General features: G+C 33.4%; 1 protein-coding gene across 1 annotated transcript; it reads left to right on the top strand.

Moving 5' to 3' along the window:
- The first annotated feature begins 15,983 nt into the window (after positions 1 to 15,983).
- Positions 15,984 to 48,477, top strand: LOC129216226 (uncharacterized). The gene is made up of 8 exons (XM_054850424.1): positions 15,984 to 16,261; positions 34,006 to 34,165; positions 37,646 to 37,800; positions 39,114 to 39,299; positions 39,935 to 40,054; positions 42,543 to 42,629; positions 43,367 to 43,511; positions 48,365 to 48,477. Exons 1-8 carry the CDS (start codon positions 16,163 to 16,165, stop codon positions 48,460 to 48,462), a joined length of 1,050 nt encoding a protein of 349 aa, XP_054706399.1. The 5' UTR covers positions 15,984 to 16,162; the 3' UTR covers positions 48,463 to 48,477.
- The last annotated feature ends 23,612 nt before the right edge of the window (positions 48,478 to 72,089 follow it).

The following is a 72,089-nucleotide window of genomic DNA, read 5'->3' as shown; positions in this document are numbered from 1 at the left end:
AATGTTTTAACCGTGCTAATACTTATCTAATTACTCTTAACTGTATATGTTGAAGAAATTACACACTGATGAAATGCAAAAGTTGAGCATTCATGGAAATAGATGTGAATTTTTATTTATCGTCTATCGTTTGTTAAAAAGATGAATATTTTTATGAATTACTGCTGATCTAGCAAAAAATCATCTTAAACAAGAATAGAATGTAATTTCACTATGCATAATCTTAGAAACGATTTTTGCATTTCTGAAGAATTTTTTTTAATAGTATTTTTTGTAATTTCTTTAGTTTATGGTTTATGTGTTTGAGTTTTTAAAGCTTTTCAGCTATGTTTCGGAAACTACTTAAATGTGCTGCGTATATTATTAACTTTTTTCTCTTTGTTTTAACATTTGCTATTTTACTCTGTTAATATGAAAATAATAACTTTTTTCAAGTCCAGATGGTTGCCATTTGTACTTTAAATTGTTGTTGCAAAAATACAATATATTTTTCTAAAAATACTAATCTATTGTTTTTAGTGCGCATTTCTTTAAAACTTTGAATTTGTAATATTTTATGCTGATTTTCTAAACTGCATCTCATATAATACCATGTCTCACAACAAAACATTTAATATTATCGATTAAAAATTTAAATTGCTTAAATTAAAAACTGATTTACTTCAAGAAGAGAACTGGAAAACTTTTTACCTCTAACAAAAAACTAATTTTCTAATTCAAATTATATCACTCAAAATCAGTCATTTTCTCTAGATAATTCTATTTGAAATTAACCTATCAGTATTTTTGGGCTTCCTTTCGAGAAATAAAAGGAGTTCTGTAGACAAATTGAATCCTTTTTTATTTCTTTGATGCATTGTAATGAAATAAATTGTTTTCTGCAACATCTAGTATGTCAACTTGATGATTACGTACCTTTGTAGCTGCTTCCGTAGGTAGGCAAGCACCGCCGTGTTTTAGTGTTGCGGCGTTTTATTCTGGGGTCTCGGGGAGGGCCGGTGAGAGTGGAAAAGGTACGTTCTTTCTTGAAGCGCTTGATTAGTGATTTGAGCCCAACTTTGAAATTACGTAGTTGTGCACTTAGTATTTAACAAAAGTATATATTGTAAGCAGAGTCAGATAAAAATATAAAGTATCTGCGCATGCAGCTCAAAAGGATCTGCAAGCTAATCATTGTCTATCACGTAAAAAAATAAAAAAAATAAGGGGGGGGGGAATGTCCAGATTCCAAAAAAAAAAAAACATTTTTAATCATACGAAATAAATACTTGCAGGTATATGCTTTGAGGTTACAAGTTACTAATTTTCATGCCAATTATGTGAACTTATGGATGCAAAAACCTAAGCTAAATTTCAAAATCTTAAAACTGAGCTTCTTTTAGCAGATATCTTTGCATTCGTTGGCTCACAAATTTTTGGAAATTATATCTCCACTGCAAATCCTACATTGATGGGACCCTTTTTTTCTTAAGCTGTCAAGCCAAGAAATCAATAGGATACCCAAATTTCTGAGAATGAAGGAAAAACGCAATTCGCTTTTTTTTTTGGAAATGCTCTGTTGAGGGAGGGGACACAAACAAATGCAATAAATCTAGTAGCAAAAGTGTTACTTATAAAGGTGAGATATGCCACTAGGAGAAAGTCCCCATCTGCTTTTGGTCCCTTAATAGCCCACATCACACAAGGATTCCAAAACTATACAGTATTTTCGGACGTACGTTTCGCGGCACTTACGAGAAAGAAGTTTATAAATTGCCGATAGGGCAGATACAGCAAGTGCGGCGCATATGGTGTGTGTGTGTGTGTGTTTTAGTTTACAACATCTTATTTAGTTACAACAGAAAATAAACTATTTTGAAAAGAAGAAAAATTAAATATTTGGAACTTTCTTAGAAATGATCGGAAATGTGTTCAAAAGTAGATGAAAAATGAGAATTCTGCTGCAAGAGGCGCAATCGCGCAATACATTGCGCCTCCCAGCTCACTCCGCCTCCCAACTTCTTCCACCGCCTGTCAACCCCATGCGCCTGTCGACCCCCACCGCCTGCGACCTTGGGTTGATCCGCCTCCCGATTGCGCGCCATAGAAGGTTACGGAGTTTTTTTTCCCACGTTTTTGAATATTTTCGCGCGTTTTCGCACTTTGTCGTTTTTAGCCGTGAAAGGTTATGAGGATTTTTCCCGCGTTTTCGCACTTAGTCGTTTTTTTCTTATAATCTTTTACGAGGATATTATCGCGCTTTTTTTCCCGCGTTTTCGGACGCTTTCTGAATGTTTTGAAAAAACTATATTAGATATATTGATTTGAAAATGGACATGGATGAAATATACTATCTTCCTTTAAATTCTCATGTGGTGAAAACGTCAAAATGCTCCTGAAATACATTAATTTAAGTTAGTTAATGGAATAAATTGAATCAAACTTGATTGAAATTGATGTTGTGCAACTTTGAAAAATAAAGTAAAAACTATGAGTTCGGGGAAATATATTGTTACAAATTCTGTAAATAGTAATTATTGTAGTAACGTAACCTGTAAATAGTTTCCCGTAATGAATATACAACCCCTTTTCATTCGGCTGAAGTATACAACCTCCTATTTCCTTTTCTTTTCATTGATAAAATTTGATAACGGTCTACGCATTTCGGGAAGTAGTAAGAATGTTGTGGAAACTTCTTCGATGTTTATAAAGGCGTTCCGCGTGATAAAAAGTTGAGTTTCGATTGAGATTTCAAACTGAGAGCGTATTTGCTCTGTTTATTGCGAAGCAGTTCGCTGTATTGTTTTCGTATTTGGAAGTAAATACGTGTGTAAACGTAGAGATTACGGTGTTGTGTGATAATTGCTTAATTGCTGATGAATAATTTAGCTGTTGTTGACGATCTTTCCTGTACATAGTGTAAATAAATTTCCTGTGTTTTGATCAAGAACTGTCTTCATTTCAAGAAAGTGGAAGTCGCACCGGATCCGTTACAATTGGCGCCCAACGTGGGGCTTCTTCTGGACTTTCTTGGAGTAAGTGTGACTTTGAACATTTAAAAAAAAAAACTGTTTGAATTTATAGACTTTGTTTTTATGGTGATTACTCGCTCAATGGATGACCACTTAAAACAGCTTCTGGAAGTAATTAATGCTGTGAAAAGTGACTTGGCTGGAAGTTTGGCGGCTAATCAAGAACAATTAAAAAGTGATTTGACTGCAAGTTTTACTGCAAATCAAGAACAATTAAAAAAGATATTGCAGCTAATCAAGAACAGTTGAAAAGTGATTTAATGGTACTGAAAAATGATTTAGCTTCTATCCAAGAGGAAATTAAAAACGACCTTACTTCGGTAAAGACTGTGATGGAAAATAAATTTAATGAGATAGAGCATCGAGTTGAAGCTTTTGATGAAAAATTTGAAACAGTAGAAAACCGTATCGCAACAGTTGAAAATCATGTGGATGAGAAAATTAAAAACATGGAAAGGAGATTGGCAATCGCGGAAAGCAGCTCTGTACAGTTTGGCGCTCCCACATCGGTTGCTCGACCGTCCATTAAACTTGCCACATTTGATGGGAAAACTTCGTGGCAGGTTTACAAAACTCAATTCATGATAGTGGCGGAAGCGAACGGATGGGACTCTGCTACCAAGGCCTATCATCTTGCAGCATCCCTGAGAGGTGACGCAGCGGACATTCTCCAGACCCTTTCGGACAGCCAGCACCTGGATTTCGCCGCCCTCACATCTGTGTTGGAGCTTCGCTTCGGTGAGATGTGCCAGAAAGATTTCAGCAGACTCCAGTTGAAGTTCCGTTTCCAGAAAACCGGGGAAACCCTGCAAGAGCTTGCGGTGGATATCCAGAGACTGTCTTATCTTGCTTTTTGCGAATGTTCGAGACAACCTGGCACTCAACTACTACATCGACTGGGTTCGAGATCCGGAAATCCAGAAAGCTCTACGGATGGCGGATGTCAAAGACCTGAATTCTGCTGTTGTGTATGCGATGAAGTTGGAGGCTGCCCAGCAAGCAACCCGTGCGGATCGCCATCCCATCCGGACTCTAGAAGCTGATGAGTCTGATTCCAGGTCGTCCCATCTCGCTGAACTTGAGAGACAACTCGGTGACTTGGCAAGACATCTGAACAGCATAACAGCCCAAAAGAAACAAGAGCAGAAATGCTGGAAATGTGGTAGTGAAGGGCACCTGCGAAGGAGTTGTCCGGCTCGCCAAGCTACGCGAGGGAAAGAAATCACCTCCACCAGAGCTCTTCAGATTTCCTCTACTAGTAGTGGCAGTGATGGACTTTTCATTTACGCACATGTAAATTGGAATCCTTGCAAACTGATTGTCGACACTGGAGCCAATGTGACAATCGTTAGGACAGATGTGGCTCGTGAATTTGGATTGAAACTGTTGTGGACATCGCCACGCGTAAGTCTCCAGACTGTGACAGGTGACAAAATTGAGATTGAGGGTAAAGTGAACTTGGAAGTAGTGTTTGGGAATGCCACCTACCATCATACGGCATTCGTTGCTGATATCACGGACCCCTTCATTCTCGGATTGGACTTTTTAAAGAAATACGACTTCACCCTTGACTTCAAGACTAATGAACTGCACTCGATGAGAGAAGACATAGCCATCTTCAAGTTGAAAATGATGTAAAATCCGCTCATCAAATAATTGCCTAACCAGATTTATCGATTCCCTCAAGGTCAGAATCATTAATACCTGGCTCCATTGAAGAAACCAATAGTTTTCGATTTGGACTCATTGAATACCCTAACTGAAGCAATAGCCTAGAAGGAGTGCTGGTAGCATCTACGCTTGTGGACCTTTCTAAGGATGTAATTCCTGTGAGAGTCGCCTACGTGAGTGAAAGGCCAAGGAATATCCGGAAAGGCAACTTGTACTCTAGTAAACTGCATCATTAGAAGAATCAATTCCCCCGAGACTGTGTCTTCTGAGTCCTTGAAATCGAAGTTAATTGGGAGTGCGCCATTATCGAAAGATCAAAGAACTGCTGCGGAACAATTGGTGGACGATTTCAAGCATCGGTTTTCATCTACATCGGAGGAAGTCGGCCGTACGAATTTAACGCAGCATAGGATCTATACTGGAGAACACCCCCCTATTAAACAGCATCCAAGACGACTACCGTTCGCCAAGAAGGAAGAGGTTGAGACCCTCCTAAAAGAGATGCAGGAGAATGATGTCATCGAACCCTCGTCCAGTCCTTGGGCCTCTCCCATCGTCTTGGTCCGAAAGAAAGATGGCTCCACCAGATTTTGTGTCGATTACCGGCGGCTGAATGAAATCACCAAGAAAGACAGTTACCCTCTTCCACGGATAGGCGACACCTTGGACACTCTTTCCGGACACAAGTGGTTTTCGACCCTGGACTTGAAGAGCGGCTACTGGCAGGTTGAGATACACCCTGATGACCGAGAGAAGACAGCGTTTACAACAGGACAAGGCTTATGGCAGTTTAAAGTGATGTCCTTCGGCCTCTGCAATGCACCAGCTACGTTCGAGCGTCTTATGGAGACAGTGTTAAGAGGACTTTCCTACGAATCCTGTCTGGTCTACTTAGACGATATCATCACCGTGGGAAGCAGTTTCGAAGAACATCTGGCAAATCTTAGGAAGGTGCTGCAAAAGCTTAAGGAAGCCAATCTGAAGTTAAGCCCGTCCAAATGTAATTTCTTCCGCCGGGAAGTGAACTACCTTGGTCACATCATCTCTTCTGAAGGTGTACAAACCGATCCAGAAAAGGTATCTGCGGTCAAGGGTTGGAGTCGTCCCGAAAACATCCATCAGCTGCGAAGTTTCCTGGGGCTCTGCACGTACTACAGGAAGTTTGTAAAGGGTTTTTCCAACATTGCACGACCTTTGCATAAGCTGACGGAGAGCAAGCAAAAGTTTGAATGGTCCAAGGAATGCGAAGATGCATTTCTACGACTGAAGGAGGCTTTAACATCAACGCCTATCCTCGCCTATCCTCAGCCTGAAAAATCCTTCATCCTGGACACTGATGCGAGCAACGAGGGCATAGGACCTGTTTTATCCCAAGAAATTGACGGAAATGAACATGTCATCTAGCCCCGGACTGGCCAGGTCGGCTAGTCGGCGATCGCCGAGGGCCCCCAAACGAGGAGGGCCCCTAAACGGGGAGGAAAAATTTTTGCGCGATCTCTTTTTTTTTTTTTTTTGCAACTATTTTGATCATATTCTGCACTTTTTTTTCCAAAATCGGTCTTGCTAGTTTCATATTTGTAGCACACAAGGTTCTGCCCTGTGGTTCCAGGTGGGACCGCAGGGCAAATATAACTTTTTAGGCCCCTCCTCTTAGGACCCGATTAATATATCAGGGGACACTAGGCCAAACGCTTTTTCGGGGGGCTCCTATGTATTTAAACCTTACAATTTCTGCATGAGCATAAAAAGTGTCAACCGTTTTGGGGCCCCTAAAGAGTGGCGGCCTTAGGACTTCGCCACGCCTAGTACGCCTATTCAAAAATCAGTTTTGTCTCAACTGGGTTTCCATCTCTTTGAATTTGATTCGTAAACTTTTGTTTTTTTTTCTCCGAGGGTGGGGGAGTGCGTTACATAGTATGTTCTAATCAGGGCCTATTTACCTCGCAAGCCAACTCCGCCTGTGACTAGGGCCCCATCTTTCCGAAGGGTCACAACTAAAAGATGTGCATAACAAAACAACTATATGAAAAATACACGCATTTTTAAAAAAATGATAAAAAAAATATTAACTTAAAAAATTTCGTTAAGGGAAAACTTTTATTCATACTGCTAGTAGCGACGTTACCCGGTCACAATAATGAGCGACGCCGAAGATGAATCATAAATGCATGATGCACGCACAAGTTTAATGATTTACATGGTTCTTCGAGAGACAAAGAGGCCCCAAAAAATTGCATTCCAACGGGCCCCAAACTTGTAAACCTTACGATTTTAGCCTTTGACAAACAGTTTTAGCCGTTTGGGGCGGGGCCTGATTACTGAATAGGCCAACTAGGCCCTTGACTTTTTAGGGGTCCCCAAATTGCAATTTTTTAAAAAACTAATAGGTAAAACAGTTTTTGGCAATGGCTAAAATTTCAAGGGTTGACTAAACAGGGGCTCCGAAAACGTATATGACCTAGGGCCCCCTGATACCTTAATCAGGCCCTGGTTTGGGGGCCCCTAGGACGCAGCCAATTCAGTAATCGGGAATCAGGTTCTAATAATTTGGTATGCTTTAGGAGAACAAAAGCATAATTTTTTCTCACAAACGAATAATTTTTAATTGAACATTTTCCATATCATAAGCTGTTGAATAATTTTTGCGTGTTACTCTCACCGATATGATTTTTACTTTGGTAAAACTAGATGTTTTTTTTTTTTTTTTTCAGGACAGATATTTTGTCAAAAGTTTAGTGGCATGTTCTCTTCGATTTCGAAAAAAAAAAAAAACTTTTTTTTTCATTTTTTAAATAAATGTTTGAGTAATGGATGTGCTGGGGGCCCCGTCAAGTGAAAAGTCAATGTCAGCACACTGCGACGTACTACTTGTTTCATCACTCGCGGCAACTTTATTCACCGCTCATTCTGTTGCTCTGTCAGGCAAAGGTGGGAGTTAAAGCAAGGAGCGAAACGAGCGGCCATCGTTATTTTAAACTTTTATCTTTCTCATTGAAGCATCGGCATGCGAGAACTACCTTCGGACGTGAGTCCCCAGGTGTTTTCCCTGGAGAGACTGTAAAAAACCTTTCATCCATTATCAGACGGAAATCGACTTTCATGTGGGGAGGGAGGTATGTTTTCCTCTTATTGTCAAATCGTTACTCTAAAATATGTGGACACCAGACGTTGGAAGCTTGGAAGCAGATCATATGAAAGAAGTTTCTGGAATTAGACATAGATTAGAACCAGAACTCGCCTTCTTGCTAAAAATTATCTTTTCTCTTTAGATTAACTCAACAATTTTATGCACTGCTATCTGTCATTTTGAGACTAGCTACTCACTGGCAGGACACCAAATCTGTAGCTAAAATTTTAAAGCATTTGAATTGTTTCATATCATACAGTAGCGAGATGGAGATGTAAATATTAAATCTGGAGAAAGAATCTCCATAATGGTGATTTTTTTTTTGAATACACGAAAGTTAATCCAGGCGTAACACCATACTTAAAAAGCATAATAGTTATTTCTGATATTCACTTCTTATTATATTGTAGCGGATTTCCAACAACACTTATTCCCCCCACCCCCAGTAAACTTAATAAAGTTTAGGCAGACTTTTGGAACTATTTCGCTTCGCTTAATTCTAAATTACACTCAATTAGTGGTCGGAAAATAAAATTGCTTTGTAGTTACTACAATTAGTGAACTACTTCATCAAAAATGTAACTTTCTGCAGCTGCAACTACTTCAAAAAAAAAAAAAAAAAAAATGTTGCAACTCAACTTCTTTACTACTTTTAGAAAATTATTAATACTTCAATTTACACTTGTGTTAAAAAAAAAAGGTTTCAAAGTGTAAGTATCTAAACAAAATGATTTAAAAAACCATGAAAAATGCTTATGAGATTAAAATAAAAGAAATATCGTATGAAATTTCGTTTTGATGAAGAGTACGTCAAACAAACCCTCACATATAGGAATGTAGCTTAAGTTTACTGACGTTAAAAGTCCAACAATAAAGCATAATGTCGTTTCTAAGCACATAATTCTCATTTCTTATTTTCTATAGGGTCAAGTATGTATAATTTTAAATTGTAATGTAAATCAATTTTCTATTCCTGAAAATATTTTAGCGATAGCAATATATATTTATGTATAAAAAATAACGTTGAGCAAATATAATTCTAATTTTTACTACCCATTGATCCTGCGAAGCAACTTCTCTATTTAATTGTTGAATATAACTGTATTCAAACAATTATGTTTTATACTGATTTTAAAAATAGATGCATCTGCAGTAAGTGCTTTTGGTTGACTTGCAGACCTGTTCGTTACTTATTGTACTTTGTAGTTTATTATCATTTTTTACAAGTTTCATACAATTTAGATATTGTAAATACAGAATGAAAATTCGTTTTAATGAAGAGTAGGTGAAGCAAATTCTTAAAAATATATTTTTTATACATAAAATTGTACCTTATGTTCAGTAACTTTACAAGTCCCAAAATAGAGCAAAATGGCATTTCTGAACACCTAGCTTTCAAAATTTTCCGGGGGGGGGGGGGGGCGGACCCCCCTTATGGGGCCCCTTTTCAGCACCTAGCCGACGACCCGAACAGGAGCCAGCCCGTTCCTGTTGTCATCGCTTACTGGAGCAAATGCTTATCAAAGTCGGAGCGAAATTACTGCGTCACCAGAAAAGAGTTACTGGCCATAGTGAAAGCTGTAGAACACTTCCATCATTACCTCTACGGCCGAAAATTTCTGCTTCGGACAGATCATGCCTCGTTAAAGCATTGGTTTCCTAGAAGCGAACACGCTTAGCGTCGGCGTCGCTTCCTCGCCGAGGCGAAAACTTGATTCTTCTGCTCATGCGCGCCCGAGCCAATTCGGCGTTCTGAGTGGTCACGTCGGAATCCACATGACTTTGATTTCAGCGTTACGTCGATGAGCGACGTCGAAGATCGGCGATTCGCTTCTAGGAAACCAAGGCTTAACTTGGCTTTTGAACTTCAAGAATCCAGAAGGCCAGATAGCCAGGTGGATACAGCGGCTCCAGGAATATGACATGGAGATCAAGCACCGAAAAGGGTTGTCTCACGGTAATGCAGACGCTTTATCAAGGAGACCCTGTCCTGACAACTGCAATTATTGTTCCCGAATCGAGAAACAGTATGGAACGACTAGCCCTACTGCCTATCAGGTGACAGTGACTCCAACATCATCAGAACCTGATCCATGGAGTGATGACCAAGTTCGAAAAGATCAACTTGAAGACCCCGAAATAAAACCAATTTTGGAGTTCATGGAAAGTGACAGTCGACGCCCTAGCTGGCAGGACGTTTCCATCTTCAGTCCAGCAACAAAAAGATACTGGGCTTTATGGAACTCACTCCATTTACAGAACGGCGTACTGTACCGAAAATGGGAATCTGATGACGGCAAAACATCTAGGTGGCAGTTACTACTTCCCCGATCAAGGATTTCAGATGTTCTGAAAGAAATACATAGTAGTGCGACTGGAGGACATTTTGGTGTGTTGAAAACCCTCAATAAAGTTCGGGAGTGCTTCTTCTGGAGCAAGGCGAAGGATGACGTGGAGAAGTGGTGCCATTCTTGTGACGCCTGTGCTGCTCGTAAAGGACCGAAGAAAAGAAGCAGAGGGAAGCTACATCTGTACAACGTTGGAGCTCCTTTCGAACGAATTGGGATCGACATCCTGGGTCCTCTACCAAGAACTGCTGATGGGAACAAATACATTCTTGTTTCCATCGACTATTTCAGCAAATGGCCCGAAGCGTATCCCATTCCAGATCAAGAAGCTACCACCGTAGCAGAGACTCTAGTCCAACAGTGGATCTCGAGATATGGAACACCTTTGCAGATTCATTCCGATCAAGGGAGGAATTTCATCTCTGCTGTGTTTAAGGGCCTATGTCAAATTTTCGGAATTGAGAAAACTAGGACAACACCACTACACCCAAAATCGGACGGCATGGTGGAGAGATTTAACCGCACAATCCTGAATAATCTCTCGCTTATGGTATCCAGAAATCAACAGGATTAGGACAAGAAGCTACCTTTGTTCCTGCTGGCCTACCGCAGTGCTGTCCACGAGACTACTGGATTTGCCCCATCTCAGATGCTCTTCGGACGAGAGCTTCGGCTACCTTGTGATCTCGTCTTCGGTCGTCCTCTGGATGCGCCTGCATCGCCTGAGGAGTACAGCATCCAGGATCTCCAGGCCCGGTTGGAAGACGTTCATAACTTCGCACGAGAGCGAATCAACATCGCGGCGGAGAAGATGAAGACCCGATACGACACAAGGTCTACTGGACATGAATTCAACGAAGGCGACAGGGTTTGGTTATGGAATCCCATCCGACGGAAAGGTCTGTCACCCAAATTGCAGTCGCATTGGGATGGACCCTACAAAGTCCTTAACCGACTAAATGACGTCGTAGTGAGGATCCAAAAATCACCTAATGCAAAACCTAGGGTTGTACATTATGATCGGTTAGCCCCATACTATGGCCATAGTTCATGAGTATTACGTAAACAACCATGGTTGATAACATAAAAGTTGTAGATAATTTTTTTTTTAATGTTTAGTAATATTTCTTGTTATTATTGTGTTTCCTCTGCATTATTGGTTGTTATTTAATGTGTGTATTCGTGAACTTGTGATTGAAGTTTGCACCCTTTCTGGGGATTGTACCGCCCGGGACGTGCAGTCCTTGGAAAGGGGGCAATGTTACTAATTCTGTAAATAGTAATTATTGTAGTAACGTAACCTGTAAATAGTTTCCCGTAATGAATATACAACCCCTTTTCATTCGGCTGAAGTATACGACTCCCTATTTCCTTTTCTTTTCATTGATAAAATTTGATAACGGTCTACGCATTTCGGGAAGCAGTAAGAATGTTGTGGAAACTTCTTCGATGTTTATAAAGGCGTTCCGCGTGATAAAAAGTTGAGTTTCGATTGAGATTTCGAACTGAGAGCGTATTTGCTCTGTTTATTGCGAGGCATTTCGCTGTGTTGTTTTCGTATTTGGAAGTAAATACGTGTGTAAACGTTGAGATTACGGTGTTGTGTGATAATTGCTTAATTGTTGATGAATAATTTAGCAGTTGTTGACGATCTTTCCTGTACGTAGTGTAAATAAATTTCCTGTGTTTTTATCAAGAACTGTGTCTTCATTTCAAGAAAGTGGAAGTCGCACCGGATCCGTTACAATATTAAATATTATGGATCGAAATTCAGTTAATTATGGTAATGTAAAAATGGCGAATCGTCTAACGAAGAGTAACTATGTTGAATATATCGAAGATAATTATTTTATAAGTTCAATAAATGAGTGATTACTGTGAAGAATAATAGTAATGAGAATTCAGTCAGTTGTGTTTGCAGATTGTAAAGTTAAATGATAAAGTCTCTTGTATAAAGAAAATTAACTCTGTCGAATATATTAGTTTACAAGATTAATGAATGTAATAAAATGTTCAATAAATTGATTAAGTTAAATATAAATGAAAAAATAATTATCGGAATTAATTAAACGACCTGTGTTAAATTAGGTCTAGTATTGTTCAAATATTGTTCAATCTAGTATAAGTTCAAATACGCTGACTGGAAAAAAGAAATTATATAAGATTATTTTTAAATTCAATGGAAGTATGTTAATGATAAGTGTTAGTTGCTACTAAGAGTAAATTAATTGCAAGTTTTTAAATTAAGTTTGATTGTATGAAAATTGAACAATTGGTATGAATGATAATGTTTCGAAAAATTTAAGGTTTCGAATCCTGTCACTAATTGTGAAAAATTTCTAAGTTCAAAAATATGGGAAAAAACGACAAAGTTAAAACAAGCGAGAAAATAATCAAACTGAAAAATATACGAAAAAAAAAAAAGAAATTGAAATCGTGAAAAAATAATCTAAGTCTGAAATGTTTGAAATTAGTTAAAGACTAAAAAATGAGAAAATAGTTAAAAACTAAAAATGTGAGAAAATAATTGAAAAACGCTAAAATAGTGAAAAAATGATCAAAGTGCTAAATGACAGGAAACAATCTTAAAGTTCAAAATGTATGAAAGAATGATAAACTTCGAAATAATTGAAAATAAACTAAGTCAGAAAAACTATGAAGTTTGAAAGGTGTGCAAGTAATCTAAATTGTAAAAATGATAAAGTTCGAAATGCATGAATAAATCAAAGTTCAAAAAATATTTCAAGTGTAAACATATGTATAAAAACAATTGAACTCCTAAATGTATGGAAAAAAAAATAGTTTAAGTCGGAAAAATGATAAAGTCGAGTACACTTGTAAATAAATAAAAGATGCGGAAATAGTTAAAGATCCAAATGCATTAAAAAAATCTCGAAAAATAATCAAAAGTCATTAAAATAGTCTAAGACCATAATGCGAAAAATTATTCGAACTCTAAAATGTATGAAAATAAGTCAAAATCGTGAAAAATATTCCAAATCCGCAAGGCGGGGAATCTAAATCACGAAAAATCAAAAAATATTGAAAGTTTAAAAATGTCCGAAAAAAATAATATGTACAAAACGCGTTAAAATCTTCAAAACGCGTGAAAATATCCTCGTAAAAGTTTGAGAAAAACGACCAAGTTCAATATGTTTGTAAATAAATAAAATTCGCGCAAAATATCTAAAAACGCGCAGAAATATCCCAGTAAAAGATTATGAGAAAAAGGCGACTAAGTACGGAAACGCGGAAAAAACCCTCATAACCTTTCACGGCTAAAAACGACTAAATTCGAAAACAAGCGAAAATATTCAAAAACGCGGGAAAAAAACCCGTAACCTTCTACGGCACGTAATCGGGAGGCGGATCAACCCAAGGTCGCAGGTGGTGGGGGTCGACAGGCGGTGGAGTGAGTTGGGAGGCGGAGTGAGTTGGGAGGCGCAATGTATTGCGCGATTGCGCCTCTTGCAGCAGAACTCTCATTTTTCATCTACTTTCAAAATGTATTTTAAATAAAAAAAAAACAAAATTTTCCTTTTAAATTTCTGGCAGCCTTAAACACGCCTCCCCCCCCCCCCCAAGCAATCAACTGTGCAAAATGATGTGCACGTCGATTATGATGAATTCATAATCGACGTGTTCCGCCTTTTTCGCACAGTTTAGCTTCTACTGTAATTTAAGTCTTTTTTAATTAACGAGAAGATAATATGAAATTATGCCAGAATGTGTTTTATGTCTTTAGATTTTAGTCAAAAGGATTGAGCTAAAATCGGAAAAATGTTCAACTTTTCGAATAAAGATCGGGAAAATTTGCGGTATTCTTATTTCGTGTTAGAATCCGAATCTCCTGCTTTAAGCATCGTTTTTTGAACTAAGGTGCTGAAATTTAAGCGAGTTTATCCTTTAATTATTCAAAGTAAGTTCATAACTTTTTAAAACTTCCATAAAGGCGATCGTTCAAATTCTTTTTTCATGCGCAATGTAAAAATTTTCGGCAGCGATCTGAAATTCGGCTAAGTCCGTGGTTGTCGGATTTAGAGTAATTAACTATCAGTAAGTAGTTAAGAAATTTATTTTTTAAAATATTTAATCTGTTTAAATTGCGTTCCAGATATCTCCAAAAAAGAAAAAAAACCCTAACAGAAACAACTTTTCGTTTACATTGTTTATTAAACTGAAAGCGCGGCACTATCCACGCCGAGTCGCCGGGTGCGTTGCAAACTTCCAAAAATATAACAAGTGCGAACTTGCTGGCCCCATATGATAAGCTTTACAGCCACAGAGGTGCTTTTTTGATTTGATATGAGCACAAAAAAAAAAAAAAAAAAAAGGAGGAAAAAATGAAATATAAAGCCACATAGAATTCCTCAGAAAAGAATTCCTCAGTTGTCACCACTTGGTGCATAGGAGAAAAAGGAGGATTAACATTTTTGTAATTTTTTAACAGAAGGAAAGAAAGGATAGGTGTAAAAATATAACATTACTCGCGATTATGGCGAGATGCGCATGTCCGCAATGATTATATCCGCAAAGCAGCAAATATTTTCTTACAGTAGCGAATGTATCTGCGTCCGTCTATATTATCTAGCTATGATTACTACGTTTTTCATTAGCAATATTAATTTTAAATAAATTTGGATTAAACAGATTAGAATTTGTTAAGAATTTGTTTACGATTATCGGACGACGTGCAACTCCGCGGCGAATGTATCCGCACCTCAGCGGATGTATCCGCGCACGGCGTGCGTCTAGTTCTGATTGTAGGTACTCATTTTGTTCAGATTTTTAATATCTACAAGTGACCTACCGGTTTATATGTATGGCCATTGGAAGAGTTATTTTTGAGATATAGTTATATCAATGAAAAAACAGGTGTTCTTGTCACTAGTTGAGCGTAACGACTAAAACTCACTTAGTAGAAGCGGGATTAGTATGGTCATTCCAGACCCATACGGCATAGATTAATGCAATTTCCAGCATTTCACCATTCGTATTCGATCTTTTTTCACTTCCTAATCACTGGCCTATAGGGCACAGCAAAATGCTTGCTAGTTTCAGGGGAGAGGGAGGGGGAGCAAGAAATGTCAATTTTATCGAAAGACGACAAAAACCACGTCCGCTTATGTGATAAACCATTAATTTTAAAAGCCAGGGGGGAAAGCGAGCAATTGTTTGAGCCTCCCTCTCCCCCGAATTGCACAGCTGCTTCCCCAAAAATCGTCAGTTTTCTATCTAGTTCTTTGATTTTGTTATGAATATTGAAGAAGAAGATACATATTATGTTCGCGTGAAACGGGGGGGGGGGGGGGACTAATGGATTGGTGCTTTGATGGCCGAGTGGCGGGATGCGCTTGCTCTGATAGCTGCAGGAGAGCAGTTTAGGAGACCGTCGGTGTCTTGTTGGGGTGTTGTTTCCTTCTCTTTGCGGTATTATATTTCTAATATTGTTGCCTCAAGACTCAAGAGGCAATGTGCTCTGTTCGCAGTCCTCTATTCTAGAGTCCCTATCTATTCTACAGTCCCCAGTTCAGCTTCTTGAATGAAACAGAAAGCTGCTGGAGTTGGAATAATTCTCAGAGTGATACGTAAACGAACACTGTTTTTACTTAAAAAAGCAAAAAAAAAAAAAAACTAACAAGCTATAATTCAAAAGAATATTTCAAAAAAGAGTCATAAACGTTTTAGCTCCGTATTTTCCGACTGACATCTGAGGACGAAAGATAAAAAAAAATTGTCGTCTGCTCCACCTGCTCTTAACGGTAAGATTAGTCCCAGAAGTCACATGAAACTTTTTGCGTTTTTGATTTGTGAACTTCTGGGGGATTGCTCATGGCGTAACTGTAGAATGACAGTTCGTATGGCAGTAGTTTCTTTTTATTCTTATAGCATTTATGCACAATGACAAGTTATCAATAGGCTCATCTTATGAACTTAAAAGACTTTAAATCAATTTCATTAATTTTAAAAGAAAATTAAATGTCCCGATTGTTTATACTATATTAATGGCTTCAACTAGTAATGAACCAGATAGTCCGATTTCTTTAAGTCGGTTTAATATCAAAACGACGCCTCCCCGAGTGCAGAATACATATTTTGGAAAAGTAAGCACTTTTTAATTTGATCTTTAAGAAATGTAATTGTTAACTATTTTCAATTCAACGTATTTCTTTGTAATAAAATGTCTTTTCAAATGTTTCGACAGCAAACATTTTGTTGGTCAAATTTTGGGTGTTTAGATATTAAAAGAGAAATATTTTCTTCCGACTGGCGTTTGTGTGCGTGTGTCTGTATGCAGCAGTTTTTTTAAAAATCTTATATTAGTTTTCTCATTTGTTTATAAACAGGAAGACTTCGTTGCGCTAATTCGAGGTGTGTTACTCAGGGGCTCTGTGCTACTACCCTCCCCCCAGTTTTTCAGAAATAGTATCATTTTCGTGATGAAAAACAAGCAGAAAGGAAACCTTCGCTATCTGGCAATCTTAACAAAATGAAATAGTACTAAGTGAACAAATAGAATAATCGTGTCAAAAAATTTTTCTTTTGGCGAAAGTTTGAAAGCAAATGTGATTTTTGAAAATTATTTAGTAACATCCAAGGTTCTGCATTATGATTCACCCAACTGAGAGCCACTGAAACGAACGTTACGAACATTTTTTTAAAGAAAAGAATATTCAATGTATAGTGCAGACCTATGACAAGTTACAGTCAAATATAAAATGAATAGATAAATAAACGAAACTTCATATTGGTCGCTGACATGTTTATGCTTCTATCTTTCTTCTTCTTTTGCTTCTGTTTAAATAAGAATATCAATGTAGAAATCGCAGTTTAAGTATAGAAAAATATTTGTGCTGCAAAAATAAGTTTTAAGTAGAGAGTTGAAAGAGAGTATGCGATATTTTTTAAAAATGTCATGATTAGTCACGCCACTAGTTCTAATTGCTTAAATATAAAAAAAAATTAACAACGATGTTCAGGAGGCATGATATTTAAAGCAAAAGAAACTAAGGTATGCTGAAAAGTACCATATAAGTTCAAAATGTTGAAGGTTTTTTTGACGGGGACCGCAAACGCTTGTATTTCGTCTAAATAAAAATATAAAAGGCTGGAAATTGAAAATATCCTTATGGAAAAACGAAAGCATTCAAATAATGTTGGAAAAGAAAACTGGTGGAAAGTTTCTCAGAATATTTTCATCAATAATTTAATCAAATAAAAAAGAGGGAAAGAGATCCTGAACTCCATCCCTTCATTTTACACTATCAAACGTAGCCTAGAAGTTCAATTTTGAAACTTTGTTTCGGAGGGCAACTTTGGTGGGGCTCTGAAACTTTTTCAAAGTTTCTGAATCCCACATCTTCTCCTATCGCCTTCAAAGACGGCCGAGAATTACATAAGGACTTCGATTCCAAAAAGCATCTAGGCCACCCTAACTCTCAAAACACAGCCCTGCTCCATCATTTAAGATCATCTAAAATTCTGTTTTTATTACTTCCAGTAAATTCGGAAGACCACTGAATCTTTCCCCTTTCTAATATCACCAAATATTCTAAAATTTTGCATTTAGGGCTTAGATTCTGATTTCTGGGATGGGTCCTGAATACCCTGATAACATCATTGAACATCTACAGTTAACCGTCGTTTATCGCGGTTAACTCGTTCCAGACTTCACAGCGATAACTGAATTTCCGCGAAGTAGGATTCTGTACTTATAAACCGAATATTTTCCCAATTAGAGGGCATGAAACTTACTGATGACAATTTAAATAGGTTTTTAACATAGTTAGAGCCCCCTAGACTTAAAAAGCGTCCTTATCCAACATTACATTTGTATTACTTAATATATTGCACAAAATATGAGAAAATGAGTTATATTAAACGGAATCAATATCACATTAATTATTGGGAAATAAAGTACACACACAGACACACATGCAGTTCTCACACACTACTACTAACCTTTGAAAATAGCTCAACTTCAACTTGTTCAATGATGAACTAATTTCCAGTTTTAATGACCGTATGTGCCCCCTTTCTTCCTCTATCCTCATCAAAGGTATTACGCATACAGCTTAAAAAGCTAGTAGTACGTTGTTGAACACCATTAGAGATGTATTTACCCCCTAGTAATAATACAGTGATTTATACTTTGCAGTTGGCATTTAAGGTTAAATTGAGATAAACTTTCTTCGGCAATTTTAAACCTCCACTCCCTCAACTAGTACAACTACAGTCCCCAAGAAGAGCTTACCTTACTTAAAAGACATAATTTGTAATTCTCTTATAAGAAAAAGTTTACACAAGAACATAAAAAAGTCTCATTGCTATAATTGGGGGGGGGGGGAAACAGAAAAAACCGCGATGTGGTGAAACCGCGAAAGTCCAAGCGCGAAGTAGCGAGGGACGACTGTATATACATAAAAATCTCGTGTCAAGATGTATGTTCGGGGTAAACTCGGGAAATACTGAACCGATTTTTATGAAATTTCATACCTATCTGTAATTTGGTCCAACTTAAAAGATAGGATAGTTTATTATAATTTTTTATTGCAAATAAAATGTTTGTTATGCATTAATAGTGTGTATTGATTGTTTAGTTGCATGAATAGATGGCGTTGTAAGTTAATCAATACAACTTTGGCATCATATACATCTACACTTCAAAAAAAAAAAAAAAATCCAAAACGTTACTGATTATTTCTAAGGAATAGTTTACAGGTTTTATCCACTTCCTGAGAAAATCAAGTATACTCGTCAAAAGTTTCCTGAATCGTTACAAGTTTCACAAATGCAGACTTTTCACTGTTGTGAAAAATATTTTTTGCCACCAGTATAAATATGTATGTATTACCACAGTGCGGTAACAAACACACATTAGCTAACAGGAAGTGGTCATAAAACGGTTTAATATGAATAAAAATTAGTGCTTAGAAGCAATTAAAATTTTGATTCATTTTCTAATAAGATATCATACAAAACATCTCGATACTGAAGTTTTCATACCTTTTGCAAAAGTTTTAATGCATGAGTTTTGGAATTCGGAAGAGCAGGGAATCGTGTTACTATCAGTGCCCAGTGTCGTGCTGTTTTGCCAGTACAGCTAAATAGAAAAAAAATTTCTTTCTTTCTTTTTTTTTTTTGCCCATTGTGCTTCGAAAATACTTCTCTAACCTAACAAAAATCTTTCTCTACCAGCTGAGCTGACTGGAATAGTTAAAAAATAATTGAAGTAACAAAGTTACGTATGAAAACACTTTTTATGTCTTGCAGTTCAAAATTACACTGGCAACTTCAAAAGTTGTGAGGGGCTTAATTTTTCATCATTGAATAATTTAGTCTCGTCAGCGCTCTCAGCTTCAATGAGATGTCGTCTGCCACCAGCTCTGTTATTCACTATTCCAGGCTGAAGAGTCCATAACAAGGACAGAACTGCAGTCTCTGGATGTGATAACCGGTCTGTCAGTATATTGCTTGTAATTTTTCTTGCCTAGTGCTAAAAATTTTACTCATAATTGAAACATTTTATTTTTCGTTTTCAAAAAATCCAATCCAAGTAATTTAGAGCAACCATGCAGAAAAATAATTATCATCAAATCTTGTGTTAATTTTATTCGAAAAACAATCTATTACTTCGTACAAAATAATAAAAAATCAGTGTTTGACTTCACATTATCATGTGGATTTTTTTTTTAAAGCGCCTTTTTAAAATTGCCTCGGAGGAAAGAAATTTTTGAAAAAGTTTCACGATTGATTGAAATATACATCTATGTAAAATCTATTTTCAATTTCAATTGCAGATTGAACTGTGGTAGTATGAACGCACAGATCAATTGTAGATTGAACTGCGGCTTGAATAGTCCGAAAATTAAGGGTAGCAGATTGAAGATGTTTTGATAGAGTAAAGCATTTTTAAAACACTTTCCTCAATACAAAAAAATTGAATAAAAATTCAAACGAAGTCATACATGCTGAAGGGCATGAGCTTTATCACCATTGAAAGAAATCGTTTTGCAATAATTCTCACAGTCGTCAAATCACTGCATTGAAGTTATAGAGAAAGGTTTTTATTGTTTTAACTCTTGAAGAACATCTTGTGTCACTCCGAGATTGCATAACTATAGAGTCCCATAAAAGGTATTTGTTGATATGTTTTTTTTTTATATTGAATAAGCACATGCATTTTTAAGAAGTTTCTATGAAAACAGATAATGCATTGAGCAGCTGAAACGTGTTTCTAGCAAAAGAAAGCGATGAACGCTCATTCAATAAATATACACTTAAAAAATGAGCATAAAAGTGAATGTAAAATATCAAGGAATTTTCTTGAGAAAACCATGCAGCCACACCACTTTGCACGAGCCTCTCATATTGGACATACCATCGTTACACTGGGCACAAAACTATGAAATATTTAGTCGTGAAAAGGCCGAAAAATACTTCGTGAATTTCTAAGTTGTCATCCAAATAACGAAAAACACTTTTTCTAGCCTGGGAATGTGTCGAGTTTCATCAAATAGTTACTGAGAACCAGCGAGATTTTTTTAATGAACATTGATTTCCGACTTACATAAATTGAATTCACCCATTTTGTATCGTTCTGCTCAAAACATTTGGGGGTGCGACCGCCCCCTCTTGACCCTCCTATTTGCCACTCCTGCGTATGTAATGGGGGGGGGGAGAGAATCTGCTTTGTTTCGAACACAAACCGTCCAAATAGGCTCTCAATGGGGGCCAATAAGTCTTTGGGTTCTGTAGCTTAGCCAGAATTGCAGCCGAGTTAGATTCATGGCACTTGCTTTTGACTCTGCCTTAGATGTGGCTATGAGTTAATGCTTTTTGAAGCTTTCTTAGCAAAGCAGGAAAGTGCCAAGCAATTATTACAAACCCACATATGTTTTCTCTGAAAGTGCCAGAGACACGACTATCATTGAGAGGGAAGATAATTGAATTATTCAGAAGTATTCCAGGATAATTTCTAGAAGATTACTGAATTTAAGCGGAAAAGTTTCCGTTTTTCTTTTTCGCTAGATAATTTTATATTATTAATCCTTGCGAGAGGGGTACGGTCACAACAGAAAACTGCATTGTCAGGCATTGCTGCCACTTTTTTAGAGATGGACAAACAGCACATTCAACTTTAAAGTTGTCATTAGACATTAAATGTTTCATTCGGCACTTTTAATATGATTTAAAATTGTGTCGTTACTAGGGGCATTCTGTAACATATTGTATACTAATGAGCATCGACTTGTAGCGCATGCGCGGTTGCCAATGCTTTGGCTGGGAAAATCAGTCCATGGAGTGTGAATAAAACAGTTAGACGTTCATATTACTTTGTCCTCCTTATTTTGGTATTATCATTCCACACACGTTGAAGAACCCAAACCTGGATGATTTATAACTATATAACATGGTGGCAGCTCACGGAACAACAAAGTGGAAATTGATAACAACCTGTTAAGTGCGCTCAAACCTTGATTTGGACCTTGCAAAACTGTAAGTAGAATTTTTTTATTTCGAGATGGAAGCCAAATCGCCTACAGCATTATGCTTGGAAGGTAACGTTCCAGAAAATTGGAAAAAGTTCAAACAGAGATTTAATTTTTATCTAGAGGCAACAGAGAAAACAAATAAGGCGGATAAATTAAAAGTAGCATTGTTGCTAACATGTATGGGCGAAGACTGTTTAGATATTTTTAATAGCTTTGGATTAAGCTCCGCGGACTCTGAGAAATACGACGCTGTACTAAACAGTTTTGATAATTATTTCGCACCGAAGAAAAATACAGTTATAGCCAGATACAAATTTTTCAATTGCGTTCAGGGGGAAAACGAAAGTGTTGATTCTTTCGTGACGAATTTAAAAGTTTTGGCTAAAGATTGCGATTTCGAAACGCAGGAAGAAAATTTAATTCGAGACCTTTTAATTATTGGCATAAATGATGTGGCAGTCAAAGAAAAACTTTTGATAGAATCGGATCTAAATTTAGAGCAGGCCGTGAAATATTGCCGTGCTAAAGAATCGAGCACTAAGCAAATTCAACTAATGAGTCATGTGTCTTCGGTCCTTGCAGTAAAAGAGAAAAAGAATTCAAGCGCTTCTTTAGCTATTAACAAGCGTGCATCATCGAAAAAGAAAAACATCGTGGATCATTCCGAGAGTGAAAGAAAGGCGGAAGTAAAAAAGAAATGTTCAAAATGTGATTCTTATCATCGCTACGGGAAATGTTTCGCTTTCGGAAAGCGGTGCTACAAATGCGGTAAAGAAAACCATTTCGCTAGTGTTTGCAAGAATAAACAGATAAATTTAGTGGATAATACAGATGACTCTGATGAATATGAAACCGATAGTAATGAAATTAGTGTAGCATCGGTTGTTGACGGAATCAATTCCGAGTGGAAAGAAAAAATACATATTAACACCACTAAGGTATCTTGTAAAATTGACACGGGTGCGGAGGTCAATATTCTTCCACTATCATACTTTAAAGTAATTAAAAGAACTGAAAATATTAAGAAGACTAGTAAAATTTTGAGGTCGTATACAGGACATTCTTTAAATGTCATAGGAACTAGAGATGCAACGAATATTCGGCCGCGGCCGAATATTCGGCCTATTCGGCCTGTCAGCTGAATATTCGGCTTCGGCCGAATACCTAGTTTACTATTCGGCCTTGGCCGAATACTTGAAAAAAAGCTTGTTTGTCACTTTTTCGTTGAAAATTTTACATCTTTAAATTTGTATTCATCATGTTTGTTGAATATTTTCAATGAAGTCAGCCTCTAGCACATTGTCAGGTTCATTATCCAGTGCATTGTCATATTTAATGGTGGACATTAATGAATGGTTACTAAGATATATCTACAAAATTACCTCTGAAAAAACCACACAAAATAGTTTTCCCCCTGACATATTAGGAAGGGTTGATACTTCTTATTAAAGTAATTATAATGTACTGATAAACCATACTTTAAGAATAACTTAAATAAAAAGACTCAAAAAACTTTTATTTTTCTTATTCTTTAAAATACAAAATTTCGTCCAGACATAAACTATTAAGATTCCTTTTACAACATTTTGAAAACCACCTTTGTAATGTCTGCAGTAGTATGATATGTCCAAGTTCAAACCAGATTTTTAATTAGCCGCAAGGGAAAAAAGGGACCTGAAGTCTAAAACTACTAGTACTTTGTATAATAGCTAAACTTAATATATAAAAATTAAAAAAGTCTTTTAATCCACTTTTATATACTAATCCAACTAAAACATTAAAAATATATATACAGTGTGACAATGCTATTTTTCAAGTAATAGATTATGAATGAGAAAAAAAAAGTAATTGTAAATAATAAATTTTCATTTTGAATAACATAGAGCAATTGGTTCATTAGCAGTAAATATTGCATATGCATAATCCTGATCCTGACACTGCAATAAGTTTTTTTTTTTTTTTTTTCAAAGATAATGAAGTTCTGTTTCATATTAAAATAGGATATGATTGTTTAAAAATTAGATTCAATTGTTTTAACCAAATAATGAACATTTTTATAAAGCCTTCACAAGGGAAAAAGAAACATTGCATGATTATAGAGGGACAAAATCATTATTTTAAAAATAAAAATTTAAATCAAGGGACCAAGAATAGGTGTAATGGTCAATTGTGAATGTGATATTTACAAAATAAAGGAAATAAGACTTATCAAGTTTTAAAATACAACTAACTAAAGGATTCAGAAATTTTGGTATAAACATATTTTGGGAAAAAATATCAATACAAAAACAGAAGTACACTGATTTATAAACACCATATGAAAAATTACATTTCAGCTAAATAAAAAAAAATTATGATTGCAAAAGTGGAACTGTTTTCTTTGGATGTTTTAGAACAAACGAAAATAAAAAATTAAAAAATATTGCAAAAATATTCAGTGTCGTGAAACTTTACGAAATCTCAAAATGCATCATTATTTTAATTAGAAAGGCAGAGAGAAAAATAAAAATCATTTAGAGTACAAGTATTTCTAATCTAACCTAGTATTCTATCACTTAAAAATGGAATTTTTTGCACTAAACAAAAAAAAAGGGGGGGGGGGGGTGAAAACTGCCCCTCTTGGCATTAAGCAATAACTATTAGTGTAGATTGGCTTCTTCAAAAATAATTGAATGGACACAACAACTAGAGATAGAGAAGTGGTTAAAATGATAAACATAAATATTACACAATTACTTAGAAAAAAGAAATGCGGGAAAAAATGAATTGAAACTTGAAAAAAATAATTTTGGGGACTTGGGAACATATCATAATTTTATCATATGTTATCATAAAACAGTTACTTATTTTTATACGCACGCAAATTATGATGTAACAACAATAATTTTTCAGCATTTTCAGGAGAAAGTCTATTTTTCTTTTTCTCATAAATGTTTCCAGCTTCTGAGAACAATCGTTCACTATAAACAGTGCTTCCTGGTGCTGAAAGGTATTTCCTGGTTAACTGAGATAGATTAGGATAAGCTTCAGTGTTTTGCGCCCACCATTTTAAGGGACAGTCAGTTCTTCGCAAAAGTGGTTGGGAAAGATATCGGTCAATTTCATTTTGAGTGGAGGTTTCTTCCGGGGCTTCACTTAGTGGTTGCGTTGCAATTTCATTGAAACACGCCCACAAAGAATTTTGTGCTTCAGATGTTGGAAGGAATGAACTTGAAATATTTTTCTCCAGTAATTCAGCTGGTTTAGTGCTGGTACTTTTCATAATAGCTATAAGTTTTGACTTAACTTCAGTGTCTTTTGCTTCAATTTTGTTGAAAAATAATAATTTAAATCTCGGATCTAACACTGTAGCAATGCAGTAGTGTTCATTGTTTTGAATTGATGAAAATCTCTTCTCTAAACTTTGGCTAAGAGTATCCTTCATTGTACCAACTCCAGAAAAGTCGCTTAATTTATCCAAATATAATTTTAATGTTGTAAGTATTGGGATGACTTCAGAAATAAATGATTTTGATAGTGAAATTTGTTTTGTTATTTCTTCGAATGGTTTCAGAAGATGGAGCACCTTTTCCAAAACTGTCCACTGATTTGAACTTAAGTTGCTTATATCCCAAAATTTAGAGGCATATAGAGAAACTGCGTTTTTTTGATCTAATAATCTTTCCAGCATGTAATATGTGCTGTTCCATCGAGTAGACACGCTTTGTATTAGTTTTTTCTCAGGAACTTTTAACTCATTCACTTGAATGCTTCTCAATCTTGAACATGCTAAGGGAGAATGACTGAAATGTTTAACAATCTTTTTTCCTTGAGCAATTAAATCGCTTATTGATCTTTGTGATGCTAAACCATCGCATACAGTCAAATGCAAGGAGTGTAAAAAGCAGGATTCATTTTTCAAGTTTGAAATACGTACTCCTTTCTTGATATTTGATCCTTCATCACGTAATACTATGTGGATTTTGTCATTCATTTTCCAATCGTCAACCACTGTTTTGACCATATCACAGATAGCTTCACCAGTATGGCTTCCCGGAAAATGCTTCGCTTCCAGGGCAGCGTGATGATAAATAAAATCCTTTGATATCCAGTGGGCAGTAAAGCTCATGAAACTTTCATTGCTGACAGAACTAGTCCAAATATCCGATGTTAGTGATATGAATTCTGCATCTGATATTAATGTTACAATTTTTTTTTTTTTTGCAATCTTCATAAAGAGAAGGAATAACTTTCTGTTTAAAATATTCCCGGCTGGGAATTTTATACTGTGGCTGAGCTTTTTTCATTAAATTAATGAAGCCTTCATCTTCGACAAAACTAAATGGTTGATTGTCGCATGCTATCATTTCCGCAATTAAAGTGTGCAGTTCTACTGATCGGTTGTCATTAATGTCCCATTTTTTTTTCTTTTCAAAAAGTGAATCAATGGTTTCTTGCTTCCTTTTTACGCCTTGACTTGTACTGGGTGTAGATGTAGATGGTATATTTGCTTCCACAACTGCATCACAAGTTTGGTTTTTGCTTTTTTCATTATATTCTTCTGGATGCTTTTTAGCCAAATGGTTCATCAGTGAGCTTGTAGTTGCTTTTTTTCCAACTCCTCCTCTTGACAGAATACTTTTGCACAATTTACATCTTGCATTTGTGCAATCATTTGGTATAGGTTCAAAAATGCTCCAAACAATACTTCTTTTATTGACAGAAAAATTCATTTTGCTTTCTTTGAACTCAGAACAGAATAAAATACTTGCTTAGAGCAACTAATATTACTGACCCTTATCAGTTAGAGCTATTCCACTCTTTTGAAAGGGGTTCTTATCAGTTAGAACTAGTCCACTCTTTTGAAAGGGGTTAGGGTAGTGACAGAACAACTATTGAGCCTATTGAAAGAACAGGTTTGTAAAGTAAAAAAAAAAATGTAATACCAGATTAAACCAAAACCTGGATCTGCACAGAGCTACTGCCTTCTTGCCATTTACAACCCTTATCAGTTAGAACCAGTCCATTAGTTAGAAGGGGTTAAGGGGGAAAGGATACAGAACAAGCTTTGGTAGGGAGTCAAAAGAACAGATTTTGAAAGTAAAAGAGGAATGTTGAAAAAGGAAGTTCTTATGAAAGGGAGGTAAAAAAGAAGCTTATTTGAATAGATTCTTTATTTTTTAGATTACCAGTTTAAAAAGAAAATTAAAGAAATTTACATAAGATGAATAGGATTGCTCTTAGTGCCTGCTACTAGTAATTATTCGGCCGAATATTGTTAAAGATAATACTAATGCTTTCAAAAAATAATTAATTCACTCCAAAACATTTTTTTTCTAGTGTGATATAGTATTTTAAGCTGTTTAATGCACACAAATGTGCTTTCAATACAAACTGTGCTTTGTTTTTAGACAAAAACAAGTTAACTATTCGGCGGCCGAATAGCCGAATATTCGGCCTTGACTATGGCCGAATATTCGGTATTCGGTATTCGGCCAAATTACTATTCGTTGCATCCCTAATAGGAACTTGTGAATTTTTGTGTAAATATGGCGATAAAGCTGAAGTCTTGGAATTTTATGTTGTTAAGCAAAATTCGAGTATTTTAATTGGCTTGAGTTCTTCTGAAAAGTTAGGATTTATTAAAAGAAATCAAATAATTTCAGTTGTTGAAAATGTTGATTTGTTCAAAATGTACAATGATGTTTTCACTGGCAGTTTGGGTAAACTTTTTTTTGTATACATATGACATAAAATTAGACAAAAATGCAGTTCCAAAAATTTCTGCACCTAGAGTTATACCAGCGTCTTTAAAGGGAAAAGTTAAGGCAGAGATTGATAACATGGTGTCAAAAGGGGTACTTGAAAAAGTTACTGAACCAACAGACTGGGTTAACCCTATTGTTGTAGTACAGAAACCAAACAAAGAAATAAGAATTTGTATGGATCCCAGAGGCTTAAATAAGTATATTAAAAGAGAGCATTACCCAATACCAACCCAGCAAAGTCTTTTTTCGGAATTGGGGGGAGCTAAATTTTTCAGTGTCTTGGATGCCTCAAGTGCATTTTTACAAATTCCTCTAACAGAAAAAAGTTCTAAATTGTGTACCATTGCCACACCTTTTGGACGCTATAAGTTTTGTAGATTACCGTATGGATTAAGCGGTTCACCTGAGGTGTACCAGAAAACTATAGAAAATATATTTATTGATATAAATGGTATTTTAATATACATTGATGATATACTTGTGTTTGGGAAAACTCAAAAAGAACATGATGCCAAGTTAAAAGCTGTTCTAGTTAGAGCTCGAGAGCATGGTTTGAAATTATCTAAGGAGAAGAGTAAAATTGGAATGGATTCTGTTAAATATTTGGGTTTTGATTTATCGAAGAATGGACAGTCTATAAATGAAAATAAAATTAAAGCTATAGTAGAATACGGCACGCCAAAGAATAAAGCAGAACTTCAAAGATTTTTAGGTATCATTACATTTCTAGGAAAATTTATACCAAATTTATCTGACAGAACAGGTATATTAAGGAAGTTACTTGGAAAGAATGTAGAATTTGTATGGAGTTCAAATGAACAAAGGGCGTTTGAAGACTTAAAAAAATGTGTTACAAACTCTCCTGTTTTGTCTTTCTACAACGAAGATAAACTCTCCACAGTGTCTGTAGATGCAAGTCAATTTGGACTGGGTGCTGTTTTGATACAAGAGGGTCACCCAATTGCATACGCGTCATCCTCATTGACAGAGACACAACAACGTTACAGTCAAATAGAGAAAGAACTGTTGGCAATTTTAATTGGTTGTAAAAAGTTTCATTATTTTATCTTTGGAACTAAATTTTTGGTTGAAACTGATCATAAGCCTCTAATAGGTCTATTGAAAAGGCCTATAGATAAGTTGTCCCCAAGACTACAGCGTATGGTTTTAGAATTATTTAAATATGATTTCGAACTAAAACATGTACCAGGTAAAAAATTATATATCGCAGATGCATTGTCTAGGACACCGTTGAAAGGTAGTGAAGATACTAGTTTTTTAGAGGCCGGAGCAGCAGTTGTTCATACAGTCCTATCAGCTACTGATGAGAAGACCGAAGTTCTAAAGATTGCTACTAGAGATGATCCGGAGCTAATTTTAATAAAAAAATACATTGAAGAAGGTTGGCCGCAAAGTTTTAAACAGATGCCTGAGAAAACTAGAAGCTATTGGGACAAGAAAGCAGAACTTCACTGTTACAACGATTTAATATTTCTGGGAAATAGATTAGTAATTCCCACAAAGATGAAAGCTGAAATTTTGCAGAACATACATTGAGCCCATCAAGGGATAACATCTTGCATAAACAAAGCTTCAAAAAACGTATATTGGCCAAATTTTTGTGAAGATATAAAAAAAATTCATTAATGCATGCACAATTTGTCAACAACATCAACGTGCTAATGTAAAAGAAACTTTACTACCATACAGTATACCAACACTGCCATGGGAGGAGGTAGCTATTGATTTCATGTATCTACAAAAAACAGACTATCTTTTATGTGTTGATTACCATTCCAAATTCATAGAAATTAAGAAATTGACAAAGAAAACAGCAGAGCCAGTTATCAATGCACTGAAACAAATTTTTAGGACACATGGTATACCACGCAGGTTGCATTCTGATAATGGTCCACCGTTCGATAGTAGACTTTTCCAAAATTTCACTAAGTCGTATGACATAGAGCCTGTAACATCGTCACCTAAATATCCAAAATCAAATGGAATGGTAGAGAAAGCTATTGGAACGATGAAATCAATTTTACTAAAAGTTATTAGAAGCAAAGGAGATCCCAACCTAGCAGTACTGGAATACAACAGCACTCCAAAATCCAGTTTGTTATCACCGTCAGAAATGCTTATGGGACGAAGACTTAGAACTGTAATGCCACAGAAAACATCTCTTCTCACACCAAAGTTCCCAACAGATGAAACAATAAAGATTTTAAAAAAGCAGCAAAATAAACAGAAAGAATATTATGACAGATCAGCTGTAAAACTGTCAACTCTAAAGAAAAATCAACCAGTTTTCGTACAGCTAGGGCACCAAGATTGGGCCCCAGGGACAGTTATAGAAAAGTTAAATACACCCAGATCTTACTTAGTGAAAACAGCGGCAGGAAGTGAACTTAAAAGAAATAGAATTCACCTTAGACCAGATGAGAGTAAAGAAAACATGGAGTTGGATGTAGATAAGGAAAAATTAAAATCACCATCCACCCAAATAGTAAGGGAGGATTCATCTGAAAATCCAACTGAGACTCTGCCTGATAATGTCTCAACCCCCAAACGAGAAAAACGCATAATAAGAAGACCCCTCAGGTTCCAGGACTATGTTTAAAAAAAAAAAAAACTTTTGACATTTATTTCTCTTGAATATTTTAGTATATGTTTAAATTGTGATTGTTTTAGTAATTTTTGCACTTATTTGTCTTTATCATTTTAATCTTTAGTGCATGCTTAAATTGTGTTTGGTTTAAATTATTTTTTTGTTTAAAAAAAAAAAAAAAAAAAAGGACGTGTAACATATTGTATACTAATGAGCATCGACTTGTAGCGCATGCGCGGTTACCAATGCTTTGGCTGGGAAAGTCAGTCCATGGAGTGTGAATAAAACAGTTAGACGTTCATATTACTTTGTCCTCCTTATTTTGGTATTATCATTCCACACACGTTGAAGAACCCAACCCTGGATGATTTATAACTATATAACACATTCCACGGTATTTTTGACATTATGTAGAGTCCGTAACATGACCTTTTTTTGCCATAACTTTTTAATTTACCGTTTGATTTGCAAATTATTTTAATTTGAGCTGGTGGTGTTGGTAGGAAAAGATCAAAATAAAATAATATGCTAATCAAACAGTAAATTAAAAAGCTATGGCAAAAAAGGTCACGTTACGGACTCTACATAAATGTCAAAAATACCGTGGAATGCCCCACTAATAATAAAAAGGAATATAAAATACAAAATAAATATTATATTACTTTGCTGTATTAATGATGGATTAATACATCATAAAAATACAGTGCATAACGTTTTAGTTATTCTTAATAATAAATAAACAATATTACTATGCGTGAAATACACCGCCAGCTCAGTCATTTCCAGCCGAGGACTGCAGTTTCGTGCTAATTAGCACTCATCAGCCCGGCATAGGAAAGTGCTTTTTTTTTTTAGAAAGTGCCAGTTCTGCTCTAGCCCTGGCTAACTGGCGGTAATTTACTGAATATATAATATTACTATGGTTAATATAATTTTTATATTGAAAATACCGTAGTTGAAAAAATAAATATCGAAAATATCATATTTTCAAAATAAATATTGGATATATATCGTGATATATATCGACTGATACATATGAGTGAACCCTGCTTTCTGACCAAAAAAAAAAAAAAAAAAAACCCCATATAGGATCCGTTAGTCTACTACCTTTAGAACTCATGTTTAATAAACCTTCACAGCACAGAGCAAACTGTTCTTAAAACAAAATCTTTTTGCACAAATTGCTATTTTGATAGATAGAACAGCTTACAAAAACAGAACTGCTTACTTGATTGGCCACATGAACTTTATATGTAGAACTGTTTTAACCAATAAAATTTTTTACATTTATGAGTCAGTGAATCTAACCAATTGTAATGTTTCTTACATACAGCAAAGATGAAGACCGTGTTAGTACTTAATTGATTGGATAATTCACTTGCCATAGAAAACAAGACTAGAAGGGGGGAGGGAGGGTTAAAACTGTATGAGAGTAGCTTCATTCAGTTGAGTTAAATTACAAGTTCTTGAATTTTAGAGTTTAATGAAATAAAAAAAATTAAGTATTTATTTTCGTATTTGATATATTACATTTTTCATTAAATGCAAACAAAATAATTACAAACTGAAAAATTTGTTACAAGATTAAAAGGCTAAAATTTCTATCGCATAGCAATTTCAACGATGATAAATTTTACTTTGCTTTTGAAATTTCAGTCTTGACATTTTTTTACATTCATTATTAAATTTGAACTATAATATCAAGTTTTTGCAATAATGAAATGGAGTTATATTTTTTACTTTATTTAACTGCCTGTCATTAAGTAATTACTAGAGCTCTTAAAGACGTTTTCTAGTTTTTGCTAGTTTCTACCAGTTTTTGCCAGTTTTTATTGGTTTTAACCAGTTTCTGCCACTGGCAGGGCAAAAACCCAACCCTGATTACTATGCTCTGCATCTGAAGGAAAATCAGAAAATTCTTCCTTTGAGCACAAATGCTTTGCGTTGGTCACCTAGTCATCTAACTTTTATGGAATTTCAACGTCTGAAAATTACTGAACAGGGGCCCCGAACCTATCCTCTCACTAACATTACCAAAAATCACCTAAAACTGCATTTTAACAACTAACTTCAAAAGTTTTATGAGGAGTGTCCGCCTCTCAGCCTCCTTCTCTCTCACGAACATCATTTAAATTACAGTCGAACCTGTTTATCTCGAATTTTACGGGAGCGAAGAAAAATTCGAGATATGGAGGTTTCAGGATACAGAGGTTTTGAAAAAAGTTCTAAAAATGAGTAATTGGAATGACTCGAAAGTAAAACTTTGGAAGCAATTTTACTAATCAACAGTGTCCCCTTCCTCTCAGTTTCCGAATGGATATAATTGCTGGAAAACTTGCTTCTTGTACATAAAGTTTTAATTATGGAGGATTATGTAACTGCTAATGTTAAGAAAAATGCTTTTTGTCTCCAAATTCCAGTTAATAAAGATCGTTGGGGATCGAATTTAAGAACGACGCTTTAGTGGAAATTCGAGATATGCAGGTTTTCAGAAAATCTCATTCGAGACAAACATGGGGGGAAAACATTGAGTAAATACTTCATGTGCAGGGAAAATGAAAAACTTCAACAGAGAGGTTTTCGAGATAGGCAGGTTCGAGATAAACAGGTTCGACTGTAGTCTTCAATTTCGTTTAAGGGCTTGAATTTCGAATTATTACCGGGGTAAAGCTCCCAAAGCCCCCCCCTACCACCAACAATATCATTGAGAATCAAATAAAATTGTTTTTGGAGTCCCAATTTCGAAAAATCGTCGGTCCTAATAACAATATCAAAGATGGCTGACAAAATTGCAAATTTTAGATCGTTTATTTTCGAAAACTTCCGGGAGGGGGAACCCGGATTTTTCCTCTTCTTAACATCTTCTGAGATCGTCTCTCTCCTTGATTTTTGTGCTAATTTCTTCATAGTTCTGAGGTCGAAGATTAAGTGTTCAGCAGTTGGGGGGCGATGCTATGTTTATGCTCATTAATGCTAACTGAGGTTGACTTTAAATATGCTCATGGTCACAAAGTCCTCCAAGTGAAACAACGCCTTTGGGGGTGTTGGGCCAGAGATTGCTTGGTTTCTGGTCTGGATCAAAAAATCAGAGCTCTCCTCATGGTCCCATTCAAGTGGTTAAACCACAAATAATAGTAGGTACGGGGTACTCCGGAGTGAAAAGTGTCTTCTATATTCGTCCATGTCCAGAACCTCCCGTATTTGTGTGAAAGCTGCTGTTGATTTATCACCTGCATGTTTTTGAATGTAATTATTCAGGGCCCAATACAGGCTGATTTTGCTACCGTTTTTCGGTACCTTCACAAAAATCTTGTTTTGAAATCGGTACTTTCACAAAAATCAAGTTATAAAATCAGTGGTTTCACAAAAACATCGAAAATTTCACAAAAATTCGCATTTTAAAATATAAAATTTGTTTCTCTGTTTAAAACAAAATTTACTCATAAAATAAAATTCAAAGCAGGTTTATATGAACAATCGCTTAAATAGAAAACTTTTTGTAGTATTTTAACTTATTTTTAGCTGTTTCTTGCCAAAGTGTATTTATGCAATATTATCGCGATCTTTCAACATCTGTTTTGGGAAACCGTTTTTCTCATAATTTCCTATATTGTACACAGTACATAGCCCATTAAGCTGAAATTATGATGATATTTTTCGTATTTCTTAGATTTTTAGCTCCCCCTCCCCGAAAAACGAAACCTGTTAAAAATAATACTAGATGACATTCACACTTTTCGAACTAAAATTTCACTGTTCTACTTCTCTTTTCTAAAATTAGGATGCCTCTAAAATTTCAAAAAAAAAAAAAAAAAAAAACCAATGCTGATAAAAAAAATTTCACAAAAATAGAATGATGCAATACTTTCACAAAAATAGGTAGCGAGAAAAAAGTCCTAGATTGGCCCCTGTTATTGTTTGAAGAATTAATACCAATTTTTTTGAGAAATGATTGAACTAATAGATTATGTTTTGATGCTGTTTTTTATTTATTGAAGGTACGGGCATTTAACACTTTTGCCAAGTTGGAATGGGCTTACTTAACAATCTCTTTGATTGCTCTCACAATTTCTTTTGGTATCACAATACAGAGACTGACGGTTGAGGATGCAGACTCTAGTGATTTTACATTTGCTCTTCTCTTACTGCTTACCATAGGTAAGTGCAAGTTTACTTTCTTATTTACTGTATATGCAGTTTGAGACACAAAATCCTAAAGTCCAGAAGACCTGAAATCCGATTTAAAAAAAAAAAAAAAAATCAAAGAAATCAAAACCCTTTTTTCCAATTTTTTTTTCAGTTTTAAAAGTTCAAAATTGAAATGTTTGGCCATTACTTGCTGTAAACACAATATTTTAAGTTCAGTTTTTTTTTCAGCATTTTTTTTGGTGACAGGAGTTGTCTGTTTATAAGGAGGTAATATAGGAGTTATATGTAACTATCTATTTTGTTCAGTGTTCGCGCTCAACTATCCGTAACCTGGGTCCCAGGGACCCATTAATGAAATAGATTTGGGTCCTTTGGTGGAAAAAATGAGTCCCTTAAATTTTAAACAGACAATCTTAGTGTGTAAATGAATAATATAAAAATATTTATACTTGGGGGGGGGGGGGGAGGCATGAAATAAAATAAATTGTTTATTTTTGCCCTAAGTTTTTGTGATTTTATCATTGTAAAATTATTTTCAAATAATACACTTGCAAGACTTAGTTATTTGAGAAACTATTTGGTCAGTTATGAGATTAACTCAAAATTTACTTTAAAAATGGGTTTTACCATAAAATATAAAACAAGTGCCTCTGATTGATCAAGCAAAAAGCACTCCCTTAACCTTTGTTTTCCTGGAAATTTTTCTTAGCGAAAAAAGCAAACAGACCCCCCCCCCCTTCCCAATTATCATTGGCAATTAGATAATAATAATAATAAATCGCAAGCGAATGAACCCAACGCAAAAATCGCGATCGCAAAAACGAAAATTTTTTTTTTAAATCGCGCCATTTTGAAAATGGCGCGCTCGATTAATACCCGACTTTTGCAAGTCCAAATAAAAATAATCCATCAAAAAGAGATCAATTATTAGAAAAAGAACAAGGTTAAAGTGCTTTTGTATAAAATTCAAGTATTCATAAGCAATTTAACAAGAAAAATGTAAAGTTCCGAACTCTTTGTGTTTAGCGCGATCTGGAAAATATTCGCCATTTTTTTTCTCCCCTCTTTTTATTGGGGATGCGAAGTGATGATTTTCAAAAGTAATTCTGGTTACATGAATGCCAAATTGCAATATTTTTACTGTACAATTGTCTTGTATTAATCCTGAAGATTGCATTGAAAACCTCTCTTATGTTTAGTCTTCATTTCTGTTTTTAGGAATTTCCTCAAGATAAAAGTTGAGGGAAAGCTTATTCTTAGAATACAGTACAATGGGCTACTTGTGAACTTGCTCCCTGAGCTCTGCCCAGGAGTTCACTGTATGCTCCAGTCTTATCACTAAAATTCCATTGACTGGTCCACAATTGGGGTTGTGTTTGAATAGCTGATAAACAGATAGGGTCATTTTAGTCCTTTTCTGTTGATTCTCCTGGTCATTTTGAAGTTTAAAAGCATTTACTAAATAGATCTTTAGCATTTTCTCCCTTTTTTTTCTGGTTCTTATCTTTTGGGTTTTCTGGTTCCCTGGGACCCGATTTTTCGCGGAAGTTGCGTCCCTTTCCCGCGAATTTGCGTAAAAAACCCGCTATAGCGCGTAAACGCGAACCCTGTTGTTGTAACTGTGCATTAATCTTTAAACATCCACTTTCAGTTGACGTCAGTTTTTTTCCTCTCGTAAGTATGCAAAGGCTATTAAGCAAAAGTACACAATTAATTTTAGTAAAAATATGATTTATTAATAGCATTGATTGGCACATTGCAATATGCTTAATAATAATAAGCAACATTCAGGAACTATATACGCTAGTGCAAATCATTTCCGACTTTTGTTTTATCATAACAAAGTATACTTTCATTCAGATTGATCAACAAATTAAAGAAATTTAGTGCAAACATGAGTGAAACCATGAAAAACAAATACTGCATGACAGGAGGGTTTTCACTATTTTTTGAGTCAGAACCCAAAATCTGGAAAATCTCAAAATCCGAAACGATCGTGGTCTTGAGCAACTGGGATTTTTCATATTGTATAAGATATATGACTAGTTATGCGAATGAATGGTTAAGGTTTTTTAAAAAATTCAGATTGTTGTTGAACTGTGATGTTGCAGTTCTAGTTCACATTGAAAAAGTTAATCCTCACATGAATTAGGTGAACCTCTCCTCTGTCTTGGAGCAAGAGATGGTACTAGTAGCCCTGGAAGGTGCTGCTATACAGCATGATTTAGAAAAAAAATTCTCACTGCCTCACATGAACTTAGAAATTGCACTTTTGTAGCTGTAAAATCGTCATTAATTTTATGTTTCATACATTTTTATAGTATAGATTGGATGCAGTATTTTGACCGGTTGTCACATTCACTTGGTTATGGGCATACTAAAAACTAGTAATGTTCAGGCTAGCTAAATTCAATTATTTTCAGGAAATATGCAAAAAAAAAAAGTATTCAGCAGTATTAAAAGTTATTTTTGATACAACATAATCAAATTTAAAGTATCTTTGCTTTTCGAAAGGACAACAACAAAAATAACAAGTTAAACTTAATAGAAGTATTCTACTGCTTCAATTTTATTTATTGTTTGTCAAAATTAACTTAGTTTTATCATCAGTTCTAAATGATAATTTTTAGTAAGAATGGTCAAAAAATAAATTATGGTCATGTGCCTTTGTCTAAATACTTTTAATTGAGTAGTTATGGGCACATTAACTAGAAAGGATTTTAAAGATCTTAGGGACTGTCCACAAATGATGTTGCATGTTGAGGGGGGGGGGGGCTCGTGAAATTGTGTCAAGAGGGAGGGAGGGGTAAGCAGAAGGTACAACGTCACACATTTTAACAGGATATGTTTATTAAAAATTAGTGTGACGTGGGACACATTTATGGGGTGTGGGGGACACTCTGTGACAAAAGAAGTAAAAATATTAAAAAGAACTTGTGTGAAGTGAGATTTATGGACAGCTCCTTAATTAATAAAAAAAAATAGCTAAAAGAAAAAGCTAAAGAATGAGTACTTAGCAATGAAACTGACCTAAAAAAGTCCCAGCAATCTTGAGTCCTTAGGATAGAGACCCTTTGAAAACTTAAGTGCAACGAAAATTCACTATTGGTGACTGAGAAGCATTTTAGTATTATAAATTACGATTTATAGATAAATGCTTATCTTTGGAAAAAATGTGGTAGGGATATTCTTAAAAGAATCTATTTTGGGAATCCACTGGTGGTGCTAGTGAAATATTGATTATAAACTTGATGTTGACAATTCAAGACAATGCCCATTACTGGTTGAGTAACCTACATGTACCCCTACATTTTTTTTAGTTCCCTGGACTCTTGCAACCTGGCAGACGGAAGTTGTCAGGCACTGCCTATTCATTTATATTATAAAAAAATATGCCCTATGTACAATTTTTTTATTATGTTTGAATTGATTGCATGTATGATTAATGTATATGTATACAGTAACAGGATGTTTTCATACTTTTTGCAGGTTTCTGTTACCATTATGTTGTGCATTCCATTTTTACGGAAAGGTGGGATGAGCTAATGGTCTTCGTTGCTTGTAATATTATTGTTCTTATCTATTGTGTCACAAATTTTGTTACTGGTTATAAGTTACTCCATGATCAACCTACTGTAAAATTGGTAATTTTCTTTTTTTTTTTGTTCTGTTCTATGTAATATAATTTAATAAATAAAAAAAAAAAAAACTAATAAATAAATAAATTAAAATACAAGAAAAAATAAATCATTGAATGACTAATAAAATAAGTGAATGAATGAATATTAATAAGTGAATTATTAAATGAAGGAATGAAAATAAATTAGTTAATAAATGAATACTCTCAAGTGATTTAGTAAATGATTACCGAAATGAACTTTGCTCCGCATGCACTTGACTAACTGTACAAAATGTTTAAACAAAAAATTAGCTTAATATTAAATAAATATGCTGCACCCAATATTAGTAGGTCCCAATTAATATTTAAAATGTTGATAACCAGAACTTTATCATTTTATAGTAAGAGTAACCAAAATCATTTTTGACATACAACAAAATATTACAATATAAGCATCCTTTTTTGAAAATTGATTGTATTATCATATGATTTGATTTTTTGAAATAACTTTTTTTTTTTTTTTGGGGGGGGGGGGGAGGGGGTGATAAAACAGTAAATATTTCATCATTTCTCTTGTCCCACATTCCCCTTCTACTTTAGTTGCCAGTAATACTGTGATGAGTGCCAATAAAAAGAAAAAAAAGTGGGACAATAAAAGCTTAGAGTCAAGACCAGTTCCAGCTTTTGGACATGAAAGGAGTCATTAAGTTTTTGAGCAGGACAACAGTCAGACCCAAATGGATATCTGCAGCTCTGCGCTGTTAATTTCTTGAAATTGAAGATCCCCAAACGCAGTCTCAAGCTAGTTTTGGTTGCTTTAAGAGTGGTCGTGACCAACCACCTGGACCAACGTTTTGGTTGCTTTAAGAGTGGTCGTGACCAACCACCTGGACCAACGTTTGGTTAAAGTGTACTAGAAATTCCATGAATTGTTTTAGGAAATAATTTCAAATATTATGGAATCAAGTTGCGACTCAATAATGTTAGGAAGTTTTTCAATTTCTGAAAAAATATTATAATCTCAATATACTTTATCATGTTATCTCTTTTACCCTGAAAAAACGGAGTCCCCCCCCCCCCCCCCCCCCCGCCCCATCTTCATGCAATCATGCGTACTTGCTTCACTCAAAGAACTGCTTGAACAGGTTTCAAATGTTCCTCAGCTAGAGTCAGCTCTGTTTTTTCAGTGAAAATAGAGTATTAGTGTCTCATTCATTCTTACCCTTATGCTTTAACTGAGGAATTATATTAAGCATTAAAAAATGGTAATCTTTGGTAGATGTTAGCAACGTATACGGTACTTTTTTCATCTGTTTTACATTCATTTTTGTTTTACAGGTTCGATTGATTGTTGTTTGTCTTCTTAGCCCCTTTCTGATTGTAGTTGGAATTCTTCAAAGTTACAGATATTGTTTGTCTAATAACTTGGTTTTTAACACAGTTGGTGGGATAAGCAGCTTGCAGAATGCATGCAAAATGTATTATATTTGCAGCAGTCTGCTGAAATTTGATTTGCAGCTTCAAGTTAGTATTTTTTTAGTACTTGGCATGTCTAAAGTTCTAAAAATATGTTAATCTTTATTTTTCAATATGTATGATGTTTTTAAAAAGATTAGATAAAGATTTCAATCTTCAGATTCCTAAAATTCCACCTGTATGACAATTAGTTTTTTTTTTTTAATGTTTTGAGAAGAAAAATTTAGTAGATTAACATAAAAGCCACACTTGTTCAAAATAACTTTCTAGATTTCTTACTTCTTGTCAAAAATATATTTACAAAGTTTCTTATTTTTTGTCAAAAATAACTTTTCTTCTAGCTCAGTATGCTTTAGGTTGTCCCCAGTTTAGTATATAATAAGCAATATAGAAAACCAGTAGCAGGTGTTTCGAGGTGTTTAGAAATGGAACCGTAGCAGATGTTTAGAAATTTAATTTCAGAAATGCTGTAAAATGACTCAAACTTACTTTTCTCTGTACAAGCAAAGAAACTTCTGCATGCAATCTTTCCGTATCTAGCTTAAGAACCAGATTTTTCCCCCTTTCAACTATTTCTTAGTTTCATTACGTAGTTCAATACATTTTTTATACTACCCACTATTGTTTGATATGTGTTATAAAGCAGTCATATATTGTCTAATGCAAATTGTTATTATTTTCAGCTTAGCATGTTACTTTTAGTATTAGTCAAAGGTGTTTTAAATATGACCCTCCTGCAGAAAGTTATCCTTGGTTCTGGAGTTCCAGTTACCTTTATTTTTATCATTATTGGACACCTTGGTGTGAGTAACTGTAGTCCTTATATTATTTATCTACAGTAGACCCTCGTTTTATGCGGATTTATTTTACGCAATTTAAGATTTGACACCTTTATTTTATTTTACGCGGATGAGTTTTGGTCTTACGCGGATATGGCAATGCAAACAGATAAAATTTTCCTCTTTTTCAAAATCCAAACTCCTAAAGATTGCAGATTACGCGTAATCAACTGCATTTCGGCGGGCTAATAATCAAGCTTGGGCTACTGGAGACATTTTATGAGGTTGGTTCCAGAGCTCTTTCCAGAAGTAAAGTTATTAAACTCACACAGTTCAGAACTCACTGGAAGAAGAGCGTTTAGGAGTGACAAAGTAAGCCAAAAACCAATGAGGATACCGACATCGATGACGCACAACCAAAAACATTCACATTGAAAATTTTGAGCCATTCCTAGACAATAAAAATGATCTTTCTGATTTGTTAGTGAAGGAAGGTTCTATCATGGAAATGACCAAAGTGTTCATGGATGTGTTAATGTTCTGCAAAGAATTAAAGAGAAAATTTCTTTAATAACTGCCAAAAGACGGCAGCTCCTCTTTATAAACACGACACGAAATTAATTTGTGCTTTCTTTATACAAGTTGTGCATGAAATTCGATGTAAGTACACATTGAACGTATTATACAATTAGTCAAAACTAGAATGAAGTATTTTGTTATCTACGGAACCAAACCCCTATTTTAATACTAGTATTAGGTCTCAATTTACGTAGTTTCAATTCACATGGCATTTCCGTGGAACGTAACGCCCGCTTAAAATGAGGTCTACTGTACTTTCATTTTTACTTGTTGAATTTCGACATGCCTTTGTGAGGTGGTATAATTAATATTTACTCAGTGTGATACATATATATATATATATAAATGTTTTTTAACTTCTTAGAGATGTGAAAAGTCTTTTTGAACTTCCTAAGAAAAATAGCAAGTTCAACAAGTTTACTTTGAAACCTGCACGTGAAAAAAATCTTTTGGATATGCTAGGAAACGCTATGTGCAGAATTAATAACATATACTCCAATAATACAGTGCTATGATGGAAGTGACATAACGCCAAACCAAATTTCAGGACAAATGATGCTTTAAGTCATTTAAGGACATACTTGTATTGACAGAGGCTTTAATACCAGTATGCCTGGTATTCAGACCTCCTTTCCTGGCCCCTGTTGTATCATGTTATAGTGATACAACAGGACTGGGGGAGGAGGGGAACAATATATCCAAATGGAACAGTGAAATGTGAAAATATTTATTCAAACCTAAAATCTTTGCTTTCCCAATGCCACTGTAATACAGACTGTTTTTATACTCTGCAAGTTTTTGATACAGGATTTTATGTCTTGATTACACAGACTCGTCTTCCCTAACCCTGTTGTATCAGTTTAACATAGTAGATCTCCTTTAATAGCAGTTTGTCCTTTAATGTCTTGAGAGGCATCAACTATCCAGGTTTTTTTTTTGGGGGAGGGGGGGGGGTTTGTTGTTATGTCACCTTGGGCATAGCACTGTATTAAAGCATGTAGTCACCTATTAATGAACTAAAAAATCAACAACTGCAAATGAAATTCACAAAATGATTCTGTTTGTAGTAGAATTAAGTTGCATAAATTAGTGCTGTACTGATTAATCTGAAGTAATCTGTGGTCAGCCAAATTGCAATTACTTGTGATTTGCCAATTTTGACCAATTAATGTGTGGAAAAATAGTTACTTTTTAAAAATAACTCTTATTTATATACAGAAAAAGAATATGATGAATGAATTAACTGACAAATTGCTCCTAACTGCCAAACACTTTTAAAGCTTTTTTTTTTAATGAAAAATTCTTAAAACCATCAATTTTTTAAAAAAACATTTCAGTTGCATCTGTATCATTATAAGCTAAAGATCATGTTTTATTTTACACTAGAAATCAAACCCATAATAATTAATTTCCTTTTAGAAATAAAATTAGTTATTAATAGTAATTAATTTAATAAAAATAAGCAACTCCAAAACATGAATGTAACTTGTAAAGTCAGTGGCATGTTTTGGACTTTACAAATTGCAACATAACTGCATGATAAATTCAAACAAACATTGGCATGTTTGAATTTATCATGCAGTTATGTTGCAATTTGTAAAGTCCAAAACATGCCACTGACTTTACAAGTTACATTCATGTTTTGGAGTTGCTACAAGTTACATTCATGGTTTGGAGTTGTTTATTTTGGAGTTGCTTATTATGAGCTTTCAAAGCCATTTCAGGATAAATTCAAACAAACATTGGCATGTTTGTTTGAATTTATCCTGAAATGGCTTTGAAAGCTCATATAATGTATGAAATATTGTAATTTCAATTGCATATTCATAACATGGATATTATTTTTGTTTTCTTAGTGGAAAAAAAGAAAAAAAAAAACTAGTTATTTTAATTACCTCATTTGAACTTATGGTGATTCTTTCTCTTTACTTAGCTTCGCTATGAAAATAAGGCCTTGATGGCAGTATTTTTTTTCCTGGGACTTTTCGAACCAGCATATATTGCATACAAGTTTTATTATGTAAGTTTTTTTAAAAACAGTTCTTTGATCTGTTTTTTACACATATTGTTTATGGAAATATGACTACTGCACATACTGAATTGATCAATTTTTTTTTTTCATTTTTTCTTGCACTTATACATTTTTTTTTCATTTTAATTAATAGACACTGGTCTATATTCTACAACATTGATATAACAATGACAATAAAAATCAATATCCTATGTAAATCCTGTGTAAATATCAGGGCTTCGGAACCAAAGGGAAAGTGACCAACGTTTGCTGTGACTCTGACTCTGTGAATTTTTTTAATCATTTAACTTTAATAACCCAAAATCAGTCAGACTATGGCTCTACAAGCACTGACAAAGTTGTAGACTTTGAGAGAAAATGAACTACCTCGATCGACTCTTGGAATTTCGTACCTCTCACTCTGACATCAGGACTCAAACTCTGCAGGCATTAATGCACTACTTTTGGTTTTTTCAAAACAATAATGTGTGTGGTGAATCTATTTTTTTCAAGTAAAGGAAGCAGAAAATGAAATTTATTTTTTAAAAAGTTAATTTTTGTAGATCACTATGTAAAGAAGAATGATGCAGTCTCAATATATATATATATATAACATAGTAAAAGGTTTTAATTAGTTTGTTTTTTTGTTCTTGAAATCAAGGAAAAAATGATTGAAAATGAAAATTATAGATTTTCCTCAAAACAAATTTGTTAGATGACCCTGTACTTATCATATTTTCTTTCAGGCAGCCAAATTTGAAAAAGATGACTTGGCTACTTATGATGCCACATATGCCTGTGGATACTTTGCTTTAGTTATATGGGTTTTGCTCATTGTATCAGCTGTGTACTTTATGAAGTACCACTTTGGCAAAGGTCTGAAAGAGAAAAGTAAGTGCTTGACAATATTCGTAATTTGCTGTAATTTTTTTGTTATAGTTACAGATACAGATAATAGGCTTCATAAGATTAGAGATCTTTTGATCATTGTCTTTTCTCAGAAAATTGACCCTTATTTAAAAAGTTAGTAAATATTAGAGATGCGCTGAATGTTCAGTTGGTATTCGGCATACTACATATTTGGCAAAGAAACTGGATATTCGGTTCTGCCTAAAACTTCATTATTCGGCAACTAAATAGTAAATTAATTTAAATGTGCAATAATTGGTTAACAAATATATTTTTTATGCATTGACTGAAAGTTACAGTATAGTACCACAGTTAAAAAGTTAACTCAAATTGTTACTAAAATTTTATCACATTCGAATTAATTTTGATTTATCAGAAAACACTCAAATCTTAATTTTTTTTTTACTTTTTAATATTTCTTAAATCTTATGATACATTACATTAGACTTACTATTAACGAACTCATTTAAATATGGCCCAGTAACCAGATGAAAAAATCATAATGTTTAGTAGTAATAAATATATAAAGTCAGTTCATTACTATTTAACATTAAACTGATAATTTTTATATGTATGATGCACGACTTTAAAAAAAAAGGAGGGGGGGGGGGAACACTTTGGTATTAAATTTTGCTGTACTTTACTTACTAAAGTGTTACACCATATAAAATATCAAATATTGTTTGTAAACAGCCTCATTAAAATTTATCATTGTAATCAAAGTTTAAGAGAAAAATAAAAATATTTGGCAATATATTTGTTTCCTTCCTCAATTTTAACAATACCATTTATCAGTTGCCAAGGAATTTAACCTAACAATCATTTGAACAAATTGTAATTTGAAATGATAGTTTAATCAACTTAGGTTTGTATTTGTATGAAAGTAATAGCAAGATTCTTTATTTATGACATAACATGTTGCCATTGTCAGTTATCAAATTTATCAAATCATGTATCAGGAAGTAAAGTATTTATATCTTCATGCAGAGTTGCAGATAAACATAAAACAAATTTGTTTTCTGTTTTAGAATGATTTATTTTTAATTCATAATTATATTTGATGTAGATAAATTAATGATGCTAAATGGAAATGCATTTACACTTTCCAAAATATATTAATATTTATTTCAAATTGGCATAAAATTCAAATAATGTTACAGTTGAAAAAAAAAATTTGGTATTCAGCCGAATGTTCGTGTTGATCTATAACAGAATATACAGTATTTGGCAAAATATGGAATTTGGTGCAACTGTAGTAAATAATGTATTAAAAGCTTGATTTTGGATCTTTTAGGGCTTGGAGCTTTTATGATGGATATAGAGTAAATAGAAGTTTTCAAATCAGGAAATAAATTATTTTTGCAAAATTTAATTTATTATTATATTGATATCCTGGATCCAACAAATCCCAGGTACCTTGGCAACTAGATATTTCAGAATAAAAATCCATCAGAAGTAATGTTACTCTAAATTTGTTTCGCACCTAAAACTTTTTCCTGGCTCATAAGACTTTATAATGTTCGTGGATATCTGCTCATGCTATTTTAGTAGATTAGGGAAATGAGTGAGTTATGTTTCAGTGCATGGCTTGGATGAATTTTTATCGCTTGAGAAAAATTTGCTTTTGTGTTTTAAACTTCAAAAGGGTAAGAAGGAGGTTTATCGTGAAGAAGGCAGGGAGCATCAAAAGTTTATTTAAAAGGGCCTCCCTCCTAGAAAGGGTGGGGGACAGGATTCGAAAATATCGAAAATATCCGATATTTTGATATATATATGGGATATTTTGATATATATTCAATATTTTCAATCAACACAAAATTAAGGCATTAAATAGTAACTGCTCCCTGAAATCACTGCTGTTTTTTTTTCTTATGTTATTACTATAGTGCATCAGTTTTAAAATTAATGTTTCCTTCATTATTTGTAATCATAAATATGTATCTTATATAAAAATTTATATACTTTGAATGACATAAGTAGGAATTATGTTTACAATCATTTGTAAAATGTCATCATTTAATCTATTAGAAATAAAATATAGCATAACTGATACATATCTATTAATTTTAATTGAATTACTTAAGCATTAGATGCTTTACTCATTTTTCTTTGGTCAACTACTTTTACAAATTTTACATATTTCAGAAATAAAAAATATGCATAAGTCAGTACACATCAATATTTTTTTTTTCTTTTCTAACCATTAAAATTGCTGCATTACTAATAATTTTATGAATAGAAAATAAAGAAGGGAAGGTTATATTATTTACATTATATTAATGATACATTAATATGTTACATGAATGTATTACTTTGGATTATTTAATTAAAAAAATGTATTAGTATGATTGATACATTTAATTTTTATATCGCAAATATCCTACTTTGAAAAAATAAATATCGAAAATATAAAAAAATCATGATATTTTCAAAATAAATATCGGATATATATCATGATATATATTGACCGATATATATCGGCGAACCGTGGTGGGAAATTACTAATGGGTCATTCCATTTTAAATCAACAAATTTTCAAAAAAGTTGTTGCATCACCACTTTTGATTTTGATGAAAATTTGCACGTGCGCTCCTTTTATTTCCTAGACCTCAAAAAAATATATTTTTTATTTTTAAAAAATTTACCCTTTGATATATAGGGTATTTTTGTTGTTGGCAACAGCAAAAATAGGGCATTTTGATGCTTTGTCTTATGGACAATAACTTTTTTTCTATCAAAGCTTTTGAGCTCAAACATAGCTCATTGGAAAGCTAAGAAAAAGATCTTTACATATATGGTATCAATAAATTTCAGATTTAAAAAAAAAAACCAATTTTTTTATGGTCAAATTTTGCAATGAAAAATTGTTTTTTTTTTTATCATTTTTGAAAATTAAAAAAACCCATGAAGGGTTTAGAATAGCCAGCCCTATTTTTCATCATATATTTATATGCATGGCTACTTGTTGTATAAAAAAAATTGGCTTGTTACTCCGCCCCCTTTATGAGATATGCTCCCCAGAAGTTGCAAATTTTCAAAAAAATCCAATTTTCAACGCTAAAAAAATGCATGTGGGGGGCCAGATAAAAATTTTTTAATTTGTGGTATTTCAAGTACTTTTTACCAGCTTTCTAACGAAATAAAAGTTACTTTGTTATTCAAAGGTGTTTGGCAAATATAAGGGTCTGAATTTTCAAATAATTGCACTGAAACAACGCAATAATTTTTCTCTTTTTAATCTTAGTTTTTTATTGACATGTAATTATATACCTTATTCTTTGCTTTAAATAATAAAAAAAAAAAGACTTGAAAAGTTAATGTATTGTATTTGAACTTTAAAAAGACAATTTAACATTTTTAACAGTCAGGGACATAAATCTTTCAATGCTATTTTCTTCAGTATTTTGTCTCACAGAGAAGGGTTGATAAATGTTTACTCATCACAGGTGTGATATTGTGACCTCTTCCTTGTGCAGACCATAGCGAGATTTTTAATATGTCTTTCAACTGAACCCAAGTTTGGTTATTATTACTTGATTTTTTAAATGATGTTCCAGGCCCTTTACGATGAAAAAGCGGATCCCGTATTCTTCTTCTACATTGAATACTTTTACTTCCAACACTTCTCCTAGCCACCAGTCACTATCATACATACAGCAAACATAATCTGATAATTTCGATTGTATTCTTGCTTTTTGTTCAGCAGGTTCGTCTTTCATGACCTGAAAAACTTTTAAATCTGAAGGAACAGATGCGCGTCTGACATGCATGATATGTCTGTTGATAGGGATGTAGCAGTGAAAAGACAGTTTGGGGTAGTGGTAGTGCTGCTTTATATATTGGTAAATTTTTTAAAAATAAAAATATATTTTTTTGGGGTCTAGGAAATAAAAGGAATGCACATGCAAATTTTCACCAAAATCAAAAATAGTGATGCGCACCCTATTTGTTGATTTAAAATGGAATGACCCTAATTAGGATTTTTTATGTGACATTTCTCTTGTAAATAATATACATTGATGCATCATAAATTTGTGTCAAAGCATAGTTTGCTGATCAATTTAAAGGTAATTTTGTTACAAACTAGTGGTACCCCGCAAAGCTTTGCCCATAGTTGAAAATTAAAAGGTCATTTGTTTCGCCTGTATATTTACAAATAAAGGATGATGAATTTCTCGCCAATTTGCTATGGCCATTTGCAGGGTTGTATGGTTTAAACTGTGGTTTAAACCTGGTGAGTTTTTTTTTTTTCAAAAATTTCATTGTTTTCCCCCAAATGTTTCCATAAATTTTACCTATTATTGCAAAGAGTAAAATCTAATTAATGCAAAGTAACTAGCAAAGTTTTATAGATAAATTAGATTTAATAAATTTAGAAACTTATATTTTTTAAGGTAATGCAAGTTTGCTAAATAGATTTTATTTTGTTCTTTTCTTTTTTTAAATCTATGCAGCTTTTCTATTAAATACATAATATACAAGGCAGACCAACTAAGTTTTTCAAAATTACATGGGAAAAAAAATCCAAGTAGCTCTTTTATAATTTTTAATTATCATTATTTTTCAGTGTTTTGCATAAGTGAACACATACGCACACAAACTTTTTTTCAGTACCATAAAAATTTCCCTCTCCATTATATACAGTTTTTAGAATATGAATCATTTTGAATTTAGACTTTTCTCCATTCTGTAAGTGTGACTGAAAGTAAATAATGCTTTGCTTGCAAACCAAATTTGTTTTTATCAAATGGCAGATTGTTTGTAGTTTTGTGTTATTTTGAAGAAAATGTAATAAAGTATTTAAATCATTTTTCCGCTGTTCTTTTTTTTTTAAGTGTATGGCAATGGTCAAAGTAGTCAAACTGCCGCTCAAAGTGAAGATGGTGTTGTAAATGAAGCTGCTTCTGTTGAAGGAAGAAATGTAACTCCATGAGTGCCTGCCAAAATTATTGATCGTCAGTTGGCGTAAGCCCCTATTTTTGTATGTACTTGATTAGTTTTGTTACTTTAAAATGAAATAACAATCATTAATTTTTTTCCATCTGTTTTTTCATATTTTGACACAGCATAATTCATATACCGGTGTGGTTGGGTATGAAAAAATGAAATTTCTCATTTCAAATTTAACTTGAAATTTAAAAAAAATATTCAAAAAATGCTTTTGAGATTTATGTTGAAAATAATAATCAGATGTCTATGCTCCATTATCTGACACTGTCCGTTTTTGTGAATTTATATATTTTAGAACAATGGTGTAAATGTATGAATTACGCTTGACTAGAAATAATAGGATCATCTTCAAAAAACATAAACAAAACATATTAGCTGAGAAGAACTTAATAAATAAATAAATAAATAAATGTGCAACATATAAAAGAATTCCAAAAATGAATGTTTGAAATTTTGTGAATTATGTTTTTTTTAATGCAAGTTTCGTATTATCTGCAGAGTTTTTACATTACTTTAAAACTTCTTTTTTGGTTGCTAGAAAGACGTGTATTTTTTTATTGATCTATCTTCTGACAGTATGCTTAAATTGAACGGCTGTGAGGACTCAAAGAAGCTTTACATAATACACTTGAATGTGCTGTAATGATGTTTTAATGTATTTATTTTTATGTATTTTAGGGTTCTAAGCCAAAGAATATCAATATAAATATTTTGATGTATTTTTATCTTACATATCTTCAATTCCTTTTTTCAACATTTATAATGTGTTTTTCCTGTTTCATACTTAATCTTCATCCAAATTTCTATTTAGAAATTCATTTTTCAACTGGCCAGGTTCTTAAAATATTGTCTACTTAATGTTAAAACTTCTTAAGAAGTTAAACGATTGAGTTTAACTAAGATGAATGACATCCTTTCTCCGTATTTGGTAGAACAAAAGTAAATAAATGGTTTTACACACACATGATATATTTCAGTTTTAAAGTAAATGTAAAAAGTCATTTTATTATGTTGTAGTAGTTTCCATGCTCATTCAAAACATTTCTTCCTTTCAAAATTTTTACTTTTTTGAAATGGGATAGATATTACTAAAGGTACAGCACCAAGTATCAAAAATTGTTTTATTTTTGTGGTGTACCCAAACCACATCATAAACATCCCAAAATATCTAGTCTAGGCTGTTGTATACAGCTTAACCTGTTCACAACTCAAATGTGTTGAGAAAAGTATTGTTAGCATTTCTTTTTTTTTTTTTGCATTGGTATTTTAGATCCTTGTTTCCACTCTTCGTCCTCATCTCTAGTCTAAACAAAATGCTAAACTTCATTAAGAGGAAAGAATTCTAGAACATAAAAATAATAAACCCATGTCTTACGATCATTAGGTTCATTAGGTTTTGTAGGACGTATCATTGAACCCACTACCACAATGTAGTGTCCAACTCTCCAGATTTGCTCAGGATTTCACAAAAATAATTTCTGATTAATTGTTTATTGTATGATAAGAGGTTTGGTAGTTTAGTTATATGTTTCTGCACCTGTCAAAAAAGTAATTTTAAATACTGTTCTGAACTTCCAATCAGTGTGGAGGGTAGTGTTAAGTAAACTTTTTGCATAAAGCTTTGCTCCCTAGTTTTAAAAGTCTTTTTATTTAGAGGAAAATAAAATGGAAATGAGATACAAAATTAGAGTGTTCACTTGTTAACTATTCAGCAAGTTAGATTTCAAGGAAAAAAAAAAAAAAAAATCAAGCATTTCTTATTATCAGATATTTTTTTGAAACAACTATTTATTCTCAGTATTATAGAATCAATATGCTCAAAAATTCAAATAACTTTTGAAGATTTTAAAAAAGAAATTTAAAATTATTTTTAAAGTTTATTTTACTGAAGTTTTTAAAAGCAGCGAGAAACAATTTTTGGGAAAAAAGGACATTTCATGTATTACAACCTATTTTTGATTGTGTTGTTTTTATTTGACTTATGATTTTTTTAGATGCATATATTTTTGTGTAATGTTTATTCTATGAAGAAATTGCTGTAGTTTTAAGGGAAAAAACATCCAATTTTATTTAATCATTCCATTGTTTTATTTGATAGATTTTTTAAATTCAATTTTTGTTCAATTGTCTTGTGATATTATTTTTATTATGCATTCCAAATTTATTAGTAAATTGTATATCAGTGTTTTGCTCACTCTCACACATAAAATTCAAAGGTTTTCTAGAAATATAAATCTCAGATAGTTTTTAATGCTTTGTTACCTTTGCTTTCATGTTTAAATATGTTTCATCTCGAGAAAATATTTATTTTATAATTTATAAGAAAGAATATTTTTGAATAAATAAATAATAAATGTATATTTTTATATAGATCAAAATTTATATGTGTTTCAGAATTTTGCCCTTGATTTAAACTTTTTACTATAACTGTAATTAAGTGTAAAAAAAAAAATAAAATAAAATAACTGTTTTTAATATTTGTTGATTCAGATGAAAAACTTGGAACCAGTATTCTAACATTAAAGGCAAACTGAAACTGCTTATAAAGCTCAAAAATTTCTTTAAAAAAGCCTGTTGTGATTTAATCAGTATGAAAGTGTCTAGTGATAAATTTTGTGATATTGTACCTTTTTAAGGCATTGTCTGTATGGAGAAAGAGTTTATTATTTACATTCAACCTTGAGTGCTTTTTAAACATGAGTTTGAAAAACATTTACATGTTTATTAGTTTTATGTGTGCCTCAGTGTGCAGGAAGAAATATCTTTGATGTTTAAAAAATGTATCATGGCAAAACAGCTCCCTGCTCAGTTTATTATTATTATTTTTTTAATTTCAATGAGGCAGGTCATGTATCCCCCATACCCCCTCCTCCCCAAAGAAAAAAGAGAAAAATCTTTTTTGAGCATTTGAGCATAGCAAAGGAATAAAGCTAATCACACCTCCCCCTCCCCAAAACGGTGCCTGTTTTCTAACTGTGCCAGTACATCACCAGGTATTAATATTCAATGTACATTGGTATATCTCACACCATCTCTTATAATTGTTCTTGCATTTCTTATTGGTTCTTAAGGTTCATTACGCATTTGATAGAATAGTCTGAACGTTTTCTCATTTAAAAAGAAATATTGCACAAAATTTCAGACACTTGTTTTATTGTTACGCTTTCAATGCTAAAGAAATGAGTTTATGGATGAAAACCATTATTAACAACTAGTGGTGTATATTCAGATTTATGTCAGATAATTGAATTACAATTTTTAAAAATTAAATAAATACATCTATGCTGTCTTAAATGGCCAGAGTTGAAATTTAGAAAGTTGGAACACAAGGCTGTGTCCCTATTTGAGCAGATGTCAGCTAGTCAGTGCAAAGCAAGTATGTCATCATGAATATCCTTTGTCAACTGTAAATATCTAGTACTAAAGGAAATTGAGCTTAAATATAGTGCACCCTGTGTTTTACCTTTCCAATGCATAAAAAAAAATCTTATTTATACGAATGATGGGTATTTGTTTTGTGGAAAAGTTGCTTAGCTAAAAATAACTGTAACCATTGTGTAACTTAATTGTGATCGTGTGCCTTATGTACAATCTCATTATGTAAATATTTTCTTCCACAAATTATTCATCACTATACGATTAAACTTTCATATGTCTGAAAAAAAATATTCGAAATTATATTTGCCATTCATCAGAAATGTTGCATTAACTTTGGTTATATTTGTGAACTTGGTTGTATCATGTTATGATGTTTTTCTCATATCATTGTTCAAATAAAGTTGTGATACAATGAAAACAACTATCAATGATAATTTTGACAAACTTGGTTCCCAAGGCTTGGTAGGGATTGTTTTGAAATATTTTATCTCAAATCTGTTCCTCTTTGTTATATGTATTTCATTCATATGTTGTAAAGCTGTACAAATTTTTGCCAAATTTGTGTATTTCAATGTAGATTCTTTATGTACTTTCAAAGCAGTATTTTTCTATTTTTGAAAAATAAAGAACTTTACTTTTGAAAAGGCTCCTGAAAATAAAACAATACAGAAATGGCTTGAATAAGCTACACTGTGTAAACACTAGAAAGACGGAAGCAGTCATTTTGACCGCAAACGGTTTTCAAATGCTCATATTTGCTGCGTTTAGTTCTCGAACTCTTTTTCCTTCTTTGACTTTTTGCAACTATTTATTACGATCTTAATTTTATTTCTTTAGGCTTATTATTATTGTCACTATAAATGTTAATACCTAGAAAAACTGACTATGGTCATTTTGACCACCCGCCCAACTTTTTATTTATCAGTCTGATTTTGTTCGCTTTTCTATTATCAAATATGTGCACTATAAATTTTTGGTGGTTGTCAGGATGAGTGTTATTATTTTGTAATTGATAGGTTTGAGTAGCACAAAAAGCGTAAGTTTGCGATAATTTTAGAAAAGGTCAAGATTCTTGATACACTTGAACAACTAGAAAATGGGTCGAAGGTAGCACGAGAATTAGGTATGAGTGAATTTTTCATATGTATAATTAAAAGTCAAGAGAAGGCAATCCGTATGAACCCAGAACTTAGTTTTAATATGAAGCTTGCAGAGTAGTGTTTAAACAAAATTCAAGCAATATGAAATTGGAATCTGCTCTTGTATTGTAGATTATACAGACTCTGAAAGCGTGGTATCGCCATAGATGTAAATGTTATAAAAGTAAATGCAAAACTACTGTGCTTAAAAATATATTAGAATCACGATCAGATTGTGCAGCATAAATCATCATCTTCAATTTTTAAGTTATAAATGTAACTTATTGTATCTACTGTATAGTACTCTTACAGTACAATGTTTGAATAATGCAGCTTTTTAAAAAATACGGTAAAAATTCAGCTCTTTAGGTAACAGGGTTCGTACGCTCCTTCAAAACTCCTCCATTACTCCTTAATTTAGGAAAATTTTTTGAAGGGCCCTCCAAACTCCTTCATTTTTGGTTTTAACTCCTTCAAAACTCCTTCTTTTTTAGATCAAGACTACATAATCGTCCGTTATGACAGTAATTTAAAATACTTCGATGGACAAAACTTTGTCACGGGGGCGAAGGTATAAGAGCAATTTTAATGTAGTAATTTGATACATTTTGTTTCATAAAGATGTGATTTACAAATTTATTATAGAAGTCATAAAAGTTGATTGTGAAAATATTATTAGATGACTAAGACATTTCATAAGTGAATTAAATCATGCTTAAATGATGCGTGGCTATTTTGTCAAGTGTTATGATTATTGCTTTTAACTCCTGCCACACTCTCAGTATCAAAAGTCAGTTTGTTCAATACTTAAGTATTAAAAAATACATTAGTAGATGTACTATATTAAGTGATTTTGTTAAAAAAGCAATTGTTTAGTAAATTGCAGTTTTGACATTGTAAAAAGAGTCATCCACAAGGGATGTCATGCCTTGAGGGGAGACAGGCTCATGAAATTGTGACAAGGGAAAGAGAGGGTGCCAAAAAGTGACATCACACAGTTATTATAACAATATGTTTATGAAAAATAAGACATGTGACAAGGGAAGGAGAAAGGTAAAGTGTGACAAAGGGAAAAGGGGTTCAAATTTGTTGAAAAAAAAGTGACAAAATTTATAAGGATAGCTCAAAATTACTCCTTCAAAATCTCATTTTACTCCTTCAAAACTCCTCCAAAACTCCTTCATTTAATTTCTGAAATTGAGTACGAACCCTGGGTAAGACACGATAATATAAGTTAAAAAATGGTCTAAAACAGTTTAAAAATGTGTAAAATGAATGGGTATATTAATGAAAAAGTTATACACAACACTTTTCCACAACACGAAATTTTGACTTACGAGAGGAGTCTTGGAACGCATCCCTCGCGTAAGTCGGGATCCGACTAGTTTCAAAGAGCAAAACAGATCAGCACTGAATTTTCACACCGAAAATTTTGCATTTCAGACAAAAAACACAATTTGCAGATCATATGTGTTTATAGCTTATTATGGGAAAATGTCCGTAAAGCACAAGCATACCAATTCAAACATACATAGCATTTTGTAGAACTGAAAAATAACAATTATTGACCAATATATGAGGAAAGATATATTTTCAAAAATTACCCCAAAAATTATTGATAGCTTATGTTGTCTGCTGTATATTACGTAGAACACAGAAAGTTTGTTTGGAGTCAAAACCAGTGTTGCCAGATTGGGGGAAATTTCCCCATTTTGGGGAAATCTGGTGTTCTCTGGGGAAATTTTGGGGAAATGGGTTTTGAGGGGAATTCTTTGGGGAAAAATATTTTCCTTGGGAAAAACCTGGGGGAAAAAAAACCTTTGGAAAGAAGAATTTTTTCGTATTTAAATTTGCGTCAAGAAGTAGTGGGAATGTTGTTTGCGTATCAAACAGCAGTGGGCTAGCTTTGCTCAACTTTATGGAATTCGCATTTGACATTATGTGGAATATTATGCTACGGAATTCCAATTAATGTTCTGCGTGAGTAACTAGTTGATACATGAAACAGGTAAAAAGAAGTGTGATGAAGAGTGTTCTTGGATAAATATATACAAAAACCATAGTTTAAATGTACATACAGGAGCAGAGTAGTAAATGTGAGCAGAAAAAAAATATTTGGTTATTTCTTATCTCTCGGTCAGTCGCTTGTATTTATGACTAGTCGCACCCGCACGTCTTTGCCCGTAGTAGAAAATTAAAAGGTCTTTTGGTACCCCTGAATATTTACAAATAATGAATGATGAATTTCTCGCCAATTGGCTTGCCCACGTTACTATTCCACGTCATGATAACTTGGTAATTTACTCGTCCATCTTATGATAATTTAGCTCGGGAAAATGTTCTCAAAATTGGAATAGAAAAAGAACAAAATCGAATTTTTGAAAAATCGCTTAAAGGTGCACAACCCCATGCTACAAACTAATTCTTTGCCGAATTTCATGAAAATCAGCCAAACAGTCTAGGCGCTATGCGCATCACAGAGATCCTGACAGACAGAGAGATATCCAGACAGAGAGACTTTCAGCTTAATTATTAGTAGAGGGTCATTCCATAGAAATGTCAACCTCAACCTCAGAAAATTTTTTTCCACAAAGCCTTAATTGTGACCTATCTTTTCATTCAGCATACTTTCTAGTACATAAATCCAATACAGTTTGCAAAAATTTCACTCGGTGTTTTTCTTCTGGCTCAAAACATGCGAGGTTGTAGAAAAGGCTTGGGATGTGCAAAAAACATGCGTCTACGTTTTCTTGTGTAATGTAAAAATTTTAGCAAATTTTTAAAAGAACTATGTTTATTCTAAATGAATAGATGTTGGCCCAATAAAGTTGACTGTTCTTTTTGCATGCATTATAAGATAAGTCTTTTAACTAGTTTGGTTATTTCACTGAAAATATTTACGTTACGTTAGTCACGAAAATGTACTATTTTCTGCTTAAAAACTAAACCAGAGGATTGAACCAAACAGCACTTTTTATTTTCTTACATCTGTGTCATATCTACTTAAAAAGTGCAAAATATTCATTTTAGTATCAGTAGATGTAAAATAATTAGTGTGACTAACGTAACATTTGAGCTGTGACTAACGTAATATTTTAAAAATGACTGCTAATATTTAAAATTTATTTAATTTAATGTAAATTTTCATGAAAAATTTTGAATATGTAGGCATTTTATATTGATTAAAAAAATAAAAGGTGAAAAATACCTGTAATATTGCATTGTAGACCTTCTGTTTACTTAGAAAAATACTTTTTTAAAGGTCTTTATGAAGATACTTCCAATTTAAAGAATTATAAAAAAAAAAAAGAAAAAAAAGTGACTAAAGCAAAATGAGTGCTCTGCTGAATGTGCATTCAACACAAGAATCCAAGCTTAAGAATTAAGATAATAGAAATACAGTCTTAACAAAGAAGAACGTCTCTATTTTTTAGAAAATACATCTCCACCTATTATTAAAATAAAGTAACGGCTGCTAGTTGGAAAACATTTGAAGATGTTACATGATACAGTGACAATAAGCGCTGCTGTCATATATTTCAGAAAATGCAAGAATGATCATTTAGAAATTCAAACATTTGCGGTGATATCTGGAATTAAAATGCATTCTGATAAAACGTTCTATTATTATTTTTTTCAATATTACGTTTTAATTCAAAAGGATGCACAGCACTATTCGTTCGATGAATCAGTAAACTTTAAAAAATAATATGCCATTGAAAAGTACTACGGAGTTTCTTATAACGATAACTAGTATATCAGCAGAATACTAGAATTCAGTGAAACTACCAACTTGCAAAAAGTTATTTTTTTAAAAGAGAGATATTTAGGATTTAATTAGACCAAGAATGATGTTATTCAGTTTGTCAAAGCATTTTTTTTTATTTATTTATTATTTTTTTTTTTCGCATATCCAAATTGAGTTAAGTGAACTGAATCCTTCCATTCAATTTCTTACACTAATATAGAAAAAAACTAAAGAAAAAACCATAATACAACACAAAGAAGGTTCCTAAAAAGTGTAAAAGTAATATAAGAGCAAGAAATTAATTATAAAAAGTTTTTTATATGCATTCATTGCTTGTTATTCGATGGTTACGTTAGTCACGTTACGTTAGTCACACAAAGTTTTTCGGAAAAGTACCATTTAGGGTCAAAAAAGATTCGTCTGTAACAAATCTGTAGTACGAATTTAAAAATAGATTGTTTACCTCTTACAAATATATCGGCCAACTTTAAAAGTCTGCGTAAGTTTCAGAAAAAATTAGCTCATAACATAGGCATTGTTTCTCAGGGTTGCAAAAATGTTACGTTAGTCACGATGCCTTTTTTGGTGAAAAAACACCTGCTTGCGTTTATTTTGCTTCAAATTCTTGGTAGAAATAAAAAATAGTCACCTTGTAAATTTTAGATCTGCATATTAAACCAAAACACATTTATTTTTACTCCCGGTGTAAGAAAAAAGAGTTTGAAGATCAGCTGCGAATGTTACGTTAGTCACTATGGAATGACCCTAAAGATAAAGAGAGATAAAGATAAAGAAGAGAAAAAAAAAGCGAAAATGGGAAAAAAAAAAAGTTGGGGAATTTGATAAAAAAATTTGGCTATTTGTGGAAAAAAAAATTTTTCAAGAGACAAAAATTTTAGATTTAGTCGATTTATTTTATGAAAATATTAGTGGAAAATGTTTTTTTGAATTTGAGGGATTTCGATACAAAACATCGCTTTTTTCGGAAAAGTGGGAAGGGAATTGGGGAAATCTGGATTTAACCATCTGGCAACACTGGTCAAAACAAACATTTGAAAGTTTTTATTGGTTATTTTACGTTATTTATTGAAACAATATTACTTCTAGAACCTACAGGTTTTTTCAGAACTGAAAAATCTTCATTTTTGACTTAGATATAAAAGAGGCAAAATGTACCAGGCCAACTTTGATCCGCCATTTTGGATAGAAGCTCACAGGGGGGCTTTTGGGATTCGTTCTACACATGTTCAGGAACTAATCCTGTGGTGCATTGACCCTATTTTTGGCCTAAATTTACTGGGCTATATCTCCTCTTATTTGTTTCAATTATTGATTAAAATGTAGCAGAAAACCCTCTCCCAGTTTTTCTTGTCCAAAACCATCTGAGTGCCATGGTTTTGCCAACTGAAATTTTCTATTTACAGCCTGATATTTTTTGAGCAATCACGATTGCTTATTGCTTTCATTTGACTGTTTTGAATTCCCTTTATTTTCCCACCGCCACCCTCCGCACCATCACCGTCGACCGACTCCTCACGATGCTGCTCCTGTAGCGAAAACCGTCTCCAGGTTGCGTCTATGTGCTACACACACACGCATACATACAAAACTACACACACACGCATACATACAAAACTACACACACACGCACATATACACACAAACACATACACCTACACACACATACACCTACACACATACACAAACACATACTCACACACACCTACACATACACACACATTCATGCCTGCACACAGACACAAACACATGTGCCTACACACACATACACATATCCCACCCCCACGCACACAAACACTCATACACACAACTACCAACACTCGTGCCTGCACACAGACACAAACACACATGCCTACACACACATACACATATCCCACCCCCACTCGCACAAACACTCATACACACAACTACCAACACTCATGCCTGCACACAGACACAAACACACATGCCTACACACACATACCCCCTACACACAAACATAAATGCCCCCCACACACACAAACACACGCCTACATACAAACACACACTAGTGATTGCGAAAAACATAATTTGAATTCCAGATGACAAATTTTTTTTTTATTTTTTTTTTACGATGGCTATATTAGTGATCAATCAATTTGTGATGGTCTATTTGTTAGAGGAATGAAGTAACAGAGAGAGAAAGGGTATTAACTTCTCTCTTCAGCTATCCCATTCATCTAAGGTATTTTACATGCTAATAATAATCCTCTACTATGGAGAAAAACTCTGGTTGCGCAAGTGGTTAATTCTTATGCATTAATAGTGTTTACTCATATAAGTAACATCATTTTTTAAATACAGTACATAGTCTCCAAATCTGGAAATTTTAAATAACTTTTCCCCCCTTTCCTTTATTTTCTGATGCAAGCAAAAAAATTTCATTTTTCAACTAAGAAAAATTATTAAAAAAAAAAAAAAACTGCCATAAGAAAGAAGACAACAATCAACTGGCGCCTTTTAGAGCGGCCTAAGGGGAATTTGCTCGAATGCTTACTTGACCAGTCCGACTGTGAGCAGTCTCGAAATGAACTCCTTGAAATGTCTTATTAGAAGAAAAAGCTGGAGTCATGAAAAGTGAGACAGCCGTAGTTGGAGCACAGTGAGACTCCCACTGTACCCCACCCTAAATTCTGGTTCTAAAGGAACGATTTTAATTTTATTTTATGATCTAAGAGTTTTGAACTTGATGTTTATTTATTTAACAGGTATTTTTACCTCATCAAAATGCGAAACAGACCCCATAAGGTGAAAGTCGGGACATTTTCTGACGATTCCATGCGAAATTCAATCATCTTATTCCAAGTGACACCTCAGATAAAGTATATCATAATAATCTGAACTATAGATAAAACTGATACAAAAGAGATCTTTTGCTCTGGTGTAGCAGTGAGTGTTTTCATAGATTTTTAGAGGATACCCAAAGGCCGTCGAGAGGAAAGTTTGAGTAATGAATAAAGAGCATAAAAAGGGTTAAAGTATCATTGCAACTAATGTTCCTACAAAACACATTTTAGAAGAAGAAACCATACAAACTGAAATAAAAAAATTTCGAAAATGAAAAAATGTAGACTAATATATCACAACTGATGAAGAAGAAGAAATGAAAAGCGGGATGTGATAATTTAATCAGACCATTATGACATGTGCGAAAATCTGCCGTCTATGTTTGAATAGTTAGATCGTGAGCTACCTGAAGGAAACTTTGCTCTCTTAGAATTTGGCATCAAACAGAAATATTTTTGTGTTTGAAATGTTTTAAAGAAGATTGATAACGATGGAGACTTGTGTATTAGTTTTTTTTGCGCTAAAGTAAAACCATTTTTAATGTTTTTATTTCAACATCTGTACCAGATATATTTAACCAATAAAAATATTTAATCAAAGCGAAATCAATCATTTTTGTGGTTTGAAAACTTAATTTAGATTTAGATGTGCGGTGAAACTTGAGTGTCTTGTTCAATGGGATTTACTTTTGATTTTAAACATTGAAAATATTGTGTCACACTCAACCCTATATGTTGTCTCACAGTGCCGCGTTATACTGTCAAAATTTTTAGGTTTCTTTTTTTATATTATGATGAAACCCGATTTTATGTCCTCCGAATTGACGTTTTTCCCCTATTGCAAGTTGTTTTCACCAGGGCCTAGTTTTTCCGTATACTAGTAATGTTAATTTAACCCGGATTGTAAGTTTCTTATTTATGAATTTCTCGCATTTTAAGTTTTCCTGGGATTTATTTATTTATTTATTTATTTTTTTTTAAAGAAGCAATAGTTATCATTTGTGCCTTTTTAAACGTAATCCATGTCGTTTAGAGTTTATCTATGAAAACAGAAATCTGGGCCAAGTCGAGCGCGAAGCAAACACTGCCGTACCATCCTTTACTGGAACCACTTCGCCGCATTTTCAGGCTCCTATTTGAGAACCTTCTGATGAGACCAGGACGCAGAAATTTTCGTCATTCAGTAAGCTATAATCACATACTTAAAATCCTATTTTCTTTACTTCGAAAAAAAAAAAAAAAACATGCCAAGTATTTCAATCCTAGAAGATACTGCATTATCTTTGAGCTCATTGGCTAAAAGCAATCCATTATTACGGACAAATTTCAGCCTAAGCACCTGGATTTGCAGCTAAATGTATTAAAATGATCTAAAATAGTATCCTCATATATATAACTAGAAAGTCGCCCGTCAAGGTATGACTGGTGAAAATTGCTTCTACATTTGAACGAAGCAATTGCCTGTTTTCTGATATTTTGATACAGAAATTTTAACCCTAACTCCAGTGGATTAACTCGAAACTTCAGTGGATAGCATTAATTTTCAACCACTTTTTTGATCATACTTTTATTATCATACCGTGGCACGAGTTTCATTGTTGAAACACGCGGGTTACTCGGTCATCGGCTATAATTGATATGAGGATAGCCAATGATCAAGTAACACGCGTGTATCAACAATGAAACTCGCGCCACGGCATGGTAATATGTTTTGGTAATGTTAAACATTCCGGGAAAGGCTTTATTGTGACTAGGCTGAACTCGATCCGGTAACTTAACTTTTACTGGTAAGACAGTCATTTCAGGGGAATGAAGAGACGAAAAAGCGGTCAACTATCGCTATCTACTGGAGTTTAGGGTTAAAATGTCAACTATCAAAATATCACCAAACAAGTCAATTGCTTCATTAAAATATAGAAGAAGAGAAGCAATTTCTCTCGTCATACCTTGATGAACGACTTTCTAGTGTATAATAATGTTCTTTTCGTAAAATAGATATATCTTTTGAAAGAGTCACTTTTACAACCTTTTGGTTTTCTCTATTTGATTTTTGCTTTCTGTGCTTTCCCCGCATTTTACGTTTTCTCGTATTTTAGATTTTTTAAACCCACTCCCTTGAGGAACATAAAATCGGGGTTTCACTGTATTTCAAAAACTTTAAACAATAAAAAAAAAACTGTCTCAGACAATTGTACCCTTAAGTTGCAAAACAAATCCACCTTAAGTTTTTTCTTATAAAATCAAAGTTTCCAAATTTCTCGAACTTGATATTTTTGAAAGAAATTTTTCAAATATAACCTTTGGATCCTAATTTACGTTTCAAAATTCAGTTAGTATTTTGGAACCTCTAACAAATTCCACTCACACAGCTGCCTTGCCCGCTAAACTAAAATACTATCGGATTCCGCTACATCGCCATCCGACTTACGCGAAATGGCTATAACGCAAGTGGTTTTTTTTTTTTTTTTAATTATGAATGATGAATTTTTGTTAGGGGACATTCATTAATTACGTAAGGGTCCCGAGCAGGGGCGGCATTTCACCATTTCATTTGGGGGGTCGAGTTTCTTAAATATTTATAACCCCAAAGCGAAACCAAACACACATTAGCTAACAAGAAATTGTCATAAAATCGGTTTAGTATGAATAAAATTAGTGTTTAGAAACAATTAAAATTTTGATTCATTGACTAAAAAGTTATCATACAAAATATCTCACTACTAAAGTTTTTATACCTTTTGGAAAAGTTATAATGCATGATTTTTGGAATTCGGAAGAGCAGGGGAATCGTGTTACTAATCTATCAGTGCCCAATGTCGTGCGGTTTTGCCAGTTCAGCTAAATGAAAAAATCCCCCCCTCCCCTTTGTTCTCCGAAAATATTTCTCTAACCTCCTGAGACATTAAAAAAAAAAAAATCTTTCTCTACTAGCTAAGCTGATTGTAATAGTTAAAAAATAATTGAAGTAACACAAAGTTATGTATGAAAACACTTTTTATATCTTGCTCTTCAAAATCACCCTGGCTACTTCAAAAACTGTGAGGGCTTAAACTTTTCATCATTGAATAATCTAGTCATGTCGGCGTTCTCAGCTTCAATGAGACATCATCTGCCTCCAGCTCTGTTATTCACTATTCCAGACTGATGAGTCCATAACAAGGACGAAGCTGCAGTCTCTGGATGTGAAAACCATTCTGTCGGTATATTGCTTGTAACTTTTCTTGCCTCATGCTAAAAATTTTACTCACAGTTGAAACATTTTATTTTTCGTTTGCAAAATCCAATCCCTTTTTTTTTTTTTTTTTCGCGCCTCTTTAAAATTGGCTTGGAGGAAGAATTTTTTTGAAATATTTCACGATTGATTGAAATATACATTTATAAAAAATCTATTTTCAGTTTCAGTTGTAGATTGAACTGTGGTAGTAGGGTGCACAGATTAATTGTAGATTGAACTGTGGTTTGAATAGTCGAGTAGCGGATTGAAGATATATATTTTGATAGAGTAAAGCATTATTCAAAAACCTTTTTCCGATGCAAGCAAATTGGATAACAATTCAAACGAAGTCATACATGCTAAAGGGCGTGAGCTTTTTCACCATTTAAAGAATCGTTTTGCAATAATTCTTCCAGTCGTCAAATCACTGCTTTAAAGTTATATAGAAATGTTTTTACCGTTTTAACTCTTGAAGATTATCTTGTGTCACTCCGCGATTGCATAATTATAGAGCCCCATAAGAGGTATTTGGTTAATATGTCTTTTTTTTTTTTCAATAATTACATGAATTTTTAAGAAGTTTCTATGCAAACATTATAGTGTATTGAGCAGCTGAAACGTGTTTCTAGCAGAAGAAAGCGATGAACACTCATTAAATAAATATACACTTAAAAAATGAGCGTAAACGTGAATGTAAAATATCAAGGAATTTTCTTGTGAAAACCATGCTGCCACACCACTTTTCACGAGCCTCTCATATTGGACATACCATCGTTACACTGGGGACACAAGTGTGAAATATTTAGCCTATATGAGGCAGTGTCTTCTTTAGTTAAAATTAACCATGGTTCTCTACCAGTTTTCTATGTTCTGAAAAAGTCAAAAATACTTCATGAATTCCTAAGTCAGCTTCATGAATTTCTAAGTCAATCAACCAAGTAACGAAAAACACTTTTTCTAGTCTGAGAGTGTGTTGAGTTTCATCAAATAGTTGCTGAGAACCAGTGAGATTTCCTTTGATGAATATTGAATTCCGACTTACATAAATTGAAATCACCCATTTTCCATCATTCTGCTCAAAAAATTTGGGGGTGCGACCGCCCCCTCTTGATCCCCCTATTTGCCGCCCCTGGTCCCGAGGGGGAGGGTTGGAAAAATCTCTACATATCCCTACTTGGGGAGGGGGGGGGGCGGGGGTGTCAAACAAATTCTTACATAAGAATTTCGAAGTCGATATCTTATATTAGAAATCGCGCGGTTAAGTGGTTTAGTAGGGATCATAATTTATTTGCGCTTTAAGGTAAAAAACGTATTAGGATGAGCTGTTTTTATTTGTTTTACAAAGAATGGTGTAAAATATAATGAATGAATCGCACTATGTTTGGTATGTTTTATTTTTGATTAGTACCGCATCATAAACATAAAAAAATGTCGAAAAAGTATTCAACCTAGATTCCAACTTTTTAGTAAATATTTCGTTACACAAAAAGGTTTTAAATTTTTTTTTAAATAACAATTCCAGTGATATAAGATTCGTTATTTTATTATTTTGAAAAACGAAATGGAATCTTACAGTTATGGGGGGGGGGGGGTGAAAAATCTTACGTGCCTTTACATGGGGGAGGGGGATCAAAAATTGCTAAATACATCCTTAGGTACATTAATGAATGACCCCTTATTGCTGAAGCAAATTGCTCGCGGGTCATTCCATAGTGACTAACGTAACATTCGCAGCTGATCTTCAAACTCTTTTTTCTTACACCGGGAGTAAAAATAAATGTGTTTTGGTTTAATATGCAGATCTAAAATTTACAAGGTGACTATTTTTTATTTCTACCAAGAATTTGAAGCAAAATAAACGCAAGCAGGTGTTTTTTCACCAAAAAAGGCATCGTGACTAACGTAACATTTTTGCAACCCTGAGAAACAATGCCTATGTTATGAGCTAATTTTTTCTGAAACTTACGCAGACTTTTAAAGTTGGCCGATATATTTGTAAGAGGTAAACAATCTATTTTTAAAATCGTACTACAGATTTGTTACAGACGAATCTTTTTTGACCCTAAATGGTACTTTTCCGAAAAACTTTGTGTGACTAACGTAACGTGACTAACGTAACCATCGAATAACAAGCAATGAATGCATATAAAAAACTTTTTATAATTAATTTCTTGCTCTTATATTACTTTTACACTTTTTAGGAACCTTCTTTGTGTTGTATTATGGTTTTTTCTTTAGTTTTTTTCTATATTAGTGTAAGAAATTGAATGGAAGAATTCAGTTCACTTAACTCAGTTTGGATATGCGAAAAAAAAAAAAAAATAAATAAATAAATAAATAAAAAAAATGCTTTTACAAACTGAATAACATCATTCTTGGTCTAATTAAATCCTAAATATCTCTCTTTTAAAAAAATAACTTTTTGCAAGTTGGTAGTTTCACTGAATTCTAGTATTCTGCTGATATACTAGTTATCGTTATAAGAAACTCCGTAGTACTTTTCAATGGCATATTATTTTTTAAAGTTTACTGATTCATCGAACGAATAGTGCTGTGCATCCTTTTGAATTAAAACGTAATATTGAAAAAAATAATAATAGAACGTTTTATCAGAATGCATTTTAATTCCAGATATCACCGCAAATGTTTGAATTTCTAAATGATCATTCTTGCATTTTCTGAAATATATGACAGCAGCGCTTATTGTCACTGTATCATGTAACATCTTCAAATGTTTTCCAACTAGCAGCCGTTACTTTATTTTAATAATAGGTGGAGATGTATTTTCTAAAAAATAGAGACGTTCTTCTTTGTTAAGACTGTATTTCTATTATCTTAATTCTTAAGCTTGGATTCTTGTGTTGAATGCACATTCAGCAGAGTACTCATTTTGCTTTAGTCACTTTTTTTTCTTTTTTTTTTTACAATTCTTTAAATTGGAAGTATCTTCATAAAGACCTTTAAAAAAGTATTTTTCTAAGTAAACAGAAGGTCTACAATGCAATATTACAGGTATTTTTCACCTTTTATTTTTTTAATCAATATAAAATGCCTACATATTCAAAATTTTTCATGAAAATTTACATTAAATTAAATAAATTTTAAATATTAGCAGTCATTTTTAAAATATTACGTTAGTCACAGCTCAAATGTTACGTTAGTCACACTAATTATTTTACATCTACTGATACTAAAATGAATATTTTGCACTTTTTAAGTAGATATGACACAGATGTAAGAAAATAAAAAGTGCTGTTTGGTTCAATCCTCTGGTTTAGTTTTTAAGCAGAAAATAGTACATTTTCGTGACTAACGTAACGTAAATATTTTCAGTGAAATAACCAAACTAGTTAAAAGACTTATCTTATAATGCATGCAAAAAGAACAGTCAACTTTATTGGGCCAACATCTATTCATTTAGAATAAACATAGTTCTTTTAAAAATTTGCTAAAATTTTTACATTACACAAGAAAACGTAGACGCATGTTTTTTGCACATCCTAAGCCTTTTCTACAACCTCGCATGTTTTGAGCCAGAAGAAAAACACCGAGTGAAATTTTTGCAAACTGTATTGGATTTATGTACTAGAAAGTATGCTGAATGAAATGATAGGTCACAATTAAGGCTTTGTGGAAAATTTTTTTCTGAGGTTGAGGTTGACATTTCTATGGAATGACCCTCGCCTGCAATATGATTTTTTTTTTGGAAAGGAATCGCGGAGCCTCAGAATGGGTTTCGTTGAAACTAAATATTGGTTTCGTGAATGGACTTGCATCCCTTTAGCATCACTGAAAACGGGAGTTCACACACTGTACTAGTCTAAACAACGCGTTGCTTTAAATTAGTGTACTCGTACACATAACCGCTCCGCTTTACTTTTTTTTTTTTTTCACTCTACATATGATCGTTTGTAAAATAGAATCGCTCACAAGCGTTGTTAAGGCATTTAAAGTCCTTCATACAAGGGAGTGTCTTCAAAACCTTGTGCAAGCAATGAACAGTGTGGGAAACTTCAACCTGAAAGAGTACTGGAAGCAGCATACATTTGCCTCTGTTATTGCAAAACATAGGCACATCATTAGAAGCCACGAAAACACAGACAACCAATGCAAGTTGAAAGAAACGTTGACCGGATATCGTGCATGATTGTGAAGCTCCTGAAGACATTTACTATGAAGCAGTTCAAAAGGCGTTGGCGAAGCACCTCGATGGAGAAGGCGTCTCCGATATAATGGAAGAAGTTTTAAACGATCTCATCGACTGACATGGCCAAACTCCGTCAGATACGGACCTAGTAGAATTCGTTAAATCTGTAAGTGAAGAAGAAAACGAAGATGATGAGCTTGAAAAGGAACTGCCTGAACAGAATTTTGAAGTCCTTAGCAAAATAAGCATATACGCAAGAGAAATGCTAAAACTTTCGGAAACGCAAGATCAGAATATGATGCGTTGCATTACCTTCGCTAATCACCTTGCAGCTGCTATAGTAGCTCCTTACATTAATTTACTTGTTTTAATGAAGGAAAAACTAAGTCAACCAAACATAGCAAAATTTCTGATAAAGGTAACAGATAGACCGGGAAAAAAAAAAAAAAAAACGAAACAGGATGATGTTAAAAATGCCTATGATGAACCACCCCACTCTTTCTTCTTCCTCTTCTTCTGACGAGTTTCTGGACGTGCATGCGCTGTCAGAAGACTGATAACAGTCGGATCGCACTGCACAAACTATTACCTTTTTCATTTTTCAAAATTATAATTAAGTTTACTTTATCTATTGTTCAGTGCTATTATAATACTGTAATGTACATAATGTAAGTACCGTATAGTGTTTTATTTCATGTCTCTCTCTCTCCTATTGATCATTGATTTTGTGCTTCGTAACCATAATTTATGTTAAAACTCTTTTTCTAAAATACAGTAAAACGCCAGTTCTTTATAAAAGACTAGCAGTACCCGCACAGTGATGCCCGTGCTAAACATTTAATGGAAGTCCGTTGAATAAAAAATAATTGACGCCCCCTCCCCCTATAATGAGAAATGATCATTTTTCTTTGCATAAAATGCGTACACACCTTTTCAAAAAAGAAACTATTTAAGTTTCTTTGGAATTTAAAACTTTTCGTCAAATCATTAAATTAGATTTACAGTTGCTTTAAAACTCTATTTAGCGAGTGAAGCGATTTTTACTGCAATTTAAAATATTTCGCCAAATAAACAAATAAAAAACCCATCAAATAATATCTTTCATATGTAAAAATAATTCCGCAACTCTTTTATTTATCGCAAAACTTGCCCAGCAACCACGCTATCATAATCGATCTGTCTAACGAAAAAAAAAAAAAAAAAAAACATCCCGTGGAACATTCAAAAAATCGTCGTCAGCAAAAAAAAAAGAAAAGAAAGAAAGAAAATGTCGTACATTTCACTCGAATAAAAACGAATCAAAAGTTTCTTTTCTTTCAAACCAAATCGCCAAAACAATGAATTACATTATCGTTTGCCTTAAAACAATAATCCTAGGATGAACTGATTAGCGCCTAACGCGCCAAGCGACCACGCTACCGGAACCCAGCCTTTTTTCGAGTGAAGCGGATATTTTTTCTTTGGCAATAATAAATGTTTCTCCAAACAAACAAAAATGTATAAAATCACATTAACCGTAACGTTCAAATCTTTATATATTAAGAGCTGCGTTGCCCGGTCTACCTTGAGATTAAAAATTGTGTCAAGTGACATATATTCAACAATCAGGCTTAAATAAAAAAAAAAAAAAAAAAAAACACCATGCAAAATTGCCCTTCCAAACAATGACGACAGATATTAAAATGCTTCTAAGAAATTAAAATGCGAAAAATGGATTCTAAAAGCGTAACCATGGAAACATGAAATAAAATAAGTTTGAGAAATTAAATGCAAAATAAGTAAATAAACAATTGATTCAAAAGGAAACGCGAAAATAAAATGGTTGACAACTTGAATCAAAATGACATATTTCGAAATTGATTTAAAAACGCTTGTAACTTTTTTTCCTTTGAAGATAGAAGCTAATTTTTTCGGCCATACATCGAGAGAGATCTGGAGTAAAAAATGTTGCTTTTTCCAATGGTGTCAAAAAGAAAACTGTCTGACAATTCCTTCTTTTTTTATTGATAGATTTAATGAAGAAAGTAGTGCCTAAATTTCAGCTAAGCCTAAAAAAGTTCGAGCTAAAACGCAAATTACTCCCACCGTAATTAAGTTAGAGCATTGAAACAAATTGTTTAAAACGCAGAAAATTCTACACATTTCAACGATATGTAATATTAATATGTGCAAGTAATTTTTCACCCCTTTAATAGCCAATAATAGGCAATTTACGTGATATTTGGGCCTAAATCGGAATAAAAAAAGAACTATTTATCGGATTTTTTTCGAATTATAGACTATGTTACTCAGTAAGAAAGCACCTTTCATAAAGTGAAGGAATTTTTCAAATCGTTGCAGTGTTTCCGGAGATTACCTCGAACATATAAACACACAATAATCCGCCCTCTCTCTTTATAATATTAGTATAGATACGGTAATATATTGTTACGAAATTATTGGAAACAATTCGGGGAGTGTTTACAAATTCAAAAATAATTGGGAATGCTTATAAAAAATTTCTGAGCGTACGTTGTTCCTCAAAGCGAAATTTCGACTTGCGCGAGGTATCTTGGAACGCATCATTCACGTAAGTCGGGATCCGACTGTATTCAGTGAAGACGATTTTATTTTTGACGAGAAATATTTGTGACAACATTTTATTATTTATTAATTTTGAATGATTTCGTTCCTTTCTCAAACGGTGTGTGTGTATATGCTTTTTATTTTATTTATGTTGTAGTTCGTTACAAAAAAAAAGTTTTTCCAACCACTGCTTTACATATACAAGTTTACAGTGAAATTCTTTTTCATTGTTACGTTGACTTTCTACGTTTTTTTTTTTTTTTTGAAAAATAGTTGACAGCATTGAATATTCTAGTACAGTCGAGTCCCGACTAACGCGAGGGATGCGTTCCAAGACTCCTCGCGTAAGTCGAAATTTCGCGTTGTGGAAAAATATATGCATACAAATTTTTTAAAGCATACCAAATACTTTTAGAAAATTATAAACAAGCAAAAATAACTGAACTTTTACTGTACTTAAAAAATAAAAAACTACTATTCAATATGAAATACTTTTAAGATGCACAAAATGAATGACCAATGGGAATGAAAGACATAAAATGAAACAACACGGTACGCACAGCATGTAGCAAAATTAAAATGATGCACTATAATAGTACTGTACAGTAAATACAGTAACGATATTTAAGAGTTAAAAAATGAAGATGGTGATGATTTATGCTCCATGATCAGATGATTATTCTTATCTAATACATTTTTAAATACGATTGCTTCGCCTTTTCTTTTATAATGTTTCAATTTATTCATCACCTCTTCCTGATCTCTTTATTAATCCACACTACAACTACAAGAGCAAATTCCATTTTCATAATATTTACTTTGCTAGATTGCTTTGCAAGCTTCAATAATGTGAAACTAATTTCTGAACTTTTACGCATTTCTTCTTGTTTTAACTTTTAACTGTACATATGGAAGATTCACTCATACTTATTAGCGCCCTACCGTCGACGTTTTGTAGTTGTTCAAGCATATCGAGAATTTTAGCCTTTTTAAAATTTTTTATCAGAAACTTTCTTTTACTTCCCATTTTCAAACTTTATATGAAGGTGACACTAAGGTGCCATTATATTTCATCAACTTTTATACTTAGAATGAAAAAAAAATAAGTAAATGAAAGATGCTGAGTGGTTATTCGATGGACTAGACTAGTTTGGTGTGGGATACTTTGGCTGTCAGTGATGCTTAAAGGGATGTAATAACATTCACGAAATTAATATTTAGTAGCCAATAACGAAGCTGATGTTTCCTTCCAAAAAAATTCGTTTGGTGGTCGAAATATTCGCGTTACTCTAAAATTCGTTACTCGTGAAAAATTCGCTTTATAGTCATTTCGCGTAAGTCGAATCGCGTTGTAGCGGAAGTCGACTGTATTCAGATTATAAGTAGGCATGAAACTTGAATTTTTTGAGAGAAAAAATAAATAGCTACATTTATATATTTCGTTTATTTTAAGTGATTTTACGGTTGTTTTAATGCTTCAAAAGTTCCTTATTTATTTCACTGAATTATTCTCTTTCCTTTAGCATTCGCGTGTGACAAATATTTTTTTTTTCTTAACGTCATGCATGAGCATTGATTGCTAAGAAAAATTTTAATTTTTTGTTTTCACCCGAAAATAACGGAATGTGTTACGTCAGTTGACTGATTACGGAAACGAGGAGAAAACGCGAGGAGATATGGTAAAAAGGAAAACTAAACAAATAACGATGAAAGCGTGTTTAGTTTAAGCAAATGACTGTTTTTGGCAGCTTCTTAGTGAATTGATGACAAAAGAACGCCGATTGATGATTGGTTTCCGTGCATGCTTCGGGAATTCAAGGATTTTTCTTGATGGAAGCAATTTTTGACAGTTAATATTGTTTTCATATTTTGCATAATTTCACTTTCCTTTCATCTGCAGCCATTCAGCCAATTTTTATTTTGACTGTAAGTAAAAGCAAAATATGAAAATTAATGTGTAAGTAATTCTGATTTTTACTAACGTGAAAATAGCTAATATTGCAAAATAAATAAATAAATATAAAAATAAAAATAAAAAACATCCAGCATCAAGTATTGATTTAAATTTTGACGTCTTGAATTCCAATTATGTTTTTCGCCATTGTGAATTGCGATAGGACCCTACTCGTTGGGTTTTTTGTTTCTCCAAATAGAATGAAATGGAAATGGCAATGAAATTTGCGCTGGTGATTTTCTAGGATAGGTAATACGAGGCATATCCATAAAAAAATGGTGATTTGAATGTAGTAAACCTTTTCGAAGATTAAGTGTGAGACCAGCTACGAAGTGATTGAACAGTGTAGACAGAGAGAAACTTAAAGATCAAGCCGTATTCGATTTGTAACTATGTCAAAGAAAATTTTGCTCTCTAAATAAATGTAAAACACAACCGTTGCCATGGTAATCTGAAAAATCAGAGCAACATCAACTTTGGTCAAATGAGGATAATAAGCAATTCGTGATTGCTTAAAAAAATTTCAAAACACTAATTCTTCATATATCGTAACTCATAAGTACAGTAAAACCACTCTAATGCGGACACTAATGGGACAAAATTTTTTGTAAACAATAGAGGGGTGGGGTTTAATAATGTAATT

This window comes from Uloborus diversus, chromosome 2 (assembly GCF_026930045.1).
Source record: "Uloborus diversus isolate 005 chromosome 2, Udiv.v.3.1, whole genome shotgun sequence".
Lineage (NCBI taxonomy): Eukaryota > Metazoa > Arthropoda > Arachnida > Araneae > Uloboridae > Uloborus > Uloborus diversus.
Note: the sequence above shows the minus strand (reverse complement) of the source record. Positions and strands in the feature narration are given on the sequence as shown.

Coding starts and splice junctions, on each gene's coding strand:
- LOC129216226 (XM_054850424.1), top strand. CDS start 16,163: ATGGCTTCAACTAGTAATGAACCAGATAGTCCGATTTCTTTAAGTCGG. Junction 34,166..37,645: donor TCTCTTACTGCTTACCATAG/GTAAGTGCAAGT, acceptor TACTTTTTGCAG/GTTTCTGTTACCATTATGTT. Junction 37,801..39,113: donor ATCAACCTACTGTAAAATTG/GTAATTTTCTTT, acceptor TTTGTTTTACAG/GTTCGATTGATTGTTGTTTG.